The sequence below is a fragment of the Caloenas nicobarica genome, chromosome 9, assembly GCF_036013445.1.
Source record: "Caloenas nicobarica isolate bCalNic1 chromosome 9, bCalNic1.hap1, whole genome shotgun sequence".
NCBI classification, from domain to species: domain Eukaryota; kingdom Metazoa; phylum Chordata; class Aves; order Columbiformes; family Columbidae; genus Caloenas; species Caloenas nicobarica.
In genome coordinates this window covers 15,465,459-15,524,702 of record NC_088253.1, presented here as the reverse complement: position 1 = coordinate 15,524,702, position 59,244 = coordinate 15,465,459, and the positions used below count along the sequence as shown (strand labels likewise).

General features: G+C 42.1%; 2 protein-coding genes across 5 annotated transcripts; one reads left to right on the top strand and one right to left on the bottom strand.

The window, feature by feature from the left end:
• Positions 1-1,487: 1,487 nt before the first annotated feature.
• Positions 1,488-26,421, bottom strand: LOC135991992 (uncharacterized protein F13E9.13, mitochondrial-like). Of its 4 annotated transcripts, XM_065640895.1 has the most exons (7): positions 26,333-26,421; positions 26,124-26,199; positions 24,904-24,986; positions 17,776-17,956; positions 10,160-10,310; positions 8,011-8,138; positions 1,488-1,972 (listed from the first exon to the last, which is right to left on the bottom strand). In XM_065640895.1, the coding sequence occupies exons 2-7, from the start codon at positions 26,194-26,196 to the stop codon at positions 1,782-1,784; spliced, it is 807 nt and encodes a 268-aa protein (XP_065496967.1). In that variant the 5' UTR covers positions 26,197-26,199; positions 26,333-26,421; the 3' UTR covers positions 1,488-1,781. The 4 variants fall into 4 exon arrangements, with proteins under 4 accessions (XP_065496967.1, XP_065496968.1, XP_065496969.1 ...); XM_065640896.1 differs by lacking the exon at positions 26,124-26,199; XM_065640897.1 differs by lacking the exons at positions 26,124-26,199; positions 26,333-26,421 and adding an exon at positions 25,877-26,096.
• Positions 26,422-26,968: 547 nt separating this feature from the next.
• On the top strand, positions 26,969-38,935 carry CCNE1 (cyclin E1). Its single transcript, XM_065640894.1, has 11 exons — positions 26,969-27,053; positions 27,158-27,248; positions 27,499-27,567; positions 33,861-34,003; positions 34,084-34,219; positions 35,035-35,181; positions 35,666-35,761; positions 36,132-36,266; positions 36,354-36,465; positions 36,552-36,709; positions 37,510-38,935. The coding sequence occupies exons 1-11, from the start codon at positions 27,040-27,042 to the stop codon at positions 37,630-37,632; spliced, it is 1,224 nt and encodes a 407-aa protein (XP_065496966.1). The 5' UTR covers positions 26,969-27,039; the 3' UTR covers positions 37,633-38,935.
• Positions 38,936-59,244: the final 20,309 nt, after the last annotated feature.

Sequence of the window (59,244 nt, the reverse complement as noted above, 5' to 3'; positions counted from 1 at the left end):
CCTCAAATAATTCTGCACTACCTGTACTAGCAGCTTGGGGTTAGAGCTGCAGATGCAAAGAATGAGGAAGATGACCTAAATTTTGTTTCCCCCCAAGCGTGGCTGGTACAAGACTGGGTTGGCTTTCCGCTAGAATCAGTTTCCTGATCCATATGAGGCCACACAAATGCTCCTGCTGGTTTTGATGGAAGTCCAAACGCACAGCAGATTAAAATGCCTGTGTAAATGTAATGTGGACTTTGACAAAGTAGTGTCAGCCACAATAAAAAGGCACCCGAAAGAATTTCCATGCATTAAAACTGTGTCAGCGTATTTAGGAGGAAAAAGGAGAAAAGCAGAAGAATGCCAAGGTTGTCACACGGTCTAAAGAAACTGGAAACGCTAGGAGGTCAGCACACCAAAGACATTTCACTGCTTTTGGTGGTAGTCATGTGGGAGACAGACTAGTCTAGAAAAAAGAAACCTGAGGAGAAGACTTAATCTCACAGTGTGATGTTCTGGAATCACCACCATGTTAATTAAACTAAATTTCTTGAAAATCTTTCTGCCTTTGGAAGGAGGATGTATTTTTTCTTCAGAGAAACATGGGCACTCTGCCAGCTGACACAAAAAATGTGTTCATATACTTGCTTTGATATCTACAATATAACTTTCATTAGCATCAGCAGAAGCCTGATACAGAGATGTCAAGGAAATAGAGAGAGAGAAATCCCAAAGGACAAACTAAGCTCCCAGTCCCAAGGAATGAAAACGTATGCCCGCATTTTATACAACCATGACATAACAGGTATTCTTTGGGTTATTTTAAGCTTCCTTAGAGCTAAAAGATCAAATTCAAGGGGAATTTCTTACAACACACACAGTAAGACTGTTATATTTTTCCTCTACATTTCACAGGAAAAATGAAAATCTGTGTTTACCTGTCAGCTTTGGTAGAAAGGTTTCCATCATAATTACACCTTGTGTATTGGAAGGAACCTGGCAGTTTTTAACACCACTAATACTAGTCTGAAGAGGTACAAAGCTGTAGGAGCTTATTAAAGTAAAAAACCTTTATTAAAATTTCTGATTTTTGGAAAAACATTTTGATTAAATTCCAACTCTACTTAAAATGTAATTAAACATTTACATTTATTCTCTAATAAGTATTGTAAATAAATCAATTGCCCAATTATACTAAAATTTTGTATGGTATACAATTACTGCATTTTTGTAATAAATGCACAATTCTAATGAAAAAATAATGATCTTGAACTTTAATAGAGCCCTTCATTTGAGGAGATGAAAGTACTGTACATTCATTCATTTATTATGTCTTACAACCCCTTTGTGATGTAGGTACTATTATCATCATTTTACAGATGGGAAAACTGAAAGGGTAATTAACTTGTCCAATTTACAATACTCTTAGCTGTAAACTTAGGGCATCCTATTGTACTCGGAGGCAAAACAAAACTCAGCTCACCTGTGATGAATATTTACTACAAATTCTTAAAACTCCATAAGCATTTTACTTATAGGAGAGAACATATTACACAAGCCTTTGGAGAGTTGGTTTTGCACTGGCGATGGCTTTGAGAGCCACAGAAATGTGCTGCCTAGAAACAAACATCAGAGCACCAGTTTATTGTAAAGTGTCACCATGTTTGCCAGTTAGTTACGGAGATGATGTGCGTTTTCATTTAATGTTATTGCCATTCAAGCACATGTTTGTGCATTAATTCTGTACGCTGTATCATACTGCACTTCTACACATACAGAAATACTATTTGCTGGCAAATTCATTCTCGCAGTTTACTTATGTGGTCCATAAACTTCTTCACTCGGTCAGGATCAACACCATTTGCCCAATAACCTCCTCTCTTGAAATACGAACCTATTATTAGAGCGTTTGCATCCAAATAATTCTTCACATTCTCCAGAGTCACTCCAGACCCAATCAACACAGGAATCTTCACAGCACGTTTAACCTCTGAAAGAAAGAAAAAACAAAATTAGGGTTAAGTCCCACCTTTGAAACTCTACCAAGACTCTAATTTGTGTAGTTTTTCAACAATAAAGGCGAGTATCAAAAAACTCATTATCATGGTATTTCTTCTGCTATAAAACAAAACAACTTCTCTAGAAAAAAAACCTTTAGCTCTGAACAGCTGTTAAGAAAAATTTCACTTTTATTTCATTTTGCATTCTGTTGTTGTATGAAACGCTGCAGAGGAGTATTCCTGGCCACACATCAGAGGATGGTTTTAGTGGTATGGAAGTTAGGTCGTGGTACCATACCTGTACCCCTCTTTATTCTTAAGGAAAAAGATTTAAGCAATTTTGAGTTGAACTGGCTGGCAGAGAATGTGCTGCCTTTTACTATATTCCACCCTAAATTCATTTTTGTTCCTTATCCCTGATAAGAAGAGAAGTTTTTGCACAGCAGGACCAGACCCTTTTACTTACTGTGACTGGTACCGTCAGGCTCAGAGGCTTCATTGTGCTTGAGGTACTACACATACACAGAACGGAGCTCTTGTTTACTACTGTCTTGCAGTAGCATCCAGTACAGATTCCAGGCAAACCAGGTCCATCACCTTGGCAAAGAATTTACTGATGCCAGTGTGACCCATGCCCCATCTGGAGTTTCAACTGTGTTCTTGATTTCCCTCACCTTCAGATGTGAATAATCATCTCCTCCAACCTTTCCACAAAGTAATCAAAACACAGCTACAAGAATAAGATGCCATTCTTGTTTCCATTCATTGTATCAGCTCAGATTCTTTTTTGCAGGTCTGGTGAGATCACTACAGTGGCAGAACTGTGCTCATTACTGTTCTTCAGTCATCGGTTTAAATCACAATAATGGTAATTTGACAGGTGTGTATTTCGACCAGGTCTCCTAGCTGAATTTATGCTATTGTGACAACTAGTAGAAGATCTTCAGTGAAGAAACAAGAAGGACCAAATTCACAGGGAAGAGAAAAGTAATGTGCACTCTACTTCATGATAGATTTCAGGGGCTTGGAAGTAGGAAAGCAAGTAGTGGTCGTATAGACTACATCGGTAGCTCCAGCTAGATTACCAGAAAGCAAGAGATAGTATTGATAACTACTACTTCTCTTGCTATGAATGGCAATGGAACAAAAAAGCCAATTATTTTTTCTCTATACAGTATGTCTGTCTGAATTATCTGACCCTTTACCTGGTTCCAAAGGGAGAAATAGACAAAATATCAAAACAGGGCTCAAAATATTATACATCGATTTATTCCCTGACACACAGGGGTGGATTTCAGCCCGCAGTTCAGGTGACCGTGTCCACTGTGAAATGTATGTGCATTCCCACAGAACTGACTGTGCAGAGTCTGATCTATGGCTCAGTTACCACAGTTCACATTTTTTAAAATAAAAAAACCAAAAGGGGATAGCTGTTCTGGCCATGGGAAGGTTCCCCATAGATAAATAAAAGGTTATTAGAATATTTTCTGCAGAATCTGGGTTGGTACTATCTCTGGGAAAAACAATATCCCAGTTCAAGAATTACTAAACATCCCTCTCACCCTTTTGTTTCAAACTGACCAGTCTAAGAGTCAATCATAGGACTGGATGCTTCATCCCTTACTTACAGAGATGTTGCGAGGCATTACTTCTCATCTTTAAAAACACATAAATTGCTTTAATTGGTGATAAGCTGAAGATGGTTAGAGCTTGAGATAACTAGGGAAAGCATACATGTAATGTATAAAAGTCTGCTTCAAAACACTGTTTAAATGAAGTTTTCATCAGAAGCCTAACTTATTAATTATGCTTCAGGGAAGACTAATTATTTTTCACCTTCCTACCTCACCGAAGAAAGGGGATCAACTAAAATGCTCTTGAATCTGTTTTTATGTCACATGCCCTACCATTTTTCCATCTAGGAACAATAACTCCTTCTTACAAACATTTTAACACAAAAATAAAACCATTCCACACAGTCCTTATTGAAATTTTTTAAAGAAATGAGATGAATCATGCATGTGTGATTAAAACTACAGTTATTTCCATGCATATTTTATATTCTTATAGTTGTCCTACTTACAGCAACAAAATAACTCATTTTTAGTTATTTATAGCATTATTACTGAAATCCTGTTCTAGAAAAATCAGAGTTTTATTTATATAGTATCTACGTGCTTTTAGAAATACATCTGCTTTACATAGATATCAATGCATAATTACGGTGCTACAACTGACCAGAGATTTGTACAAGAGTACTTTACTGAATTCCCAGAGGAATTGCATTCCAAGTCAATATTTGTTTTCGCAACAACGGCATAAGGAACATTAGCAGGTAATTGTTTTAATTAAACAGAGCATGATCATATGGGTGTAAGACAATAGCTCAGCCCTACTAGGCAACGAGTAAAAACCAATGAAACCCAAGACTGCTGTGAAACTATAAAAACCCCCAAAGCTTCCCAAAGTAGCAAGGTATCCAACTCCTGCTGCGATCTGTACATGACACATGGAGTCCACACACATCTCCTGTGCTGGAGATTTATTCAGATTGACAATGTGAAGAACAACAATGGGAGTGCTCAGTCTGCAATGAGCCTGGGTTACTCAATTCGATATGCTACAGATGCTACTTTTAAGTCATTTACAAGCATATCAAGGCCTAAAGCTGGTTAGTAGAAGGTGATTTGTCTATTGGCTGCATTAATACAAATTCTAACTTGTAAAAGAAAATAAAGCAACAGCAGTGAGATTTGCTTTTGCATGGCAATGTTCAGTCGTTGTCAAGATGTCTCTAAACACAGAGCTTTGCTTTGAATCTCTCTCAGCTTTCCTGACTTTCTTCTTCTGATTATATTTGTTTTGACACAAAGAGAAAAGGAGACAATTTTGTGATGTAACAATAACAAGATCCTAAAGTTTATGCAACTTGCACATTTCTCTATTTAAATAAACCACAACTAGAGGGCACTGTGCTCTTTCTTGTGACTACATCTGCAGACATGTCTTTAATAAAATCACATGAAATAGTGCTTGGTTGCAAAGCACAATGAAAGCATTTGAACTATGGTATGCACAAGTTACATGAAATAAAGGCCAAATGCTCCTAGCTTGAAAACAATGGCAAAGAGCAGCGTAAAAATGAGCACCGCTGTGCAAATAACTTGCTCGACTACTCTCCTTTAACAGCTTTTTCATATGCAATAATCACTGCGGCGTGCAGTACTGTACACAACACTATGTTTATGATAATGCTCCACTGTAACACATTTTAGTTTTTTAATTCAAAGGATGTTTTCTCTGTCATTAAATCTAGGGCTTACAAAAAGTACAGATCGGAGACTCACATCTGCTGTTTATCTCTGAGGGTACCACAAGGGCATCAGCCTCTATTTTTTACCCAAAGGTACCATCAAAAGGTGAGAGGGTGAATCAGTCTTGATGCCCCTTTTATGAACAATAACTAAGGAGGTGACAGTCACAGCCAGCTGTTGGGTTTCACGATGTACCCCATTTTCCACCGGATACTGAGCTGAGGCCGTTTGCTTTGTTCACACAGATAACTAAGCGGTCAATACACAAGGCTTTGGTCACTAAAAATACAGCCTGGATGCAAACCAGGTATTTCAGCAGTTATACCCAAAGAGAAAACCTGAGAGATCCACTCTCCCACCAAAGAACATTTCACAATGTAGCAAACTGGAACGAAATTCTAGAACCTCTTAAACGAAAATATGGTTTATTAAATAAATTAATTGTAATTCAAAATGCTCAGTTATAATTTCTGCTCCTTGGTAACCTGAAGTTTGATTTTTAGGCCTTATACTCCATTGACCACTGGTGCCCGGCCTGGCAGCTGCTGCGAGGAGCGATGCCCGCGGCTGCCAACGAGAAGGCAGCAACACAAACGACAAATAAAACCTACTGAAAACAGTTCTCTGGCTTGACAGGCAAACACTCATTTCCCACACCCCATCACAAATCAGTCAATTCAACACAAAGGCAAAACCACTTCTATATTACTGCACAACAAAGCTAAAAAAAAAAAAAGACATGACAAAAATCTCATCCGTCTCTTGGTTCTGCTTTCAAGAGATGCTTTGCAGCGTGATGAAAGGTGCCCAATTGTGTGTATCATAATACAGCACTTCCAGGGCTGCATAAATTCGTGAAATGCAAAATTTCACTCACATCAACACCAACTTTGTAGACTGTATATCTAATTCCTTTTAAGAACGTGCTGACATAGATATGCCTAATTTGTCATTTCCTTATACCCTGGAATATTGATTTTTAAGTTCTTCCATTAACTGTTTTAAGCCAACATCCTTCTTATAAGAGGGCCTGCTAATGTCCAGACCCCTGTATATTAAGTAAAATAAATCTGTGATACGCCGATTCTTGCTTTCATAGCAGAAATCCAAACATAAAATTAATGTGTGTAGTTCATTACAGCTGCCAGCTCCGATTCATTTTGTTCTTTGGACTCAGAAAGAGAACAAGACGGAGACTGACATGTTTGTTCACATGAAAGAAAAGCAGAAGCCACGGTGCTGTCTGGTTGGAGTCCTGTGGTAAAAAGCCTGTGGGCCCAGAGGTCACGTTCTGCTCTCTGATGCAGGAAATCAGTGAAGGTCGCATGTGCATATGTGAAAGCAGAATTTAACCTAGGATTTTGACCCAAGACTTATCAAATCCCCTTTTAAATTCTTTAATCTGCATTAAAGGTGGTGGAGGCTTTAATTGCAGTTAGGGCTGGAGCTCTAGATTAATGAAATTTCGTAGTCTCAAAAGTATGCCTCGCTTTCAGGGTCACCTGTTCCATGTATCATTTCTAGTTTACTGTACCAGAAGACCCAACTAATTTGAGAGTTCAATATTCACACCAAATCATCATTTTCTTTTTGACACTGGTGATTGAAGCATAGTAATTTATAACCTATTTGGCAAAAAGTTTAATATGTATGAAATAAAACCCCATTTTGACAAGCTCAACATTCATTTTAAATGCTGCTAAGCGTGTATGATAGAGGTAAAACCCTGAAAACATTGAATAATTTCATATTATTTCAAAAGATTTTTGAGGTCCAGGTATCTATGGCAAGTATGATTTTCACCCTCATCAGCTAACATAAGTTGAATACAATTCACTCTGCACTGGAACTTCAAAACATGTGAAGTTTAAACATGCCAGCAAAAATACAACCTGAAAACATACACATTCTATTTTATGTAGTTAGACCCTCAAATTCAAGTCATTAATCTAAATTTAAATTAGTGATGAATATCAAATGCACCCATAATAGAATTTTAACTCTAAGCATGGGGGTAATTGATTTTCATTAAGACAGCCCAAACGTATGCCAGTATAAAAATATGAAGAATCTTATAAAACTTTTGCAAAGGTGAGAGTTCTTAGGTCAAATGACACTCCTAAAGAAAAGTCCACGCCATTTAAAATTTATTTTGATGTAATATCTTTCTATCTACCAATTAACCTGTATTCTTCCCAAAAATCTTCTAAGCAGTATTTTCCCTGATATTCCTGTTCGGAATGTTCTCTTATCAAAATGCCTCTTTTCTTTTAGAACTTCCATTTTCATTGTGAAAGATAAAAATGCTTAACTCTTCAATTGAAAAGATTTATAGTTAGTTAGTTTTCTAATAAGGCAGCTAATAAGGTAGTTTTTTCTTATACTAAGACATTCTAGAAACAGAACAGTCAGGTTTTTTACATATTTTACTTAATATTTTTTACGATTTTTTTCATTTAAGCCTCAGCATCATTCAGTGTTATAAAAGCCTGAAATAATTTTCCTTTTTGCCCTGCCAAATTGTTGTTTAGTGATGTACGACAGCCAATCTGAATAGCACCTTAGTGCACGCTAGTTCTGCTGTATCAAATCAAACCCTACAGTGAGAGTCTCTTTCCTTTCGTCTTTCTTTTCTTCCCTTATGAACAGCATATCTATAGATTCATTTCTACGTGACTCCAGAAGCTGATTCTCCTTGGTGTGCTGGCTCTCACCTGCCAGGTCCCGCGGCTGGGCGGGCAGCCCGGTGGCCGTGCCGGTCAGCACCACGCCGTCCGCCAGGAAGAGCTCGGCAGCCGCCGCGGTCTCGGCCACGCTGACATCGGCCGTCAGGGCGTGCGCACTGTCAACGGCAGGAACGGAGCCCGGGGTTACTGTCGGCACACACATTGGTTATCCGTCTTGCTGAATGCTTAGACTGCATTTCTTCATCCTCCCTGCTGTCAGAACAACCAAACGCAGGCTTTGTGAGAGAGGGTAAGCATCCGGTTTTAAAATGGGAAGTAAAATTGCAAGACGAACGAGAGGAAAAAACTCAACCTTTTCCATCAGGGAACCATGATTGATTGGTCTACTGCTCTGGATCTCCCATCTCTGAAGAATGATTGCGAAGTGTGAGCCACCAAGTGTCAATTGAGACAGCTGCTTACACATCGAGCACCTGTATTTCAGACATGTTGAGCACACAGCTCTCCGACTTCAAGTGGGAGCTGTGGATGTGCAGTCATTCATAAATCAGATTCTGTTGCCTAGAACAGAATTAACACCCTCCACTTCATTTCACAAAGTCCAACTAGCAGAAAGTATAGTTATTACTTATATAATCACAGGAATCATCTTACACAGCAGTTACAAACATCAATTACCTGCAACCTAGCTTTTCAACAGTGGTCTTTGATATATGGGTGACGCACTTTGTCTAAAACCTATAGCAACAGCAGCTTTTAATTTCAACAGTTCTGAACTTTGAAAGACTTCCAGCCATTGCTGGTTTGACACCTGACTTTATTGTTTCTGTATTTCTGTTTAAGTAGAAAACAATAGCTATGGCCAACACGACGAGTGGTGATGGAGCCAACCTCTTTCCGGGACCAGCCTGGGTGGACGATGCTCTTGGGGAAGGGGATGCTCTGGCCACATTCCGAGGCAGCACCTAAAACTAGCGTGTGGAGGGCTGCTGTAACACAGCAAGTAGACTACAAAAATAATTTCTCCCCATTTAAACAACAGGAGGCTAGCAGCTCTCGACAGGCATGTTTTTCTACATTAAAAAAATTCAACGAACAAGTCCTTTAACATTTCCTTCTTAGCTTAGAAATCTGCCTGAAACAAAAACTTCTTATTCTTTCTTAAAAAGCAAACCCTTTGAACAGCAGAAAGTATAATCCAAATATTAATTCATCAATTGTCAAGACAAAGAAAAGAAACCTTATGATGCAATAAAATTTTTTTTTTTTTTTTACAAAAAGTCTAGTGCAACATATTTTTATATGTTTATATATAAACACATACATATATATAAAGAAATAATCAGAAAGAAACCACTCTGAAAGGACCTTAAAAGCTTCATTTGACCATGCTGCATTGTTTCCTTTCTGTTTTGAAATTTATTACCTGTTCATCAGGTATTTAAGATCTTCCAGACTTGGTTATTCTCATGATTACCCACATAGTACACACAAACATTTTAATTAGGTTATTTAGCATGTATAATACATAACACTTGAGCAGTTCTTCTGGAATAAAAAAAACCCCAAAGAGTGACATCTAAATAGCTGAAAGTACCATGTGACACTTATGATAAAGTAGCAGCAGAAAAGAAAGTGGATTCATCTGTCATAAATTCCTTCTGTTTGATAATCATAGAACATAATCCGTACATAGACAGCACTGATTTAAGTAAAAGAAACCAGTATTATTGGCAGGAAGGAAAAAAGAAAATAGCTTTTTAAAATGCCAAAATATTATGATTTGAATGCTTTTATATGGCAGCTGCTTGCATAACTAAAAATAACCTTGGATGCCTAGCCTTTTTAAACAAAATTTCTTTAAACATGATAGACATATGCACAAGTACACAAAATCTCACCTAATCCAAATGTAAAACTTTTACAGTCTGCATTTAACCTGAGGGTTAAACAATTGCAAACTTCACAGATGCAGCAACCTGCAGCTTATAGGTGCATATCTGTTTTTAAACAGATCCTCCAATAGCACTGCAAGACCTTGCTTGAACAATAAAGTTCACTCTATATCATTAACTTTCTTGACACCAAATAGGCGTTAAAAAAAAAATCAGAAAATGGAGAAAAATATAAGATCATGATTATACTGATATTTACATAAAAGATTGCTTGTATTTACCTATGTTTCTTTTTAATATCAGCAAAAATCTGAATGTTCTCTGCTCCAACTTGTTTTCTGTAACGTAGCAGGTCACCTGCACAGGCATTTATAATCCCTTCATCAGCAACATGAGAAAACACAAAACCTTCAGCCCGGATAAAATCAAGACCTGGAAAAAAAAAAAAAAGCAGTATCTTAGCTAAAACTGTAGACTGAAAACCAGAAATCCTAAAAATTAACAAAACCCCACCTTACTGCCCATCTTATTTGATCCTAACAAAAGTTGCTCTACATGCTCTAGGACTAACCAACCTTGCTTTTCCACATATTTTTTTACATTCTTTGTTTCCACCAATATTCTCTCCGACTTCTTTCCATCTTACCACCTTCAGCTCCCGTCTCTCCCCCAGAGCCCCCCAGTTTTCTCCCTGTCCCCATGGTTCTTTCCCAGCCCCGGTCGGTCTGTTCCCGTGCAGCTCACACCATTCTCGCCCTGATATGCCGCCGGGCATGTGCTGACGGAGGAGCAGGGAGGTCAAAACACGGCTCCTTCGTCCTAATGACATGTCTTCTCTCCAAAAAGGGTCATCAACTCGGGTCTCTCCCCTCTTTCCAGGTACTCTTTGATTGTGTTACTTCTTTCCCAACATTTGCTCCCCTGAAGTTGGCCATTTGGTAAAAAAGCGTCAAGGACACGGACACAGAGGAACAGCATTATGTCTTCTTTCTTTAGGAAATTAGGCAAGAAAACAGCCTGTGACACATTATATACCACCTGTTTGACTCTCCGTCTGAATGTAGCTTGTGTTTCTAAAGACCACCACATGAAATTACTTCTAGAGCTGTGCCCAAGGTACAAAAAGATAAGGTTTGGCAAGAGTGAAACATTTTCCACTCTACTCCAGACTTAACTCCGACCATCAACTCCACCATGCCTTAGCAACATGGTTGCCACCGTATTCCTTCATTTTTTGCACTAGGAAGGTTTTGTGGATTGGATACTGAAGAGGAAGGTTACAAATCGCAATGATTTCACACCCGCCATTCATCTACTCTCAGGGTCCACCCCCCCCGCCACAGCCTTGAAATATCTGTGTCAAAATACTGAAGCTTTGGGCCATGGGGTCATAAGTCCACAGTTCTGAGGCACAAGATTGAATTCTGACTCCCTTTCTGTAATCCCCTGTTCTCTGTCACTTAACACAGGTGTAAAAGCTCTGCACTCATCTTGCGCAGTTTTTGCTGCTCCTGCAGCTTGCTTTAGAGGTCTCCTCCAAGCCCTTCTGAAGCTCTGCTTGCTGCTCCAGCTTTGCCGTCAGCTGCACGTTTAATGAGACCTGATATCACACCAAGGGAACTGCTGCTGTGACAGCAGCCAAGGATGCAATCCCACCCACCAGAGAACGACAGAGGCCTCACCTTAGCACATTTCAAATATAAACATAAACGATCTTTAAAATGTATTTACCAAATGACAAGGTGTCTGTTTATTTTTAAATTTCAGTTTCATTCCAAAAGCCCTGAAGTTGCAGAAACAGAAGCTGATGTCTGACAGAGAAGAGCCCATATTGCTTAGCAACACAGACTCCAGCTAACAAGAAACATCCCAAACAGATGCCAAATCAAACACGAGCTGTCCTGCGCCTGGAGATTCACGGGTGGAAAGCACGGAGTGTTCTCAGGATCCGAAGACAAGAGTGTGCCACAAGTATAGTTACCAGCACTAGTAGACATTGGGTAGTAAACACAGTGCAAATAGCTAAATAGAGATGTCTGTATCGAGGAACAAAAACTATAGGTTCTGTTTAAATAATCCACGTTTACAGTGCAATTCAGAGTTAAATAAGAAAAGTTACTTCTCTAACCATAAGAATATCAATGAGTCTAGAGATACGTTACATTTTCACAGCAATCATAATATCTAGCTCAGGACAGGGGCTATTCATTGAGTCATTTAATTTATTGAGCTCACTGCTTACAGGTTTTTTGTTGATGCTTGGTTTCTGTTTCTTTAACTCAGTAATTTAAGACTTGCAGCTAAACATTAGGATTGTACTTAGTTTAACAAAGCTGCACTCTCTATCTGCGTTTTTGAAGGCTATGAAAATACAAATTTTAACCAACTGTAATAGGTGCAGGCACCAAATCATTACCCTTCTGTTTTATGAAGCCATAATCAGATTCCGCTAATGAATTCATTTTTATGCTCATAAAACTGTGAGAATTATACTATTGCTTACTTTCACATTTGGCAAGTTGAAAAGTAATAGCCATTGAATAGCTAATAGGCAGTCCCATTTCTGACTTATATGGGAAGAAAACAGTTTTGTAATCTTACTGGAGAACAAGAACAGGAAATTTCCAATGAAACCTAATAAATAGAACTTCAAGACTATATTAAGAACATGGAATCAAGTAACCAGCCCCTGCAGAGCCTGTTGAAGGAACTGGAGCTTGTCTCTTTTTCAAAAGTTAGTGTTACTCCACTTTAATCCTACTTAAACAGCATTACCTAAACAGCTGTGGAGGTCTAACAATTGTAGAGAAAAGTTTTTTTTTTCTTCCCATGATAATTTATGATTGAAAGGGAAAAAAAATGACAGACTGAAACACCTCTTTTGCTGGGCAAGAAAATATTGCAAGACTGAGTTGATAGAGGAAATGATACTTTTACTTTATCCATCTTAAATACTGCAGATGTGCATCTCACTGCATATTAACATCACAAAAAAGTGAATTGGCTGCAACCATTGAGAAGCACTTTCTCAAGTATGTTCATTCTTTGAGTTATAAAGCCAAAAGGAGCTCAGATTTACTGCTTTCACAGCAACAGGATCTGGCCTCTGCAAGGCAGCAGCTCCCAATTGCTGCTGCATTTTGACTTCAGGCAAACATCTTTGCCTTCACACAAAGGCAAGATGCTGCAGGTAACTTTACTGGTGATATCTTGTTTTATATGCACAGGAAATCCTGCCTCCCAGCTCTTCTTGCCTTCCTAATTCAAAATAATCCAAAAGACTGATTTTGTGCTGAAAATGAAAACCCAGAGAAGCGTTGACTTCGCCTGCTGTTGATGCAAGAGGCATATGATCTCCATGCTGCAAAGACCCATCACCACTCAGGACATCATCTTGCAACAGCTCCTTCCACACTCGGCAGCAATGGCAGGCCTGGGAGAAGCGTCTCCAGCGGAGTTCAGAGCAGAGCCCGCAGCACCCGCTGCCTTTGCTCCACAGCACCCACGGATGCTCCCAGGGCATGCACACCCCTGTTGCGGTTCTCAGCTCAGCTGCCTCCCCCCCACCACAGCGTTAACACAGCGACAGTTAAAAAGAAAAACTAAAAAAGCAGTATGAAGTTTTGCTCAATTGTATCCCATCTTAAACACTATAATGGGCTGTAGCAAGTGAATTCCTCTGGATGATATCTCTGCTGGTGGGGGAGGGAGAGGAACGGTCTTGGACAGCAACACTGTATTTATAATAAAAAAAAAAGACTTGGAGATATCTGGGTACCTGGGATATCATCGGATATGAAGCATCACTTAATCAGCTGCCAACTGTGTCATTATAATTGATGAAGACTAATTCAGAAATGGGATTTTAGTAACATGATACTTAAAGGAAAAGAAGTGCACATGCACAGTCAGGAGGAGGTGCTGTTGGACTAAATGGTTATTTTAAGTCCTTTCCAACTGAACTATTCTATTCTAAATTTATGAGGTGAGATAAGATAAACTTAAAAACTGAGCCCCTGACGAGTGTAACACAGGCTCACCCAGGTGTAGGGAAGTTACATTCTACAGCAGACCCACCATCCTTGCTCCCAGGCACCCAGAAGGAAGCTCTGGCCAGAACACAAGAGCAGAATGTACCTGTGGCCCATGTGCCTGGTTTTCCACCCCATGGAGTCAAGACACAACAGAGAGGAGTACCTAGAATATCAGAAGTGTTCCCATGCATCACTACAAAGATACAGCTATGGGGACTGTTTTATGCCTCAAAGATCAGCAGATGGCCAGGCCAATATTCCACATTGGCAATATTCCTTGAAATCCTTCTTCTCATCATTAACTTTGTCTCCATTAGGTTAATGATGGGTCAATTATTTATTTCTTCTCAATCACTGCTACATGTTGGTAACAGAGAGCATGCAGAATGTGCAAAATAATAAAGGGAGCATCACCAGCATACAGTTCCTGTATTACAAAGGCTCTGCACCTCCTCTGCAAAGACCTACGCTGACAGGTTAGAGCTAAGCAGAACATCTCACTAATGCAAGGGAAAACACAAATAGCAGCTGAGGGCTTTTGTGCAATTCCTTTAGATACAAGAGTCTCCTCTAAGAGGAATAGTGCTGCACAATTAGCAAACTTTCATAGAAAGAAAATACATGTAATTTGGAACTACAAACACCATGAGTACATGAAATTAACACAATGGTTAACTTCAGGAAACAAGACACACTGATAAATAAGTAAGGAAAACCAAACACTACACCTAAATCCAACCCAGACTTAGTGAACATATTGTGGATGTTCCTGAGCACTAAGAAATGATAACCAGTAATATCTGCTAAACAAAAATAAATAAGGGAGCATTTGTATTTTTATTTGCTCAGAGAACCGGCTTATATACATCATTCTGTTTCAACCTCAAGCAGATGTAGTTAATTATATCAGAAACTACAAACAGGAAATTATACACCTCTAAAAAACACATGGTACACCTGTTAATAATGAACCAATCAAAAAGTAACCCTAGCAAACAAATTCTGACTTGCTTCTCCACAAAGAGCATTTTAGGAAAGAAGGAAGATAATAATGTCTTTGGACGATGTCATTAAAATGACAGAGAATAAGTATTTGAAATTAAGATGGCTTCCAACCAAAAATATAAATACAAAATTGTACTATTCTGTATTGTCTCCATGTTTTGCAGTCTACAGTTCCTTAGGGACATCACTGTATTTTAAATTAAAATGCTACATTAGAAGAATAAAAAAAAATGAGCAGCAGAGGACTTCAGTATTAAGAAAGGTGTGACACGAATCTCCCCCACTATTTGTGTGTATAATTACGCTAATTTTTGAGTGGGCTAACATTGCCATATCTGCCCTTAGGAACAGAGGGAGATCCTGCAGCTTTCAATGCAACCTTTGAGGACAACAGTGGAAGCAGAAGATCAGAGGCAGTGAGGCTGGTTTGTGGGGCGGACGGAGGGGGAGGACGGGCCCTGCAGCGAGGCCAGGGCAGGAGAAGCCAGGGTCTGCCCTTGATGGATGCCTTTGGGCAACCGCCTCCCTCAACCCCAGTTGGGCTGAACCAAGAGCATTCGGCGCTGGTGTAACTGTCTGCAATAACCTTTTGGAGCTGGGAGGATGTTGGCAACAACCATTTTGGTTCAATAGTTGTTTTTTTGATAACATGAGGACCTGCTTGTTTCTGGCAGAAGAGCAGAGACACATCGGTTCCCTTTTTCCTCAAGATCCCCCACTATTTTCCTACTGCTGCCCCATACCTTTGCTGAAGCGCCCAGCACGAACATGTTTTTGCTGGCACTCCTTCCTTTAGGCATCTAATTGAATAAATAAATGTTCCCTAAACAACCAAAACAAATAAAAAATTCCCAGCCTTCTTAGATCCCCTGATTTATTATTGTTATTTTCAGATTTATCCAATACCTTGTCAATATGCTAGGAAAATTCAGTAATTTCATCCGTTACTATTAGGCTACCCACAACATGTTTATTAGCATAACCACATGTTGCTGATGTTCAGCTCCTTCTAGTCACACTGTAAACCTGCTGACTTTTTCTCTCTCTTTACAAAATAAAATTATTACCTTCACCTAGAGACCACTTACAATCTCCCTGTGCCGTTCTCTTCAGAACAGTTATTTCTACTAAAGACAGGAGTTTCCACAGGGAAAATAGAATGACTATATAGTAGCAGGAGATGTTTCATATGCTTTTTAGCTAAAATGCCTTCGGCAAGTATTTTTTGTAGTGAAAGTATACAGGGCTTGCTTTATTAATAGCCACCTATTAAAATTGAACTGACATTAAAGTCACTACTAAGTTGCTACAGAAAAACTACTGAAAGATCTGCTACCTACAAAGTAGCACTTGCTTTACTATGGTTTTGCTTAAAGTGATTTTCCTTTCTTTTCACTTTCCTGTTCAGTGAACTTCAGACAATCATTTTTAGCGAAGTGCAGTGAAATGCATTAAACATGGGCCTTTCCTAGCTGGTATTCTCCAGTTACAGAGCAAGCAGTGCAGAACAGTAGCAGGGCTGAGAAAAACCTAAGCCTTCCAGGAATTTTCTCCCTCATGAATAATTGCTGAGAAGGAAGATAAATACGTTGTTCCCACACTATGTCCCTTATTTAGTGATCAGTTTTGCTCCTAAAAGGGTGCATAACTCACTAACAGTTTGACTATTACTTTTAAAAGCAAGATGTGTAAATATTTTTGCAAATGCCTATGTACCTCAAGTACTCTACATGCATACGATCCCTAAAAACTAAATTTGGATTCTGTTAGTATCTTTAAGTTTTCGTATAGGTTCTACTGCAGTAATAAAAATTAGGTTTTGGCAGTTTGTCAAGCAGCTAGATACCTTGAAAAGAGCAACTTCTGATTTTAAAGCACTCAAAACAAATCTGAGTTCAAAACACGACTACTAACAAGAATTCTCCCAAGAAAAAAAGGAATTTAAGACTTTCACATATCCAACATACTTAAAACTGTCACTGCAGATAAGTTGCTCTACATCATTTTACCTGAAGTATGGTTTTCAATCAATACCAGCATCTTTTAGTTTTGCATTCTCACAAAATTCTGCATGATTATAATATTTGTACATTCAAAAATGAGCAAACATACTGTAATCACATACGCAATTTGGGTAAAACCAGACAATAACCCTCAATTTATGAAGTATTTAGGAAGTACAAGCCTTCCATATTAAACCAGCATCCATCTTTAAATCATGGAATGTTACACATGAAAAACTAAAATTGCTTCAGCAAGCAGTAGGAGTAGAAAGGTTAGCAAGTCTAGGATTCATGCAATAAAGACAGATTAATTTATATTTAATTCCGCCAAATGCAATTTAATTTTAAGTAGTTTGGCTAGCTGTACACTCAATTTTTTGTTATTATATAAAAAGCTTCATTCCATCCATTCATTAAAAAAGGCAATGAAAACTTAGTTTTAATGGATAACAGTAGTAGCAACAACATATAATTAGATGCTGAAACTGGATGCTAAACCACAGTGGGTTAAATTGATCCTCAAATATAATTTAACTGAAGTAAATAGAGTTACACCAAAGGCGGCTTTTAGACATGAGAAGCTTTAAACTAATCATTATATTTAGACAGGTTTCACCTAGAAAGCTGCAGTAGCGGCCTTGGGATTTTTAGCTGCCTCCAACTGAAGCAGTGCACGAGCATCATCTATTATAATCAAGCAGGCATCTTTCTCAAAATCTAATTTCTGCTTTTTCAAGGTACAGTGAGCTTTTCATGTCTCATTTTTCATGGTATCTATGTTAGTACAATGCACAATTTGCAGAGAGTAAATGCCATAGCAAACAACAGCAATAACTGATGAGTCATTTCTATTACCTGCGGCAAGAGCAACCGCGATCGCCTGTTGATTCGCAGCACACAGGACCTGGACACCCAGCGCCAGGCGGGGACACGTTTGTCTCACCGCAGCACCAATAATTGTCATCGCTGCCGTTACTTCAGGCCCAGGACACAGCGTGTAAGGAACATCATGCATGTTTTCTACTATCAAGCCATCCTGTGGAGATTATTATAAAGAAATATGATTAAACTTGGAAAAAAGGAACTTAGCAAAGATGGCTAGTTTAACATTACACTGTTCTATATTAAAACACACATGAGTTTAAAGGTTTTCCTTCAAAGGAAGGATTATCTACACTAAGTTGTGTTGATGCATACAATCACTTATAGAAGTGCTTTCATCAACAGCATGGTATCTGCTGGGAAATCACGAAGATAAATAAACGTGATTTTAATTATACATGCATCAGCTAGGTTCCCTTTGATCCATCCTAAAATGTGAACTATAGGTGAATGAGTTAAATCTTATACCTCATTAAAAATAGCGTAGAGTCAAACTTCAATTATCGAAGTGGAATACAGCATATTGAGTGTGTTTGGATAACAGAGAATTTAGAGATAATCAAGGCAATTTTCAATTCGATTAATGTCAGAAACTAAGTGTTATTTTGGATAAAGGAATTTTTTTGTTTGACTATTATGGAGCCTATTTGCAGTGTGCCTAATACCATAGTATTAACTATTGATATTTCTCCCATTCTGGATTCAGAATTACTTGAAGGCAGATGTTGCTATTTATTATCTACTATAGCTGTCACTCCACACAGACATACTCTTAGCAAACAATGAGCTGATGATAAAATACTGTGCTGATATAACGTATGCAATTTATTGAAAATCTTTGTACATTATCCCATACTTTGTACTTTTCCAATCATTGTATAGTATATGCCAAAAAGTTTTCAATCTGCAAATCATATATAATTTTGTCAGGGACTAATAACAGGAGTAAAAGTATAGCTTGAAATATATCTCAAGGCTAATGTTTTGCATTTGCAGTGAGAATGTTAAAAGCAGCTGGAAATTTCTCACCTGCTTCAATCTAAAAATACGAAAAAGTTTAATAGACATATTAATTGTATCTCTAAAAAATAAATTCTGCTCTCTGGAGTTTAATTACACATCTAAATACTTTAAAATGAGGGGTTTACATTTCAAAGATATTCTAACTGAACCAGAATGGAAAGAAAAACATTTGGGAAAAAAAAATACCACTAGAGATTAAACAAGGAAGTTTGATTAGTAACAACATAGAGAATCAGGAGGAAAAAAAAAAAGGTTTTTCCTTTTTAAAAAACTTTCATATGTAATGTTTCTTTAAATTTGTTGTAATGTAGAAGACCTTTTGGCAGTAAAAGACAAGACAGTATATAATGCAGTCAGCATTTAATGGCTGAATTACAGGCTAAGCCCCAGACATCATAAATGAACACCTAACATGGAGAACGGGGGAAACTGAGAATGGAAATAATCCGATAGGGCAACAGTCGGTCCAAGCACAACCCACATACGTTCAGTGCACCAGGGTACAGCCGCATTAACCAAATGACTGAGAGCAGAGTATTTAAATACACAAAATACATGCTACCTTAAAAATAACACAACTTATTAATGGAAAAAGTGATCTAATATTATAAGCACCCAACACTAGACCTATGCACTAATTGGTGTCATTCATCGGCATATTTAATTACAAAATTCCTGTCCAAGAAAACCTCAACTAGGCAAAGGAAAACTAGATATGATACCTAACCAAAACATCTGTCCTTAATTTTGTTTCTATGTCCAATTCAATGTATAATTTAACATCCACACTTCCCTACCTGTGATGGGAGTTATGGGTTTGCCATACGACAAACACGACGACCAATCCTCAGAAAAACCTAGAGCATTTTCAGAAATGAAAAAAGTCACAAACTTTTAGTCTATTTCTCTGGTATGAGGTCATGACTATTCCAACAAAACTGAACTGACCACATGATCTTCTACCTCAGGCACAACTACTGAATCTTTTGTGGTACCAACAGAAAGCAAAATCCCTTGGCCTTTCGTCCTCTGTACACATATTAGGTCAATATACACAAGACTGCAAACTTGGTCAGTAGCAGTACATAGCAAAAGGATTAATGTAGCACTATAATATTTTAACAAAACAAACGAAACTCAAATACAACGAACTCTCAAAACCAGGTAATTTCTCGAGGGCAAAAACCTAGAAGCCTTTGGTCCTTGGCTCAAGAATGCTCTACTTGGCAAAATTCACCAAAACCTGAATATCTGGGAAACTCCAAGCTTACCATAAGGGCAAGGAGCTGTGATCTGCAAACCAGAAGCCCCAGGCTTTCAGCGGTCAAAAATCAACCTCAACAGGGCACACAGGAAAAGAGATGTCAGGGAATGGGGCTTCAGATGCTCAGCTCCTGACCAGCTATGGAAAGAGCCGAAAAAGCAGGAGAACAGGCTGGCAGAATTCCACAGGAATTCTGCAGTGAAACTGAGCTTCCTTTGAGTTGCTACTACTTCGACAGCTCAGGATTTGTATAAAGCAAATTATTCCATTAGATACATTAATGAATTAATTCATTTAAAAATTAATTTTAAACCCTAGCCATACTACTGTGCATTAAAAGTATCTGATTGAATTCTAGTTCAAAATGCAGGCATATGGGAAGATTCCAACATTTCTCTCTGCCTTAAACTTACTATATTCACTTTTCAGCAGTTTTTGCTTCCTATGGCCTCAAGGTCCACAGTTACAGTGAATATTTTTGATATCACTTTAATAATGCGTTATTCTTTTGGTACCATCTGATAGACTATGTTCTTTTGCATATTATGTTTTGTTTAATTAAAAAAGAACAACATATGTTCTGCAATACAGAGAACTGAATTACAGATGCATCAACTCAAAGCTTTCCTTCATATTTTATATAAAAATATAACACCACAGATTTCTGTGTTTACTGAATTGATATGTATATAAAACAGACTTCAGTGCTATCAGACAGCTAAATAAAATGGTGGAAAGAAAACAGTCATGCTAAATTAAAATTCTTAGAACTTAAGCTTATAGTTTAGAGGTCTACAGGAACAGCTACTGTACAGAAATTTTTTTTGATAGCACAAGATAACACTCCAAAAAAACCTTTTGTGTTCCTTTTCCATTGAATGTTAAGATAATCTAAGTGTTGCTTATATATAATAGCCTTATTATAAGTAATTCTCAAACAATATATTTCCTTTTGACTTTGAATGACTTCTGAAGTGCTACATATGTGCAAAGTGCCTCTTGTAGCACAGTCAGCTACTGGAAAATAGGTCATTTAAATAGCTCTCTGATTATATAGAAAAATAATTTCCTTAGCTTTATTCCACTTATAGGAATGACCTCTCAAAACACTTCAGCTGCACGCACACATAATATCCCAGCAGGAAAGCCTCAAAAATAGTCACAACACTAGAAACCACAACAGGCATAACCACCATACAAGTTTTAACTCAGCATCTAACTTCTCTAACTTTTTCCCCAGGGTAACTTCAAGCCCAGTGTTTCTCCTAACAGAAAGGCTTTACCTGCAAATACATACATACTAATATAAGCCTTTGCAAGCTTAAAACAGCTACTCTTTCCTGCAGGAAGAAAGGAAGCTTTTAAGGAGGCTTTTACACCATATCCATTATTATATAGGCTCAGGTGTGCTCCAAGACAATTACAGCCTTTCCCACCCCACAGCCATGTGCCCCTTGCACAGGAAACCAGGTGCCTTTGCAGAGCATTTATTTGCGGTGCCCAGGAACAGCTGCCTTGCAATTCCTTTAAAAACTCCACCTCCAGAGCAAGACATTACAGCCTTAATGTGATATAGATAAGTAGATATCTTATGTTCTCCTGCATATACCATGGGACACGGTTGTGGGGAGGTTTGTCTGCTATTTTATTCTACTGTAACATAGGTAAGATTTGAAATGTTAAGCTTCGTGATCCAGCTGATAATCATCTACATGTTTCTGTGCAGAAACACTAGTTATTAAACTCCAGGTAATTTGAATTCCAACTGTCATTGTAGATATAAGAGTAATAGACTCAAACCTCTTCATTTTCTAAAAACATCACTGTAAAATATGTACTAGCAACTACCCTTCCAGGTACAGAAACAAAAGAAGAGTCAGGAGGATCAGAATAACAAATTTTGTGTGGTAAGGAGCATCATAATATTTGCAACTCAATGTAGTTTTATAATTTGGGGATATTTTCTTTAAAAGAATAGCTTTACTTATGTAACTCTGTCTTTAATACCAGCTACTCAAGTAGCTACAGCTAGATAACAGTAACTAGTAGTGAAGTGATCTACATCAACAAAATTAGAGGGAACTTGGACTTTACTTTCTGGCTGCAAAGTAAGCATTGCCCAGGTTGAACAGAATGAATAAAAGTCTATTTGAATATATATTTTGCATTTTTCTTAAACAGATACAAACTGGAGGGATCATAATACCGCAGAGCTTGCTGCTTATAAAATCTTGTCTGGAGAATTTCATTGTTTAGCAACACACAAGTACAAAGCATAATACATTTTGAGCACAGATGGCTTCCTAACTGAGCACTCACTTGTTTTCATTACTGTGTTCTAATATCACAAATCTTTCATGTTTATTATGTTAAGCTGCTAATGTGACAGACAAGTCACCTTTTTCTGAATATACCAGGATTTAAAGTGCAATGCATGCTGAGTGAGCAAGACCATATACTTTTTTTTTAATGTTAACACCAATTCAAGCAACTTGAGACAATATATAAACATGTAGCAGCAGCAAGATGGTTACATATCTTCAAGGCTATTGAATGTAGCGTTTGGAAACGCTGTCAGTAGAAACACCTGTGGAAAAAATCTTTACATTTCTAGCTTTACTTCCACAAGAAAAAAAGACAGCTTAACAGTTCGCTTGGAGTACTGAGGGGAAAACCCAAATGTATTCCCATCACAGAAGCAGGATAGTGAGTTTCGAAGAGCGGTGATCTCTGTGCAAAAGCCAGGAAGCTCCTGAAGTATCAATCATGAAAACTTGAGTTTCTCACAAAGTACCAGGAAAAACAAAGCAAGTGAATTGCAAAAAGTATTAGGCAACCATACTGATATTTATGGAAGCTCTCCTGATTATCTCTGACTTGTTTGTCACATTGCTGTAACACTACTGTGTACAGGTCTTTAGAATGAAGATTGGTGTGGAATGTATACTGATGTTCTTGTGACTTCTACAGGAAATAGACTAAGTGTAACTTTGGGCCCTGAATTTCTCCAAAACTTGTAAAGAAATCACTGCACTCCCCTCATCTGGTTTAAAAATATATTTAAGTTCAGAGACTGCAATGCGGTAGGAGAAAAGGTAAACCAGTTTGACCTGGAATAGCAGAACTTATCACAACTGTTGAAAAGACAAAGTATAAAACCCAAATTATTTTTTTTTGTTAGTACTGATTTTAAAGCTTGTCTTAAAACTGTTCCAGCATGTAAGCAGTGAACTGAACTGTTTCTGTACCCTCCCTCAATTTTAGGGGTACTTGTTGTTTTCTCCCAGATGCTAAAAGCTTCAATGTGTAGTTACATAAGGCAAATGGGTAAACAAGCACTGGGATGTGGGGCAGTGGCTTTAACAGTTACCACTTGTGTAACCACTTCCTCTAACACAGGAAGACAGAGACTAGTCCTTGCCACTCTTCTGATGTAGATCAAATCACCTTATACCTCATGTTGATACTGTAACTGTAAAGAAAAAATATAAATTCACAATACAGAACACAGAGCTATTGCACACCTGTTCTTTCAACAGGCATGCAAAGGAAGAAAACTTACTCATTCTGTACAACTTGTGGTTATTTTAACTGGGTGGACATCTTGCACGTGCTCATCTGGGTCACAGGCACTGAAGCCTGCCTATGTAAACGTCATTCTTCAGCACGGCTGTTCATCATTTCAACAATTCTGTTCTCTGGATTCTTTCCTAATTTAGCTTTACTAGCACTCTGCCCATAACCTGCTTTTTGTGGCTTGTCTTGCATTTTGACCTTGGTGTTCTATAATTTAGACTAAGCTCTTATACTCAGTTTTGTTCAGCCTGTGAAGTATTATTCTAATTTATGCCATTAAAAAGATTTCAACTGGCTTGTTATTTAAGTTTTACAGAAAACAATAGCTCAGAACAGTGACTACTTGTTCATTTAAGACATTTTAAAACCTCAGACATTAGGACACCACCTTACCATGCCAGAGAAGTACATAATACTGTAAGCAGGTCAGAGAAAAAGCACATCAACACCTGAAGACAAGGTGCAATGAAATGTTTAAAACATATCTGACCTTTCAAAAGGACACACGCCCTGTTAAAATCTACTGACCTATGAAGATTACTACACTACTTTAAGTTGAACAGCAATTCAGGCAGCGGTACCTGCCTCCTCTTGCCTCTGGCTGAGACTGACCTTTTGGGCATTCTCTTCTAGATGCACAAAGCAGGTGTGCTTGCTACCAGGGGGCTGGGAAAGAAGAGTTGAAGAGGGTAAAAAGGGCCAAAGTTGGTTTTTTTTAGTCCCTGAATAATCTGTGCCGCTTTGTTACAAACACAAATGTGGGGCAATTCTGCAGCCTACAAGTGGCTGAGGTCCGTATGCAGTGCCTCAGCTGTGTGCACGGCATTCCCCCGTGACTTCATGAAACCAGACCGCTGTACAGAGCTAAAAATACACAGCCAGATACGCAGAATGCCAGCAACCATCCATGTTGCGCTAAACTTTCCTTTTTTTTTTTTCTTCCCCTTAAATTGACTTAATTATTAGAAATTTATGGTAATCCAACTTAAGCAACTTGAATTGCACAATTTGACTCTATGCTTTTTCTCTTGTTTTGGGTGCATGTCATGCATATTTTAGGTTTTGTAATCTAGAAGGCCTAATTACTACATTGAAATAAAAGATGAGGGCTTAAACATCTTCCTAAACAGTGTGTTTTAAGATGCTTTTGATGAGTTATAGAGTCAATTTAAAATATTTGCTATGCAGAAGTAGCTTTGTGTAAATGCTGCCATAGGAAGAAGGAAACCAAAACTTACAACTCCAGCATCCCTGTAAGCTTCTGCCTCTTGACAAGCTTGATCAATGATCTGGGTCAATGGAAGAGAACTTCTTGGTGTCCCTGCAAGAATAACGCTGCTTACCCCAGGGCACACACAAAGCAAAACTGCATACAGTAACAGCTTTCAGGTAGGATAGCTATAGTGATTGGCACACTGAAACAGGAAGAAACAGGGTAAACTTACAAGGAGATACAGCAGCATTTTAGTGTCATGCCATTGTGGCATCTCCTTCCTTAGCAGAAGTTGACAGACCCGTTGTAGCCATTCAGCTCCTAAATCTAATTCACAAATGTAAGGAATATCTGCTATAATCTGTTATTGCACCAAGTCTGCTCTTAGCTTGTTATTGCTGTACTTATTATAGCTTATCCTGCATTACTGATGCTCCACACAATACAACCTATAGCAAGACCGACCTCTAGGTCTGCAGAATACTTCTGCTAAACACCAGTCAATTTAAAATCAGTTAAAACTATCTTAAACCCTAACCTGCAAGACTAATTGTATCTGGCCTTCAGTATAAGTGCTTCACGGCAGAAATGAACACACATGGGTTTTGCTGGAGTTCAAGGAGTTTCCCCTAAGATCAGCTCCAAAGTCTGTCCTGATACTTGGGCTCCTAAAGCCAGGCACCAAGAGGCTGAAATGGGGACTGTGAAGAGCCTCTGACAACTGCGTTTGATGATCTGATTCAACAGCGTGGGGAAAGCCACCCATTGTGCCTGGAGGCTGCTTCTGGGGCACGATGAGCTCTGGGCAGCAACCTGTCACAGCGAAGGTCGCCTGCTGTAATCAGCTCTGCTGCCCTGAGCCCCGGGAAGGGCAGGCGAGGAGGTCAGGGCGGAACAGACCCGGCCTGTGGCCTGAGCTTCCCGCTGCCCCTCATGGCCTGCGAGAGCTCTGCCCAACACCTACCCTGCCCCAGTGCCCGTCCGTCTAGTTTCCTCACCTGAAACACGGCAGTGAAGAGCTCACTAAAACAGAACCCTTGCTTCCTCAGTCCAGCTCCCAACACGAAGCGTCTCCTGCCTCTTTTGCCCGTAGAGAGAGGAGACGCCCAAACCAGCGGCACTCCGTGCAGCCGCGCGGGAGGGGCCGGGCACAGGCTGCCGGGGGAGCGGCCTCTGCTCCGCAGCCGGGCTCCCGCTCCCGGGGCCGGCCCCGCGGGCTGCCCGTGCTCGGCGGGCGCCGCTTACCTGGCAGCGCTCCCACGTGCACCACCCCGACCACCGCCGCCTTCAGCCGCCCGAAGAGCGCGGGCAGCCGCATGTCCTGCGGGAGAGAGGAGGGGAGGGAGGGGACCACGGCCGGTCAGCGGGGAGGGCAGGCCCCGGACGGCCACGGCGGCGGCCCGTTCGCGTTCCCTCTGGCGGGCAGGGCGGCCCGGCCCCTCCCGTCCGCTCACCTCAGCTCACCCCGCCGGGATCCACCTGCGGCGGCCGCGCGCGCCACTGCCGCTTCCGCGTCTGCTCCGCAGGCCCCGCCCCGGCCCCGCCCGCCGGCCCCGGCGCGGGATCCCGCGCCCCGCGGCGCCCTGCGCCGCTCCCCCGGGCCCGCCGGCGCCCCGCCGCGCCCCCCGCAGGCCGCGCCCCCCGCAGGCCGCGCCCCGCCGCGCCCCCCGCAGACCCCGCCCCGGCCCCCGGCGCTGCGCGCGGGGCCACGTGTGCGGGCGGGCGGGGAGGCGGCCTCGCGCCGCCCGTTTAAATGTCCCGCGCGGCGCGGGCCGCGCTGTGCGCAGGGACGGGAGCGGCCGCGGTGTGAGGCAGGAGGCGCCCAGCGGAGCCCGCCCGCCCGCGCTCCCGCCCTGCCCCCGCGCCTCGCCGCCGCCGCCGGACGGGCACCCATCGCGTTCGCCCGGAAAAGGTTCGGGCCGGCCGGCGCGGCGGTGAGTGAGCGAGTGCGCGGGCACGGGGCGACGGGCGCCCCTGCCGCCTCCTGGGGTGTCCGGCTGCGGGGTGGGGGGAGCCGGCGGGGCCGGCCCGGGGCCGCGGCCGCCCTTGCCGCGCTGTGCGCCCGCGCCTCTGCGGCCCTTTGTGGGGGCTGGGGCCCGGGCCTGCTCGGCCGCTCCCCGCACGGCGCTCCACTCGCCCCGACGCGGCCCAGGCGGGCACCATGCGCCGGGAGAGGTGAGTCCGCCGGCCGCGCTGTGCGCGGGGCCCTGTAGGCCGAGGTCTGTCACGCACCTCCGGCGGGTCTCCCGCGGCTCCTTCAGCCTCTTCTCTCTTGGCAGCGACTGCGCGGAGGAGAAGGCTCCCGCCAAGGGGGACGGGGGTGCGGAGTGCGCCATGCGAGCCCGCAAGAGGAAAGCCGATGTGGCCACGGTGAGTGCGGGCCCGGCCCGGCGGCCCAGCCTGGTGCTCGCAGGCCAGCGCCTGCCCCGCCGCTGGGCTTGGCCTCCGGGCCCTCGCCTCCTTTTGTTGGGTGGCTGGGGCCCATGTGGTGCTCTGAGTGTTGGGTGGGCCCTGGGCTGCTGCGGGGCTGCGATCCTGAGGGGCTGGGTGGGTGTCACAGTGACCCATGGTCGCTTGTCCCGTGCTTTGTACTCCTGAAATTATGTGTTGCTGTTTGTAGTTCTTACAGGATCCAGATGAAGAGATTGCCCAAATGGAGATGACTAGAAAAAAGCAGTATGAAAACGAGGTAACTCATTTGGCTTTAGATCATACTCTTGTAATCCTACTCAATCCTCTTGTTATTTTGCAGTACCTTATTATTACAAACATGGTGCAACACAGATACAGCTACCTCTAGCTATATAGCAGTGGGCAAGGGGGACTATCAACCCTGGCTGCTGAAGTGTTCAAAACGCTTCAGTTCACACATGTTGCTTTGGAGCCCATGCAAGAAATGAGGCCTGAGCTGGTCTAAAACATTATGTTAATACTTCATCAGTATGTTCAGCTGTCCTAGGATTGCAAGGATGCACTTTACAAAAGCTTTAATATGCATTTAAGCCTACATGGAGGGACTCTGAATTTAATTCTCTAGAGGGCTGCACGTGTACAGTCATGAGCTTATATGCTCTACCTTGCAAGCCAAAACATGAGACACTTAAGCATCCAAACAGAATTGTCTCTTGAGGTGATTCTCTTTGCAGTTGTATTTCTACTTGTGTATTACCTGGGAGAGAGGAAAGATCCTCCTTCTACTGTCAGCTCTATTCCCATTGACAAAGGTCATTATCAGAAACAGAAAGTAAGGGGTTCCTGATTACAACTTTGAAGTTTATACCAGATGCTAATGGGGTGGTAAAATAAGCTTCATTTATCTGCAGAACAGAAGGATAATTTCTGTAAAGTCCCTTACCTGTGGAAATCGGGCCTGCGGTGGAGGTTAGTAGTGACCATTGCCAGTTTTTTCAGTAAGACATTTAGAATGACCTAAGTGACAAAGTCAAAACTAGCTTTAGTAGTGTCCTCTAGCTCCCTTAGTGCCCTTTCTATATTCTTCAAAACAGCAATGCTATTGGTATCTATATTGGATACTATGTTGTTATGTGGTAATAAAAATATGATGCTTTTGTACATAGCGATGCCCACGCTAAACAGAGTCGCCTGTTTTTTGAAATAGGTTTATTCTCATCCTTTTATTTCTGCATGCACACGTTCGGTCAGTCACTGTCACTGGGACTTCAGCCTGCTAATGCACATGCAGGGTGATACTTAAGCTGCAAAAGTCACGATTGGGGAGTACAGACCACACTCATTTGGTACGCAAGGCTGTGCATAATGTGGCACATCTAACCAGAAGTGGCAGCTGGAAGTTCTAAGACTAAAGTGCTACCATAACAGATGGGCATCATTGTTTGGAATGGCCTCTGCTTGTTGCAACTGCGTATACCAGTTATCAGTCAACATATTAAGCAGGGCTCAAATGGTGAGCATTTAATGAGGGGATCTCTCCTTCCCTTCTGTCTTTCTTTTGTGCAGTATATTAAACTAATTTCTCACTTCTGACAAGGAAGAGCTGCCTGTCCTTCACCACAGCTCTCTCCTTTACCAAAAGATTCATTCTGTTTGAGCTGAGCAAGGGCTTCTTGTGTGTGTTTATTGCATAATAATAAGGTGTTGTTAAAAAACCCTCAATGGGCACTCAATTTTACCTTCTTCCAAAAAGACAGTGGAAAGAAACTCAAAATATATTTTGCATACATTGACCTTCAACTTTGAAAATAGATAAAGTCTTCCAATTTTGTGTTCTTGTTTGTGTTCCTGGCCTGGTGGCCCTTCAATGTTACTTCAGGAATGATAGGTAAATTAAAATTTAAATAATTTAGGGAGTAGACATCCAAAATATTTACTTGGGAGTTTTTCAAGTTAAGCTTAGGATACTGTTGGGATTTGGCTCTTTGATTCTGTAAACCATAAATAAAATGGGTACCTGTGTATGCGTTCCTACATAGAGAAGGGTTTTTGTTGTGACAAAGTAGCCAGATTGTTACAGATCTGTTTAAAAAAGCTAACATTTGGCTGCACAGCAGCAGCTCTTCAGTCTATGGTGTGACACAAGCTATTCTCTGATATAAATTGCCATGGGCCACTAATGAGAATATGTTTACGGTTCCAGCAGCAGTATAGCAGGCTTGTATGATAGCCAGTGCGGTAGTTATTCTGTTGAGGCACAACAATTCTAAAATGCAAGTAGCTATAAATCCACTGCAGCCTATACCACATGACTTCTACATTAAATAAATTGTTTACTGACACTAGTTTATACACAAGGCAAAATATCATAGTCACATCCCACTTTACAGCATCTTCATAGTCAATTCATTAGTTTGCTTCTGCTGAACATAAGGCCTGAGTTCTTAATTAGGATGCCGTTACCCTTTATGTGATGAAAGGGTGGCTATATCATCAGGTTTGTGACAGCAGAATATTGCATAAATTCTGTGTTTGAATTTAGAGAACTGGCACTACTGTAATACAGCTAGCAATTCTCATATTAATTCTGCCTGCTTTCTGTGGATGGATACACTTCCAAGGCTCCGTGTAAAACAAAATTCATTTAACTAGATTAGACTCATCCATGCAATTGTGACAATACATGGCCATCTCCATCTAGGCTGGAGAACTGAATCTAGAAGTTTACTTTTTTAGATGAAACTAACTAATGTTTTCAGATGAAAAGAAGACGGAGTAAACTATCAGGAAATAGTTTTGATCAATTTCTCACTTTTCAGAATCTGGTCTTACTGTTGTCAAAATGTTCTGCTTAACTGGTTTGAAAATAGTTTCTTTAGTCTCAAAAAAGTTTCTTTAGTCTAGGTTATTTTTGGAATATCCAGGTTGAAAGCTTGACTTGGCTTATATCTGGGGCAGGACAACATTCAGACTCTTTAGAAAATTAAAAGTAGTAGATGCTCCTTTGCTATTCAGAAAGAATTGGATCAACTTAATAATGTGAGTTGTTCTCTCTCATATATTAATTCTGGAATCTCTTTCTGATGGCAAAAACCCCTAAACTTCAAACTAATGCATCCTGTCAGTGAAAAATGGCTAGAATTATAGTCTTACTATCTCTGATGGGCAAACCAAGGCTGGAGTCTATTAGTTGATATCAATATTTCTCTGTTACAAGGTGCTGCTTTTTAGGGTGAGACAGACAGTCCTGTCCCCCTCCTGTTCCTGTGTCTTTGATTTCAATGCTGAAAATCTTCTGACTTTGCTGTTTCTTCCTCTGCTTTCCTGCTGCCCTCCTTGCCCTCAGTCTGTGGAAGTTCTGGTAGCTCCCAGCTCATGTTGAGACACATGAGTGTCTCATCAGCTTGTGGTTTAGTGGTGGCTGCTTCACCAAAGACTCTGCATGGCCTGTCACCAGTAGACCCAATGGTTGCTACCTGCTCTACTTTGTGTCTGGCCTGTATGCCTGAAGGACTTCCAAAAAATCTGTTTAAATGAATGTTTGAGATATTGGTGAATAATGACATGCTGCTGAAAATGGAGGTGTGGGAATGTTTGAGCTTTAAAAATAACCCACCTCTGAAATCCTGGGTTTTCTTTCTTTGGAGCTGTGTGGACTTGTCTGCTCTGATGGACTTCTTTGGTCACCTCCCTTCTGCCCTTCTCGGTCCTCCTCCTGTCTTCAGTTCAGTTTCTCCAATCTTTGTCTAGTTCTCAGGTCTGAGATACAGATCTGTATCTCTGGTCAGTTGTTCCTGTATCTGGAATGCTACTGCAGTTGTTGCCAAGCTTTCTTGCTGGGCTCCATATAGATTTGAAGAGGCAGTTTTCCCCACTGATTTTTGGCTTGCATCCTACTTCAGCTCCTGTTTGCCTCAGAAGTAAACCCAGGACTGTAGGATTTCCTTAATTAGGCTGCACAGATTCTCTGTAACATCTCTTGCTTTTTGTCAGCTTGCTGCTTCATGGTTGGCTCTGTCCAAGCCCAAAGGAAGTTCTTCATGGTTTCCTCACACCTTCTCCACCTTAAACTGTTTCTTTTTCAGTGGTTGCTCCTGTTTCCTTACAGTTAGGGTGTGATGTAATGCAGTTTCTTGATACTGCTTCTTAGTTTTGGTTGAACGTCTTGCTAAATCTGCTTAAAAGACTCGAGTCTGACTAATATGCTCATTCCCTCAACCAAAATCTGTGGTCTTCCCTCACCTACACTTATTCAGACTCCTGTCTCCCTTCCAAATAGCTTCTTTCTTTTGAGGGCCCTGCACATTTGTTTCCTTCTCATCTGAAGCTCAGCTAGATTCTTTTGCTCTTCTTTTCCTCAGTCATCCTGGTGAGTCACATTATCTAATAAAAAACTTTTGTTTTCACTTTTTTTCAAAACACCCAAGAGGCTCTTGACCCTTGATTTATATTTCCTTATAGAAGATCGGGGTGGTGAAATCTCTTAAATCAATTGTTGTTGCTGCTGCATAGTATGTGAGGTACCTGCCTTGGTTGAGAGCTCTGTGGAGCAGCTCCCTTGTCCTTCAGAAGCTAGTGGTGTAGTAAGCACCTTTAAATAGATATCATATAGTTTACAGCTTTTCTGTTGGTTTGCTGATTAACTGATAAGACAGCACTTCTCTGAAGGCTGTTGGCAGCTGGGCTTGCCATGCAGTTTGGAGGACAAAGTGTAACTAAAGTCTAGTTTTGAGGGAGAACAAAAATTAACTTAAAGCAACGCTGATGTGATACTTTTATTCAGACTTTGAGTTTGTAAGGATTCTGTAATTTTTAAGATAAAAATGCTCTTCCCTCTTTTTGCATTCCCCTGCCCAGATTAAATCATGACATGGCTGGATATGTAGCTATGCTAGGTTTCAATGTAGAGCTCAAAGAAGAAAAACTGTCTATCTGTGTGTCAGTAACTCAAAGCACAAAGCAGTCTTAGCTGTGGGTGAAATGTGAAATGTGGTTTCTGTTTCATCAAGTTAGGTGGTTTCTGTTTCTGAAGCTGGTGCTAGGAGGTAGCCATTTTGCTGGAAAGCGATGTCATTTGTAGCAAGGACAGGGCAAAAATCAGGTGTGGAAGCTTCTTGGCAAGAGGCAAAGTTTCATGTAAAGCATTTTAATTGCTAGCACCTGATGATTCTTCATATTTCCCCACCACCACCACCTTTAGACACTTTAGGGAGTTCTTGTCCCCTTAGTGGTGCAGAACAGAACAGTTTGCAGCAAAATGGCAGACTTCACTGTTAAGCAGAAATGGCAGGTTTTAATTTGCTTAGGCTTGATGACATGGGACTGCTTCTGTATTCTACCAGAAAATAAAACAAGTAGTATTTTCCTGGGGAGCTGTGTGGAGCGTACACCAAGATGTTGTTTAACAGAGTTAGGCAGGAGAAAAGTAAACTTAAACTTAAGTTCTGGTCCAAATAAAAGGATATGATGGGTGAAGTGTTGGATGTCTGTTTGCAGACCTTGGCAAAATTCTGTATATGAAATGGTCAACTTGATACTTTAGTGGCCATTGCTTAACATGTTTTTGCTTTATTCTGAAAACAATTGGATCGTAACTGCATTGTTTTTTTCATCTTAGCACTGCTAGATGAAAGAGTAAGAAAAAAAATCTATACACTACTGTTTTGCTCTGTTAATTGTTAAGGTTGCTTTGCATGGAACCGTGACTTCAGGCATTCCATCTACATATTCCTTACCAGAAATCCTAACCTTGTATTTGGGTTTCAAAGTTCCTTCTGCTTATTCTTTACCTGAAGGCACACACATTTTGGTAAAAACGAAGTGTAACATGACAATAGGAGACTCTGACTTGGATATTCTTCCATGAAACAGTTGTGGTCCTTCAAATGGAGAACAGGGTAGCAATACCCCTCTACCCAGCACTGGTGAGGCCACACCTGGAGTACTGTGTCTGGTTCTGGGTTCCTCAGTACAAGAGAGACTTGAACATACTGGAAAGAGTCCCGCAGAAGTCCAGTAAGATGATTAAGGGACCAGAGCATCTGTCCCATAAGGAAAGGCTGAGGGAACTGGGACTGTTTAGCCTGGAGAAGATTTAGGGAGATCATATCAATTGTATATAAGTACCTGAAAGGAAGGGTATAAAGAAGATGGAGCCAGACTTTTTTCAGTAATGCCCAGTGAGGGGACAAGAGGAGATGGACACAAACTGAAGCACAGCAGGTTCCCTCTGAACATGAGGAAACACTTTTTTTAGTGTGAGGGTGACCAAGCACTGGCGCATGTTGCCCAGTGAGGTTGTGGAGCCCCTATCTCTAGAGATACTCAAAAGCCATGTGGATGTGCTCCTGGGCAACTGGTGCTAGATCGCCCTACTTTAGCAGAGAAGTTGAACAAAATGACCTACAGAGGTCCCTTTCTGTCTCAACAACTCTGTGATTCTGTACAGTTTAAAGAGATAATCGTAGGTTTTTTTGTCATAATTTCTTCCCAATGACATGTCTTTTATTTACAGCTAAAATGATTATTTGAAAAGGCACAGTGTAAAAAATCTTGTATTTCATTTAACAGCCATCCTGGAATAACCTTCACAAAAATGCCCATATGCTGCTTCCTACTCCAGATAAAGATGACGATCCAGTTGGCGTTGATTACTCTCCCTTTATACATCTAAGTGTTGTTCAAACCAGAGCTTCACCGTTACCAGTTCTAGGGTAAGTGAGCTGTTTTTCTGCTGCTTGTCTGCCTGCCTTTTGTCTTATGATTCAAGACTAAACATAATGTTCTGTCTTAGCTGGGCAAACAGAGATGACGTATGGAAAAACATGATGAAAAAAGAAGAGACATATGTGAGGGATAAACTTTACATGCAAAGGCACCCTCTCCTGCAACCTAAAATGAGAACGATCCTTCTAGATTGGCTAATGGAGGTAAGCTTTTCCTTGCTTGTGAGTATCTCAAGTGCGCTTTTCTTGAAGTGTACTAATAACTGTAATGAATACTTTAAGTTATCTTTGGATAACCCATTAACACCAGACACTTGTCCTCGTCTTAAAGTTTGTCGAGAATGGCACCCAGCTTAAAAAAAGAATATATAATGGTTGAGGTGATTGTGTACAAACTGACAATGTAATCTGTTGTCCGTTTAGATTGCTAGTGGATAATAAATTTGTTCTTAAAGCTTCATGATGTAAGATTGTAAGGTCACGCTGCATAAAAAAAGCAGCACAAATGATTATGAAAGTCACTGTAAGAAGGAAGGTGTGACGGCTTAGAGATCAGATGTGTCTCACAACCAGTCTAGCCATTGTTGGCACGCAGAATGTGATACAATTCTTCTCTCTGTATGCGAGTCTTTTTTGCTGTTTGGATGGCTTGGTGGCATGGTCTCTGTTCTTAATTCTAAAGTATTTGTGAGAGTTTTCCCTTTTGAGGTGTTGTAATGATGCATCTTTGCAAAAATGAGGAACTGATGTTCTGGCATTGTTAGAATGTGTGCTTGCATTTCCTAAAAGGCTTTTCACTCTGATCTCTTTTTTGGTAGTTACTGTCATGGCAGTCATCTTGTGTCAGAGGAAACTGTTCAACTCATACTCTTAGTTAATGTATTACTTCACAACAGCAGCGAAGCAAAAAGCCAATATGAATTTTATGTCTAGCTCTTTTTTTTTAATACATCTGTAACATCTATTTTTCACTCTATAACACTGTTCTTGACCTTTTATAATATCTAATGTGTCTCCAGGTTTGTGAAGTCTACAAGCTTCATAGAGAAACTTTTTATTTAGCACAAGACTTCTTTGATCGGTTCATGGCAACACAACAGAACGTTGTAAAAACACTATTGCAGCTTATTGGTATCTCTTCTTTATTCATAGCAGCAAAGCTTGAGGTAAGTATCTCCAGTTTTACTTAAACATAAAAATGTGAATGGACAGACAGCACACTTACTGTACATTAGATTCATTTTAAGTTCTTACTGTTTGTGTTTTAAGAGGGCTATTATTCTTCAGTCTGTTCTTCTCTAGCAAGGGATAAAAGACCTTTTCTTTAGGATGTATAAAAAAAAAATCTTGATGTCAATTACGATGCCATCTTAGTGGTGCTGTAGTCAGACATAATGTGTATTGTACCGATCCATCAGAAGTGAAAGGCGAAGGCTGTGAACAGGAAGTTTGAACAAGAAATCTGCATATTAAAGCCAGAGGAGAATACCATGAGTTATGGTGGGGTGATTGGTTCTTTTTTCTTTTTTTCCCCTCTGTTTTGAAATGCTGAAATAGTTGTGGGTGGTTCTTTTTTTTTTTTTTTTTTTAGCACATGAAACTAGTTACAACCTATTCCACAAATTAAATACTTGATCTCCTATCTTTCAGGAAATTTATCCACCAAAGTTGCACCAGTTTGCCTACGTTACAGATGGAGCTTGTACGGAAGACGAAATCCTCAGTATGGAATTGATCATTATGAAGGTAATATTTCAAAATGGAATTAGTTGTACTTCACTTTTTAAAAATGCATAGCATGATCAGACTAAAAGCAGAGAGCCTCAGTTAATCTTATGTTCTGCTAAGAGGCACAATTTCTCTTTCTAATAAGAAAACAGTGTTCTCTAGGTAACAAGTGACTTAAAGCACCCACCAGTGTGTGCGTGTTAACAAAATGAATTGTTCCCCCACCCTATCAGCAGGAAGAGATACAGGAAAGGATTAGATTTGTGTGTTTCAAAGATGTCCTGACCAACTGGAGTTACAGTTTCTGATCTGGAGTAAATAAAGTTTAATGGTTTAAGTTAAGAACTCTTTATTAATACTGAAGTCTTGTGCATGTCTACTCTTTCAGGCTCTTAATTGGAACTTAAATCCACTGACAGTTGTATCATGGCTAAACATTTACATGCAAGTTGCGTATTTAAATGAGCTTTATGAGGTATTGCTGCCACAATATCCACAGCAAATATTTGTGCAAATAGCAGAGGTAAGGCTGAATTCTCCCTTCAAATGCTATTTCACCTGGGAAAAAGTGTTCTTGTGATAAACTTACTAAACATCTGTTGCCTTGTAGCTCTTGGATCTCTGTGTGCTGGATATTGGCTGCTTGGAATATACGTATGGAGTACTTGCAGCTTCTGCTTTGTATCACTTCTCCTCATCTGAGCTGATACAGAAAGTTTCAGGTACTGGCATTTATAAACTTAAGTCTAATGTGTTTACAAATGTTGAGTCTTCATTCAGGCAGATAAGCATATGTCTTGTCGTCCAGGTTATGAATGGTGGGAGATAGAGGAATGTGTAAAATGGATGGTTCCGTTTGCGATGGCTATAAGGGAAGTAGGAAGCTCCAAACTGAAACACTTTAGAGGTATAGCTCCTGAAGACTTGCACAATATACAGACGCACATAAACTGCTTGGATTTGCTGGTATGTATGTGGGTAATTTTGACTAAAATCTGTCTGTAAAATCCCATAAATCTTGTTTCTTCTCTGTTTGGAACATACAGTGAACTTAAGTGAAACATTATCAGATTGAGATGGTATTCAGGTGATACAAGGTTCCAGAATTCTTGGGACAGAGACTTGTCTTGGGACTGGCTTGTTCAGGATTCAGTTTTAAAAGGTGATTGTGATTTAAGCCTCTTATCTCAAATGGCAAATAATTACTCTAGAAATTGGAAGCACGTTTCTACCATTTGGGATACTTCAAACACTGTATGTTAGACCTTTATAGGAAATACAGGTAATGCAACCTTGTCTGAAAAAGAGGAAATACAGACTGATCTTGTGGGACTGTTACGTGACAGTGGTGGTTGACAAGAAGTTGAGCAACAGTGGGTTTTAAGATGAGAAACTTGCAGAGGATCAAAATGTTGTCCAACAAATTGTAGTTCATGTAAGCCATGGTGCTTTGTTTGTTTGTTTAGTTTAGGTTATTTAATTGTAGTAGAAGTTACAGCTCGTCTTGTTCAGTTGCTTCTGAATTTTGCTTTCTTTAAAGTACAAGTACCATAATTCTGATCATCAGATTCCAAAAATTAATACTGATCTCTTGGGGTTAATATTTACTATTGTTTAATGTGTGATTTATCAGTTACTGTTAGGGGGATTAGATAAAAATATGCATTTTGAGATTAGCAATCTATCAAGTTATAGAGCACTCAATTATATTGATGTGTTGCATAGATTTACCAAAGTATCAATATTTTTTTTTCCTGTGCTTTCAGGACAAAGCTCAAGCAAAACAAGCCATATTGGCTGAGCAAAATAGGACTTCACCTTTCCCCACTGGTGTCCTTACACCACCACAGAGCAGTAAGAAACAGTGTTCTGGACTGAAGCCAATATGACTTTAGAAACTGTTGACAGACAGTTTTGCTGAAGTGCCTGTTCTGCTGGTTCTAACTCCTGCTCCATTATGGAAATGCTGCCAGTGAAGTTCATAAGCTTTTATGGAATCTGAAAAGGAAATCTTTTTTGTGACAGAAGAATTTTTCTATTTGAAATATTTTATTGAACATTAAAATATTTTAAATAAATGGATCAAGTACACCAGCCACTTAAAAGAACACCGAAGAGTGCTCCAAATGCTGCTATGGAGGGTGATGCTTGATGTGACCAACTGTTCAGAAAAAGGGCTTGAAGTTTAGATTAGTTACTGTGCCTGCTTGTCCTTTGGATAATCTGCAGTCATACTGTCCCCTGTTGACAAATGTGCAAAAAGTGCTGTGGAAGACAACATTTCAAAGCCTCTTTTTCAAATGGTTGGCTTACAACTTGATGCCTTTTCAAAAACTCTTTACTGTAAATGCTGCTATGTCTCTGTGTATCCATTTTTAATAAAAATGCTGTCTAAGACAGCTGGTTTTATGTATATTCCTATTTTTCTTTTAATTATGGTCAGCTAAGGTTTTTCAGACTATGACCACTAGTAGTGTGGGAATTGGGGATGAATAATGTAGTAACTATTGTTTTATTTATTTACCACTACTGGCTTACCAATTAAAGCTTCCTTTTTGGATACTAAGATGAAGTTGTCATGTTGGGCTACTTGGATTTCCCTTAGCCAGATGCAGGTGGCTGGGGAGGGGATAATAAACATGACAAGTATCTGGGGAATCCTTCCACATCTCACCGCCTGATCAGTGTATGGCAAAATTTTTGAATCAAATTGTCTGGATTGTTATGCTTAATAGCATGAAGTGATCAGTGGGAAAAGCTTACCTTTTCTTGAAACATAATCATTTAAACTTTGGGAGTTTGGCATGTCTTTGACAAGTAATTGTCTTCTGTGCAAAACTGAATTCTGGAATCGTGTGTGCCTTTTTACAGGAAGAGTTGACCTTTGGGGAGTCTCAGAAGTCATAGTAAGATGTTCTATGGGAAGTCATGGTTCTGGACAAAAGAGGAATAGAAAAATAAATGTAAAAATTGTTGCTTGTTTTTCTCATCATGTTCACTTTGAAAGAATGTTAAACAACACTGAAAACTTTTGTGAGACTATCAGGATTCATCACATTCTCCTGTAGATAACTTAAATGCTACAAAACTTATATTTCAGGAAGCTCCTACTCTGCTGTTGGTTAATTTTTCTAAGCATTAGTTCCCAGCAAGGCTGCTTTTTATTTTTAAGTTATTTTCCCTCTTACTCTTCCCTGACCCAGTATTCTGATAAATGTTAAAGCTTTAATGTAATAAAAATGCCTATGGTAACTAATGGTAAGCGAATTTTTTGGTGCTGCTGGCTTTTATTTTCTACTTGCAATGAATGGTTCCAAGTTCTGTGCTAACAAAACAAGTGTAAATGTTAGCTGAACAAGCTTGGTGCCAGTTCAGAGAGGTTTTAATTTCTCAGAAAACTGGAATGTTATATTTGCTTATTATTGAAAAAGTTTATAACACTGAAGGAATTGTTAAGACACACTTTGATTATTTGTTCTTAAATTTAGAACACCAAATGGGAGGCGGGAGGTTGGACAATAACCCTCCTGAAAGGTGGTCTCTAGGCTTAATTCTGAAATCACCAGCCAAGCTTTGGTACTAGTCCTTTTGCACTTCTCAGTGCTTAGTATGTGTTTCATTTCTTTCTAAAAAAAAAAAAAAAAAAAAAGTTTAAAAATAATAAAATTGTAACTAGCCTTTTATAAAGAAAATGTAACCCCCATTACATTTGTTCAAGAAATTATCTGTAGTAACATTCATCTGATGAACTCTTAACTTTCAGTTTAAGCTAAATACGTGTTTTTGGTTGATACCTAGGAGTGAATGCAGGTGTTCTGTGTGTTGTCTGGGCTGTGTGGGAAACCTGTATCTGAGAGAAAGAGATGTGTCTATGAATGAAACTTCAGGTAACAGGCCTCTTTCTAAATTGGATCTCTGCTTCAGATGGTAATCCTGTTAATTTTATAACTTTTTCCCCATCTCCTGAAAGGTCAGCCTGCTTTATTTCCCTGGGAAGCAGCCTGGTCAGAGCGTGGAGATTGCGACTGCCCAGGTAGGAATGCAACCATGTGCCAGAGATGCGGTACTTGCCAGCAGGGGTGACTTATCTTAAAAGCTATTTTCTTTCTCATCTTTATCTTATGCTTTAAGAATATTTGCTTCTGGTTGTCCTGCAACATGTCTGGATACTTGTGCCTGAGTATACTGTCTTTCTAGGATAGCTTGCAAAAACTATGCACTGGTTGCCACAGGCTGAAAACCATCTTAGGGAAGAATAATGCAGCTAATTTTAAGGAAGATAGTTGTCTCCATTGGAGGAACAAACCAAGCAAACAATTAAAAAACAAAACCCACCCCCAAAAAAAAAAAGTTCCCTCCATATTTCTTTGTCTGAGGATCTAATTTTATATTCTCTCTGGTCCCGGACCAAACTGGAGGCAGATTTATGGCAGCTGGGGAGAAGCAAGTGGGCAGTTCTGCCTGGCTAGGAAAGAGAAAAAGGTTTAGTGTGTTTACAAGTGGGCTGAAGTTTGTGCCACCAAGATGAGCCAATACCAAATAATGTGTCCATGCCTGCCGTTTCTGACTCTAAGCCACGTTACTCTGTGAGGTGAGGAGAGGGCTCCAGGGGAGGACGGCCCTGGGGCAGCATCCGAGGCTGCTGCTCCTGGTGCAGGAGTGCAGGGGCTCGAAGGCCCAGGGGAACCCTGAGAAAGCAATTTAGCTGTGCATTGCTGCACACTCAACTGGAAACTGTCTCTCCCTTTAATAGCTACAGACCAGCATAAAGCATGCTGCAAAGTAAATTGAATTCTGCAGTAACCCAGGTGGCATGTGATTATCTTCCTCCTCCTGAAAGGTTTGTCATAACTATGTATCAAAACCTCACCTTGGCCTGAAAGCTGGGGACATTGGAGAAACTTTGAACAAGAGAAATGAATTGAGTGCTAGTTTTGTATTACTGCTGCTACCAAACTGAAAGTTGGTGGTAGCTGTGACTGTATTGAAGGAAATAGACCCAAAATGAGCAAGCTGAGGCTGTGGTTGTGAGCTGGGCTTGAGAAGGAGGAGTGCTGGTGAGCAGAAAGGATGAAGATACAAAACTCTGCACCGTGAGTCTCCAGATGCTAAGCTGTTGAAAATGCTGTAGTTATCTAACAGGAGTTCACAGAAATAGCTCTGCGTAGCTTGTCTCCCATGAAGTGGTAGGATCGTCTGCCTGTGGCTATCTATCAGTTTCTAGGTGTCACGTCAGCATCTCCTCTTGGTTCTCAGGAATTACAACAGGAAGGCTTTTATTACATCCCTGCTTGTGCGAGGTGGAGTTAAGCAGCCGGTGTGAGTTCAGCAGAGTGCTTGCACAGATACTCAGCCAGGCATCCCATGAGAGCTGCAGGCTCTGCAAGCACTCTTGGCCTGGCTCGAATTTCTCTGAATTCCTGGGTGCTGTTTCCTCCATGTGCAGCGCAGCTGGCTTGTCTCATAGCAGCAGCCTGAGTTCAAGGCAGCTGGCTCAAATGCTCTTTCTTCAAGTAGGCTGTGAAGTCAGACCATGGTGCAAGTGGACAAGGTTTATTGCAGCGTTGCCTCTTGGCAGGGAGCCATCAGGGCACCTGAACTTTAGCTTGGGGGTTGCCAAAGGCTACAACTGGGTTTTGATGGGACTAACACCCAGTCTGGGCACTGCAAGGTTAGTAAAAGTCTGTTAGTAAATAGTCAGGGAGGCAATACGCAGTGCAGCAAGGGAACTGGTAGTGCACAGGTTGACACTGCATGGATCTGCTTTACCTTGTTTGTTGGTATAAATCTTCTCCTATTTGGGGAACATGCTGCTTCTAGATATTTAACAAAATGCATTTAAAGCGTCAAGTTACTCACACCCTCACCTTCCATATGTTCCTACCCCACAACCCTATCCCCCCATAAAAGGGAGATACACACACTGTGAAATAATACAGGTTAACTCTGACTTTATCTAGCCTTGAATTTGTTGGGGATTAAGCACAGCTCCTCCTTGCTGGCAAGGCTGAGGTCACCTTGACCTGGGCTCTCATAGACTCTCTGGAGAGATCTCCTGCTCGGACTTGACACATAAATCGGGGGTTCAGCTGCGTGCATGGTGCCCGTGGCAGGAATCAGCCCGGCTCTTCCTCCCCCTCCTGCTCCCGCTGCCCTGGCCCGGCCAGCACCGCCTGTGCCGCCGGGCGCAGGCTCGCCGGGGCGGGGGCGCTGCCCGCGGAGGGACCGACAAGGGTTTTTATTTCGTATGGACTTTCAAGCTATAAAGGCGAAATCAAAAGATCAAATGTTTGGGTTTTTTACAGGTTGTATACAGTAAAATTCCATGAAATAGAAACGATACTGGGATTAACCATGAGCTAAGCTATTTTCCTGACAGAGAAAAGTAACAAGCCTAAACATTTTCTGGAAAATCATGCAGCTAAAGGCCACGCCACAGACATGATTTCCTGGTACTAAAAGCATATATTAGTATGTTGTATTTTCTTCCATTGGAGGTAGATTCTTTTATTTTCAATAGGGTCAGGAGTCCAAAGTAGCTCGTGTACAGGTGTGAGCTTTCAGAAGGAAACGTGAAATCCATGAAAGCCAAGAGGGTGAGACTGCCGCTGGTTGGCGTGAGCAGGCAGCACACACTGCTGCACTCTGGAGCTAGGATTGTTGCTGCTTTTCTTAAATATGCATGGAAGAAGCTTCACATAGAACTAAAAATAAGTGGCTTGACTGGAAATAAAGCATTCGCTGCAAAGTGTGTAAAAATGTAATAAAGCTGTGCAGGAAAGGCTGTGGTTTGTGCTCCTCCCTGCCCCCCAAGGTAAAAGGAGAAGCAGGGACAGCTGTGATTTGCCAGGTTATCATGTTCAGACTCCAGTTACATGAACTTACCTATTGCGTGCTCTGCGTGTAACTGGGATGAATGGTTTGAGCGTTCTTGGATTGAAGCCCAGAGTAACAACTTCAGAGAGAAAAGAGTAATATGGTGCTTTATTTTATAATTCTGTGTAAGGTGTTTGGATTTTTTTTACTTCAAGAGGAGTACTCTATCAAGATACTAACCTCTGCAGCTGAGCACCTCAGCCCAGTTTTTCTATATGTTACGAATTATTGAGCATAAGAAGAGTTGAAAGATAACAGCTATGGGGTTTTTTACCCCAATATTCATCTTCTAAGTACTTTCCAGATGTCAATGTAATATTTGGACTGTACAGCTCACAGTGGTTTGGTGGTTACACTTTGGTTTAAGGTTGGTCTGAGAATAAAATGTTGCTTTCTCACCTCAGCCAAATCTGCAAAACCTTGCTTTCTGATGTTCATAAAGCTGCTGTTTCTGGGCTCACAGGAGACATCCTCTCTTACCTATGCTAGAATGATGATGATATTATTTGGGCACGGCAGAATGCAAGTGAAAAACTTTTTTCATCTTGGTTTGGGAAGTCTGGTTGTCAGCCACAGGCTTGTGAAAACAAAGAAAAATGTTTCAATTTAAGCCAAAATCTTGCAGAATGAAGAATGTGCTGAGGAAAGGTTAGCTGATCCTGTGCAGTTTTATTAGTATTCTGGGCTTCAGTCAGGAGATTAATAATTGCCACAGACAGTGTCTCTTCATATTAAAGTGTCTTCACATGAATAGTTTGGGTGAGTGCAAAAGGACTGCAAGGCACAAGCAAGCTGTCTTGTCTCGCCCCAACTGATAATGAGTCAACACTTTAATATAAAGAAAAGACAGTTGGTAACAGTCATTAACATAACAAAGTGCCCTATAGATCACTCCAAATTCATCTGACTGCTTTTAAGCAAATGTTTTCCCTTGAGAAGTGGCAACAGAACAATTTGTTGAATGTTTCGCTTCCTGGGCCACCCTGTTCTGCTGGGAGTGGAAGAGATACTCCTGTGGGTTGGCTGGTCCTGAAACCTCCTAATAGAGGACGCTATTTGTTTGCAGTGACAGCGTGCTGATTTTTTTATTTTTTAGCCTGATTTCCTATCAGAATTGGACTCATGGGGTTTTTTTGTGTTTTGTTTTGTTTCCCTCCTTCCCTGTCTGTTGGCTTCCTCCATTGGACAGCTTCAAGAAGATCTGACTTCTGTCAATATAAGAAGAAACAGGAATCAGACAGGCTGCCGGTCCTCCATGTGAAGAAGAGACAGAAGCTCAGTGGCCGTGCTCTCTGCTTGGCCAGACCCCTGGACGAGTGACAGCTGGGGCTTCCGTGCTGGCAGGATGAAAGGTGGGAAGCAAGAGGGAAGAGGGGAGGAAGGAATCAAGGAGTGTAGCACTGGCAGCCATGATGTACGTCTGGCATTGAAGGGGGCTCAGCAGAGGCTACAGGTAGGTCCAAGGAAGGAGGAAATGCCATGCACAAGAGCAGGTCTGTTAGTCCGGTGCTCATGGAGAAGTTTGCTTGACTTCTTTACGTACTGTCATGCTGGGACAACGCAAGAAACACATTGGCTGAATGTACCAAGAAGCCATTGTGCCTCTGCCCAGAAGAAGCTGTTTTTGTCCTTGTTGTAACTCGCATATGGTCTGGAACCATGGTCAGACTACAGATTTCTCCTGCGGTTTCTGAGATCTGCCTGCCTGTGACAACAGGGCTGGGGTGTGCTGGTAGCTCAGCGGGTTCGGGTCCTCCTGCTTCCAGGTGGACTTTGCCCTCCAGCAGCCTGCAGAGACCCCCTTCCTGGGACTGATGGAATGGAACGGTTCGACTTGAGAAGGTAAATCATTGGGGGCTGAGGACATGTTGCTGCCTGGCAGCTGAGGGGTACCAAGGGTGGAGATACCAGGGCAACGTGGGGGTGGGGGGATAGTTTTGAGAGGCACGACTTCACTGCCGACACTTGCGTACATGACTCAGAGTGCCTGCAGATGGGTCACCACCACAAGGGCAGCTGCAGGCGCGGGGGACGGTGGCTTTGGGGTGGCTGTGTGTGTTTTGGGACCTGTTGCTCACGAGCACGAGAGAATTCCCTTACTCTCTGTCAGCTGTTGGTGTCAGAGGGAAGCTGGAGGCACCTCTTTCACCTCCACCTCTGCCCACCCTGCCGGGGTAACTGTGCGTGCCAGGCGCTCGTCTTTGGGGCGCGGGGGGAGCATGAATGTGTCCCTTTGTGCAGGGCTGCGCTGGCAGCCGTGTGCTCCTTCAGGGGTGCGACAGCAGGTTAGAAGACGTGCAGGTGGGACCTGGCTGGGAGAAGGGCGATGGCCGGAGCAGCTCAGTGGCCCTGCACTCATTAACTTAATTGGGGCTGTGCGGCGGGGCTGGAGGAACGCAAGATGGCCGGGATTCTCACGGCGTGGGGAGGCTCGCCGGTGACGACCAGGACCCGGCCAAGTCGTTAATGTCAATTAAGTACAGAATGTGTAGATTACTGACATGTTATTGTTAGGGCTCTAAAGGAAATATAATTAATAAAACTCCCCCAGCCACACCGAGAGGCAGCCCTTTGTGTTCCCCGTGCCTTCCCCTGCCGGCAACGTCTATCTCCTCCCGCAGCCCCGCGCTCCTTTCAGCAGCCTCGGACAGCATTAACATTTGAATTAACATAAAATCACTTTCTGAAATCTGTTAACATTCATAATGTTGCTGTACTTTGCCTGATCACTGCACTTTTTCTGGCGGTTTGAGCTCGGTGAGTTTTTTCAAGTGATACCAAACATAGACGTATTATGCTGCAAAAATCGCATATTTGTTTAATGATTTCCCATTGGTATCTTTGTTGCTATGAACTAAAGCATTAAATAGAAGCTAGCACGTTAACGCTTTGTTGTTCTACATAATAAATTTGAATATCCCCCGATGAATATTTTTAACAGGAATTTTCTGAATAAAATGCATAAGTGCCAGGGTATTAGTAATTACTTCAAATTGGTTTTTGACATTTAATGTTGACATCTAAAATATTTCCTTTAATTTTTGGTTGCCTCTGCAAACAGAAATGATGGCATTCGTCCTGAGGAAGGCTGAGTGGACAAATAACACTTTTACTCATGATGAAAAGAAAAGCAATAAAGAAAATGTGCTAAATGTCAACAGTAAAGCATATCTTCTCTTCATGTATTATGAGGAGAATATACCCCAAAATGTGCGTACACACAAAAAAAAATCCTTTAAGTGACTTAATACGTTTGAATATTAATGGTTTGAACGTTAATCCATTGCAATGGTTCCATTTTTTGAAAATTGGTTATTTAAATACATTATTACCTCAATAAGTTCTTTATGGTCACTGTGGTAGCCATAGTATGAAAAATAATAATCATAAATCTGAATTTACAAAATATTTTCAAAACTGCATGGTTTTGCTGAGAGAAACAAAAGATGAAGTATATATTATCTAACTCGGTCTATTTTGTCCTTGCAGGAGTTGCTTGTCTGAAAAACCAGCAGATGGAGTCTGTTGGAGGACACAGGGGTCTGGCAGCAGCCTAAGAAACCAGCTTGGTTTCATAAGCGAGCGATGACTGAAAAGCTTTACCATGGGAGATGTAGTCTGGAAACCTCTGCTAAGGAAGCTGTTTGATGCTGAAGCATCTGGATTTGCAGAAAGCAACTTTGCTGGGAACCTGGGTGAGTGGCTACGGGCTCCTGTGCCCCTGGTAGAAGGGATTTGGCCAGGAGTGGTCAAAGGTGGTTTCTACCCCTGCTGCCGCTTTCTGCTGGATGGTGGAAAAACCAACAGGCTTTGGTTTCAGCACAGACAGCCGGTATTTTGCAGCATTAGCAGCTTTGAGTTCAACTGCACAGAAACACAGGAGTGAGGGTGTTCGAGGGGTGCAGGCAGGTGTGCTCCACCACGAGCTGTCCTGGGGTATCCGTGACGGGTGAGCATTGATGGCCTGGGGGAGCAGGGCGGCGGGTTTTGGGTGCGGGAAGGCTCTGGGAGCCACCCCACGGCACAGCCACACTGCAAGACAAAGCTGCTGGGGTGGTCCGAAGGGAAAATGGATGTCATGCCCTTATCTTTCTGCACAAGGTGCCATTCAACACTGTAATGTATGTCTGAAGGCAGGCTGTGATGTGTCATGTCAGAGAGCATCTCCATGAACGCTCGGGTGCAGGAGAGGCCAGGGCAGAGGCTTGTGCATGCACAGCATCAGGTAGGATGGGAAAGCCCCTTAGCCCTTCTCTCAGTTTTTACAACTTTTTGTTAAAATAATTACGATGAAAATCATGAAGCACCTCTACACTTTTGTGTCCCTGCGTGTCTCTCATTATGCACAAACACGTCTTTGCCCCTGAATTTCCTGGGGTTTTTTAAGAGGAAGAGGATTATTATTTGCAAGCGTCAGCAATTTCTGGATTGTTCTTTGCATGGAGTTGGCCTTTGGGGCAGCAGTGTGGCAAACCAGAGTGAGAAGAGAGGATACCTGTGATTCCTGAGTGCCCCCCTGACGCTGTACCATAGCAGAAGGAGGGTCATGATCAGGCACTTTGCAGCCAGCAGGACCTCCAGGAGAATCACAGGCATTGCTTGTGTCCCACAACTGCAGTGCTTCAGGGGTTATGTGGTAATAGCAGTAATTCTAGGCAGAAGAGTGAAGACTGCTCCACCTCTGACTTTGTCCATTCCCATGACATCTATTCCTCATCATTTTCAGCTTCTGCTCCACTCAAGGTACCTCTCATCCGCACCTGACGATCCTTGTGTGAGCATCTGGGAATGGTACTGGCTTTTGAATTTTTTTTGCTGCATTGTGGCTCAGCTGATAGCATTCAACAACAGTAGACCTTGGTGAGGCAAAACTTGATAAGGCTGATAAAATACTGACCCATGTAAATCAACGGGAATTTTTGCCATTATTCTCTTCTTTCATTTGAACTCTTATGACCAGAATAACATGTGCATCCCATCTTAGATAAATGATGCATCCATGCTGCTCAGCCACATGTGTTGTCCAAGGACAAGGAAAGAAACCAAATGACCCTCAAGTCCTTCAGGAGCCCTGAGAATGGGGACATCGCAGCTGTATGCCAAGGAGCACACGCAGGCAGTGAGCGCAGCACAGAATCCCCCTTTCACAGGTCGCAGAGTCCTGACCCCTGTACGCAGGGACCGACCCCAGGGTGCCCTCACCCAGCTCAGTCAGGCATCTCTGTAGGTTTAGGAATATAGCAACAGGATTAGCTTCTCTGCTCAACCCTCAAAAAGCTGAGCACCCTAACAGTGAATTACAGCTTTTCCTTTCGTATCTGCAGCTGAGTTTGACATGTGTAGCTGCAGCTGGCCCTACCTCTACAGTTTTATTTGATAAATCTGATTGATGAGGGTTTTTTAATTCCTCTCAATCTCTTTAAATTAAAAAAAAAAAAAAAAGAGGGAAAGAAGTTGAAAAGAGACGTAATTGCAAGTAAGCACTATAGAAACCTCCAGCCAGCAGGCATGCTTCAAAGGAAACAGGACCAGCCTGGACCCTTTAGTTGCTGGTGAGTGAGAGCTTCAAATGTGACAGCATTTAAATTTTGATCCCTACCAAAAGAGCTTAATTGGAAGATAGTGGGGGTTTTGATCCCTATGGCCTCTTCAACCCAGTGAGCAGAGGCTGCTGTTAGTTTGGGTTTGATCAGTAACAAAGAAAAGTTTCCTCCTCAAGGGGTGAGAGCCCTGCTTGGTACCATTAAAGCTCTGATGCTACAGAGCAGCCTGGCTGGGCCATGTGGTGCTGGGAGCCCAGCTCTCTTGGGTCCTCCTGCGCTCGCTATGGGCAGCAGGCAGTGACAGGGCTCTCCTCTGCCTTTGTATGTAAGTAACTTCTCTGTGCCCTTCTGTCTGCTCACACCATGATGCGGCTGCTGCCTGGGCTTCTGGGCACACACAGGCAGCTGCCTGCACCACCTCCTGCTGCCTGTCCGCATCAGCCCCTGTCCCGTCCTGTCCCGTCCCGTCCTGTCTCATCCCTCTGTGCCTCAAGGAAGGGCGTGCAGAGAGCTGTGACTTTCCTCTGCTTTCCCGTCATCTTCCCTGGCACATTCTCCTGCAGGGCCGGGGAATTAAGCAACTTATTTTCATTAGTGTCAATGCACCTCGCACCTAGCTCTAAACTACCAATTAAAGTTATCGATTCCGATCAGCAAAGGTACTAAATTCCAGTCGGAACTGAAAAAGCAGGTACTAAACTTAAGGAGACAATCGTGACCATGGATTAAAGCAACTGATTTATCATCTTTGTATCTTTACAAACACTAATCCTCAGGATGTGGGTCTGCACCAACTCCTGTGTGTTTGGAGTACCTTAGTTCACCCGACTGGGACAGATTTGAGCTGCGAATCTCAAATAGTCACCCTTGAATAGCTATCTTCCTCAGAAACTGGTTGAGTTTTTGGTTCAGCTGATTAGTTCTACAGGATGATTAATTATTGTGCAAAGACAATTTTGTGTTTATCGGTTTAGGACTTGAGAATTTATTCTTTTATTTTCTGATCCTGCAAACACAGTAGCAAAGTGTTGTCATTTTTCACCAACTTCTGCTATGGATTCTCATGTGTCTTTTCTTGGTTTGCTCACTGAATTTGGTCCTTAGCTTGTGGTGTCTCCTTAAGGCATTATCAGTCCATACATCTGTGCTCTGGAGAAGGCATTTAACATTTTTCTGTTCTAATTTCATCTGACTGAAGGATACATCCAAACAGGTCACTGCCAAAATTAATTGATTGTTAGGATAACTTGTCCTTGGACACACAAAAAAAAGAAAAAACCTTCATCCTGTCTTAGTCTGAGTTGATTCAAGAGGCATGAATGTCTGCATTCCTCTGCAGCAGGAGTGACCGGTGTCTGCTCGATGCATAGCAGTAGTTTAAAAAGCTAATAGTATGGTTGAACTGAGAGTGAGAAAGAATATGAAAGAATATTATAATTGTGCATAACAGAAATTTCTATAATTAAAAATGGAATTCTCTGGCATTGGAGCAGAAATAGCAATTTTCTACCCAGTGAAGCTCCAAATTATTTTAGAGGGAATTAGATGTATTCTCCTGGACTGTGATCACTCTGAAAGATTTTTTGATGCTAAACTGTATCTGAATATTGGAAAGAGCAAGCTGTGTTGTGGTTTCACCTGCTACTTGCTTGGAAGTGGAAACTTCAGAGACAAAAGTGTCATAGCTTTTGTATTTGTTACACAGTTACGTTCTCTCTTCACATGATTGTAATGTGGGAAGTACGTTCTATAACCACTGTGTGTTCTTGTATGCACATTTTTCACGGTGTTTGAGCCAAGATAGCAATTGGCTTTACATGCAGTTGCATCCTGAGAAGCTAATTCTATGAGTTGGTAGTTGAAAGGTGCAGGAGGTTCCTGTTACAGGACAGACAGCTCTGAACAGCAAAGGCCTGCAGGAGATTCCCAGATGGGCCATCTCTCAGTTTCCCCAACACAGCAGCAAAAGTGAAAACAAACTTTTCTTTTTCTTCCCTATTTGTTTTAAATTGGCTTGTGCTGTAATCAACTGTTTCAGCATAACCTCCAGTACTTTTCTGGCTTTCCCAAACCTGATCTTCCACATGCCAGAAGGCCGCCTAGATGGGGTCCGGAGATAAAGGCAACAAAATATTTGGGATATGTGTACATGCTAGCCCCAGCGCTAGGTTGCCCTCTAGTTTTATTTCCACTGCAGTTCACTCCAGGCCTTTGCCAAAGCCCAGTTTGTCTGAGCAGTGCTCTGGTGTGTCTTCCAGGCTGGGAGCCTCGTGTGGTCACACATCAAATATCAGCCCTAAGGTAAGTTGCAGTTGTGTGATTCATTTTACTGAATGGGGGCAAAATTCAAGTGAGCACTTGCTTGCATGAGAAAATTTGCTGGCACAGTGGCTCCAGCTCAGACCCATCGGTACGTGGTGCTGGTATTTCTGGGCACGGCTGAGCATCCTTTGGAAAGGTGGCAGAGGGACCAGCTCCTCCGTCTGAGCTTGGCTGTGGTATCTTCAGTGTAAATCATAAGAAAGCGATAAGTGTTTGCCTCCATTAGCTCCGATATAAATATCGCTGCTCTGCCCTCGCTCTTGACAGCGAGCGTTTTTCTGCTCGCAGCCCTGTGCCAGGCACTGACAGGCTGTTCCAGCACGGAGGATCCCTGACCCGGCCTCTGACCTGGTGCTGGGGAGAAGGAGGTTGAGTTTGTGCTTAATGTACTGGGCGGGCACCCAGGGGAGCCTCTGCAATTCCCAGTTCTGTCACAAACTTCTACGATGGCCTTGGATAAATCATTTAATCTCTCTTTCTGCAGCAACTTCCCTTTTGGGGAGAGAGGTAGGAGCAGCGATAACAGCCGCCTTCGTCTTGTCTGGTTTTAGGGCTATGTTTTTAATGAAGTGTGGCACCAGACATTTTCTGTTTCCTTCTTTGGCTTCTCAATACAGGCGGGTTTTTACTTGGCACTTAAGACTTAAACTCACCTGTAAGTCGGGGCAAGGTGATAAAGCACATTGCTGCGAGAGCCCATCAGTATTTCTGGTCCCTCCACCTCTCCCTTCGCTGGCTGTGCCTCACTTTCCCCAAGGAAGCTCTCCAGCTGTCCCCTGACGTCTGCGTTAAAGCAAGAGACAGCCAAATGCTGCCCTACCTAGCAGCATGGGGAGGTCAGGCGAGGGAACATATTTTACTTGCAGAGCTGACATAATTGTTTAAAGCAAACAGACAGCTCAACATTTTTGCTAACTTACAAAATCTGGCATCTCGGGAGAACGTGTTTGGACTCAGCAAGGCCATTTTCACAGGCAAAGCATTGTCATTAATCTGCGTGTTTGGCATTGCTGCTGGAGAGCCTCCTTTTTGCTCTGAATGAGATGTATATTCATGGATTGAAAGTTGCCCAGTTTTGTTTTTCTGCCGGCCGCATGGTTTTGGTGGGGTGGGATCTTTGTGCAGGCGCTCAGCTCTCCCAGCTGCACCGGCACAAAAGCTCTGGTCACTGCTGCTGGATCGCCGAGCAGAGTGCGAGCTGTGATTGTATCCAGGCCAATGCAATCATATCACCTGCCAGTCTGGGGAAAAATAGGGTCTAAATACGATGACGACTAAATTATGTGGTCAGAATTAAAAAGGATAAACAGTATCTTTCCCTTAATGAGCTCTGTTTAACATGTGAGAAGGCCACACATGCTTTATCTGTATTCTGACCAGCGAGGACCCTTACCCAGACTTCATACAACAATTCATCACGGCCGATTTGTGCAAGGCATATTTGAGATGTAAGATGTGTGACTCAACCTCTTTTATTCCCTCATTAATTTTCTGTTCTGCCTGAAATGGGTTCTTAGAGTGCTCATTGCCAGGGTATGAGCGCTGGTGAAAATGCAGCGTCAGGATTTTTGCTCTTATTTTTGTCACTGTGGTTGGATAAAGGGGCAAATGTACAAATACCTGGGTGAGGTGGGCTGGGCATCCTGAGTCATCAGCACCTGCTTCCACCTGCGACTGCTCCCATGCCTGTGCAAAGCTGATAATAAGGGCTGATCATCGCTGTATTGTTAACAGCGTTTCTAAGAAAATTGGTGGCCGAACAATTGGAGTTTGAAGATCTTAGCTCATGTTGATACTTTTGAAGACTTCTCCTGAAAGTGCTTGAAGATCTGGTTTATTTGGTCAACTTGGAGGCACATATGCTAAACTGCATGAACTATATGTAAATCTCATGCAGATTTGCTTTTCTGCCCCAGTTCTTCTTGCTCTTTCAACACTTCTATACATGCTTCTCACTGCATCTCTGTATTGTGTGCTTTATATATCTTTCTGCTGTGATACGTATTAACTACTCAGACTCCCAAGGGCCACAGAAGATGAACAGCTTTATCTATAAGATTCCAGTAATAATCCATTTGTGTATGAAGTGTGTTGTTCAGTGCATCGCAGAGGGTTGGCATTATCTGGTAGCTGCAGAGGAGGCTACGGGCAGCAACTGTGTTCTGAGCTGCGCCTCAGGCTCTTCCGCTAACTCCTGACAAGTCACTAAAATTCCTTGCAGTTCACTGTATCCAAAAGCAGACATTTCTGAGCATGATGAATGTGCAGGCTTCCTGAGCAAACACCTGCAAAGCACCCCAACCTTCAGGGAAGTGCAACCAGTAAGTTCATACACTCCAAGCAGTGACTCCAGGCACCTTAATGGGAGATGTGGTGGTGGGTGGTGTAAGGGGGCTTGGTGACACCAACCATGCTGTGCGGGGGTGTTAGAGAAGAGCCCTCCTCACCCACGCTCCTGCAAATCCCCACCTCTGATGGAAATGGGTTTTTCCAGGTGTTTCAGGTAATGCATGTAGCAGCACGGCAGCTCACTCCAGCATGCAGTGGTGTTCTCAAAGTATTGTCCACTGGCCTATGATTTAATTTCAGATGATCTTTGTCCAGGCAAAAAAAATGCATTCTGTGCCAATCAAGAAGTATAGAGCATGCAGTAAGTACAGTTCGAAAGCTGCATTACCCTTATCTATTAGTAACGATCAATTAGCATGAAGGTCAATGGGCAGCCTGGAAATGAGTCAGATAAGAAGGGCAGAAGGAGGATTGAATGGAAAGGAAATTCTTGATTCATATTCGGCGTTTAAAGTCATAACTCTGTAACAATGGGGGCGGAGGGTAGCGTTAAGTAGTCCTGCTGTCACACTGACTCAACCAGAGCGTAAATCATGGTGAAGAGGCTGCTGTGGCTTTTTTCTGGTGCTAAAATATCATATCGTACCACGGAAGGGATCATCGCAAGTTGCAAGAAGTCCTCCTTTCTCTCCAGTCCACCCTGAAAATCCCATAGTGGTTGCAGGGAGAACAGAGCCATCTCTGATGCCCATGGCTAGGCCTTGGTGTGGTGGCCACTGCCACCTCGGGGAGGGGACCTCCTCCCCAGGCCAGGCAAGAGGGAGCTTCTCAGAAGACACATCAAAGCTGTTCCTGACTATGAGAACTGATGTCTGAGGCAGCTTCTCTGGATTAAAACAGACAAGCAAACTGTGGCGCCTTGCCACAGATTTCAGACAGTATGATACGATCTTTCTTGTTTTCTCAAGTTTACGTATCCCAGGTTTTCACTGTTGCTGTGGGGCAGGTCGGTGGATGAGTGAAAATAAATCTGTCCCTTTTCGGTGTGTAAAGTTTATTTCTGCTCATTTCTCCCATGCAGACGTATGTATACATGCATGCTGAGGCTTAACAAAACATATCACCTCTTTCTGTGCTGGGTGTGTGAAGGAATACATGTGCGCTGTGCTTCCAGCTTCTGTCCCTGAAATACCGTATGTTCTGGCCTGCAAGCTTAAAATATCCCCATGAAGTGATGTTTCAAAGCATTCGAGTGCTACATGCCAAGTTTCTTCTCCATTCTCTGGAGGCTAATTAATCCCCTTAAAATAGAGAGATAGTAGTGAAATAGGTGCTCTTGGTATTAAGCAATTGCACTGCCTGTTGAAGATGATGAAACGTAAGTACAAAAGAGAATAGGTAGGGGTAGGTTAAAACCAGTGTTCCTGCCTCTGACAGTTTACTTTGATGAATGCACTCATTCACTCAGCTTCACCATTTGGATCCTGCATAATCAGAGATAACAGGCGGATGGTTTGCATGAATAACTAAGTTTGTCATGTTTAATTTTCTTTAAAAAAAGAAACAGCAGTTGCTTTACCCTCATCCTTCAGGCCCAATACATATTTATAAATTGTCAGGAAATGAAAAGCCTTTTAACAGCACGCAACAAGCATGCAAAGCTACCAGGAGAAATAACTGGGAGAGCAGCAAGTGCAGGAGCAGAGCAGCCGCCTGCAGCTCAGGCGCGCTCACCTCGCTTTGCCTGCGAAGGTGCTGTGGGCAGGGGATGCTGAGTGAGTTGTCTGAATTATTAGGATGTGTGGTCACTGGTATTTGTTTTGTGTTCTGCAGATGGTGTCTTCCGATGACATTGTGCAACAAGAAGCATTCAAACTGAAAAATACAGTACACCTGTGTTTGGCAGTGAGCTGGTAATTCGGCGACTGACTGTGCTGCTTAGTATTTGATAGGGTGCTTGCTTTATAGCGCCCATCCCATCACTGGCAATTTCTTAAAAAACACAGAAAGTGCAGCTGGAGTTTGCATGGAGCAAAATGGTGGAGGAACGTCTTCTGCAGAGCACTGCTCCCAGCAGCCACATTGTCCCCTCCAAAGCTGGTCCCAGCTGCTCCAGGAGGAGCACATGAAGATGAAAGATGGCTTTAATCCAGGACTAGCCCTTCCCAGCCTGTGTCAGGTGTAGATGTGGGCATCGTGATTGCTATTGAACACTGCTAATGTTACAATTAAAAAAAATCCAGTCTCTTTATTGAGCAAATGATTTCTGCAGAGAATAGTGTGATATATTAAAATGTCTGTGCAGAAAGCTCCCAAGGGAGAAATTCAGAAGAAGAAAGATTGGATCACTAAAACCGAGAGAGAAACCAGGAGTCGCTAATGTCAGGCTGAAGGAAGAAGACCAAATCTAGTTAGAGGGTCTTCTAACCAGCGTGGCTTTTTCCATAATCATCCTATCAAGAAGATCTTTGCAATGCGTGACCTCTGACTTCAATACCAATATATATGTCACCAGACACAAATCTCTCAAGAGCTAACTCAATGATATTTCAAGTAAAAACTACTAGGCAGAAGTGCAATCTGATTATCGGCGTGTATGCAGGCTGGGAGGCGCAGAAGATCTATGAACGCTGAAGCCAGGGAGAAGCTCAGGGCAGGAGCACGCTGAGTCCCGTCCATCGGTCCTGCTGGCTGCCCACTGCTGCCCCTCCAGAAGTCCCTCTGGTGGCATGTGGCATGTTACAGCAGACCCCCAAAGAAAAGGAACCTTGAAATCACTTTGCTGGGTTTTAATTTGACTTTAGCATTTAAAACAATCTCAGAGTTGCTTTAAATTACAACCAGTTTGTCACTCCCTGAAAAGCCCCGGATTTGTGGGCACCCTGGCACCCACCCTCCCCAGGGAGACGGAGTCCCTTGGGCGCTATCTGTGCTGTCTGTGAAGTCGCTGCCGAGCAACACGGTGTTGAAAGGAGCTGCAGATATGAACTTGAGTGGGGGTTTTGGATTTAATGGTAAAAATGATAAATCTCACCAAAAATACTACTGAGATTAAAATTATGATGTGTTTGCCACTCATAGTCTTCTAGGGAATAGAGAATAATGCAATTGCAAATTCAAAACCATGAGGGCCTGTAAAACTTTGTTTCCCTGCTAAAAATATCTTACAGAAAAATCTTTAAAGCATCAGTCCCTCTCTTTTTTATAGACCTCGCTCCATCCAAGCGCTTATGCACGTTCTTCGTTTTCAACGTGTGGGCCGTTCTGGTGATGCTATGGGAAGAGCACACGTCTGGAGCACTGGCATGTGGGAATGTCTGGCTGGACCAGCCCGTGGCAAACATTTGTGGGAATCTGGCAGAGGGTGGGTGTGCGGAGCCTGATTCTCATTTATGCCGAGGCGGCTGTACACAGCTCCCCGGGTGGGCAGGGCTCTTGCAGGGACTATAAGTGTGTGTCAACGCTAAACCATGTAATCAATTTTAAATCCCCTGAAGTTAACCCAAATAGACCCACATAGGCATCGTGGGGCTGGTGGACCACAGGCATCCAAGTGCTGTGCCTTTATCCTTCCATGTGAAGCTGCCGGTGGGTGCCCCATGGCTGTGATGGGACAATCCCTGGTCGCTGCCTTCCCATCCCGGCTGCTGCCCCATCCATCACCCAAGGGGCTGCATCCCACTCCTGCACTCTGAGCATCTCATCTGCTCTCTGGGCTGGAGAGCTTGGTCTCAAACAGAGACATTAACATTTCCGTTAATAGGGATTTCTGTGTTGCTACAGACTCTGAATTGGCCTCTATTACTTATTAATGAAGATCCAAAAGTGCATGTACTTAAGACCTTGCTTAGCTAAGGGGAGTCTTCTAGGGCCAATTTGTGTCCTATTTAATGACTAATGGCTATTGAGACATAATGTCCACTAAGCAGACATCACATCCTATTTAGTATTTAATGTTTAAATATTTAATTAATTAAACACTGCCAAATATTTAATTAAACGCCATCAGAGCCATCCTGACACTTCCATTATGCATAATGCAAAGGAAATCAGGGCTTTCCTTATCAGCCCCACAAGTAATGCAAATTCAGCCTTACCCAGAAATAGCTGGGGTCTGTGTAGCCAAAATACCTGCAATCACACACAATAGAGAGGGCTGTTTTTTTAAAAAACTTCCTTTTTTCCCCTTTTGTTTCAAATGAGCTGAGCTAAATGTTTTCTTAGTAAATCAGGCTCTGAAGTGACACGTAGGCAAAGTGGTGGTACTGTATGCTGCACTGCAACAAGAATGCTATGCTTGTATATTGACTTTTAATTATTTAAAAGTAAATGACTGCTACTTAGCATGGCATACCTGCCAGCAGTTTACACTAGTTTTGCTTAAATATTTACTCTGCTATTCAATAAAAAATGAGTCTACTGAAGCAAAAAATGAAAACCTACCGTATCACATGGTCCCTCTCCTACCTGTGGCATGCCAACTTCACAAAGATTTATTCACAAAGAGATGCTAGATTTTGATGGTTTTCCTGGACTAAGCCAAAAGATGGGCTTAAATTTTCTAGTTAGATTTCCTGCTACAAACTGGGTCATAATTATCAGGTTTTGACATTTGGTTTCATTTTTACTTATGGAAACTTGGCACTTAGAAATATAAAAAACTTCAAATCCCAGTTTCAAAATCTGGACACCCAGCAGGTATAGAAACATTTAGGGCTGAATTGCTTATTTGAATATTTTATTACCAAGCTCCGTCCTCTGATGCGTGCTGAAGCTGCTAGGTCGTGTTTCATCGTTTCCAGCCTGTGTGGGGATGTCTTATTTTAATGTTCCCACATGGGATCTCTTGCTAACAAGGAATGTCGCTACCAGTTGGAGAAACCGTTAAAGTGACATGGTTTTTATGCTTGGATTCAAGCCATTTATTAATGAAATGAGGATATGTATTTTGGGCTTTCTTTAGAGGATCTTACATGATCTTATTGGCTGCTCCAGCCAAATTATCTTTCACTGTAAAGAGCTGATGTTCCAGTTGCTCAAATTGGGTTTTACTTATATAAACAGGCAAAAAAAATCGGACTCACACTGTAAAAAGCCTCTATTGTTAGGACCTTTATCTCTCAAGTTCAGTGATGCTTCACTTTGTCCGTTTGCATTTATTGAACAATCAGTTGCCTGAATAGCCAGGAGTTTGCCTACATCTACAGGCTGCTGGGATGTTTTAAATTTTCATGTTCTCCTGCCCACTCAAGCAATAACCTCAAACTAAATTTGTTCCTTTCACTTCTCTGCTCCTTACAGCTTTTTAAACAAAGGTATATGGCCACACATAGTAGGAGTAAAACACCATTGTGCCCATGCTTTGCCCAAAATGAATGCTAAATCTGAGTAGGATGGAGGACTCATCCACCTCATTTAATGTAACAGACACTTGATGGTCTTGCTTGATGTAGGTCACATCTTTTAATTAAGTTTTACTTTATTCTCATATGTATACATATAACCCCACATAATTCATTTAAAGTGATCTGTGTATCAAAGACGCAGGGGTGGCAGGGAACTGGCAGCTGTGAGCAGAGAGGGGAGGGACAGGGGTGGTGGGATGCTTGAGTGTTTGGTCTTGGTCCTCTCCCCCAGCGCTGCAGGCTCCCAGAGGGAGAAGGCACCGGTTATGGGGAGAAAGCTGGGCTCTTTGGAGAGGAGCTTGTCTGGCAAAGCCAGGGCTGGGAACGCTCTGCCAGCGCAGTGTGCACCCGCTGCACTCGCCGCAGTTACCCAGGGACTCGGTCCCAGCTGCAGCTGAGGCCTTTCTGTGCTCATTTATTATTCAGCACGTCTTGACTGCTTAATTGAGGAGATGTGTAGCAGTCTCTATTAGCGTGTGAGCTCTTTGGAGGGGAAATCAGCGCGGACAGTGATTCCATGTTTGCATTTTCACTTTATAAAGAAAAACTCCTCCAGCCATCTGCCATCAGCCCGCAGGTCCCCAGATACAGTTACCGGCCGCTGAATGTTGATGGTGCCCTGTCTGGGTTTGCATTTGCTGATCGTGCCTTGTAGCTGTAGCTAAACCCAGCCCTGCTTGTCCCACCCAGCTGCAGGGGCCTCCTGCTCACCCAGCCCCCAACACACCCTTGTCTGTGGTGCCCGAGGCCACAGCTCCTGGAGAAGGGCTAATGCAGGGCTTGTTAGTGCCTACACACCTTGTGGGAAATGCCTTCTTTTCCCCCGGCAGGAGAGAAACCCCTCTCTGCCTGTGGCATGTGCGATGGTCGAGGGACCTTCTGCGCTCCAGCAGTGTCATCGCCCCAGCTGTGCTTCGCTGCCCGGCTTTGCCTTCAGCCTCGCAGGTCGCTCCTGCCCCAGCCCGCCTCCCTGGGAGGATCCGTTCCTGGCAAGTGAAGACATTTGAGATACAATTTCCTCCTGTTGCTACGTTTAAAAGATCCCAACAACATTAAGTTTCCTATC

Coding starts and splice junctions, on each gene's coding strand:
- CCNE1 (XM_065640894.1), top strand. Junction 34,220..35,034: donor TTCTAGATTGGCTAATGGAG/GTAAGCTTTTCC, acceptor ATGTGTCTCCAG/GTTTGTGAAGTCTACAAGCT. Junction 36,267..36,353: donor TATTTGTGCAAATAGCAGAG/GTAAGGCTGAAT, acceptor GTTGCCTTGTAG/CTCTTGGATCTCTGTGTGCT.
- LOC135991992 (XM_065640895.1), bottom strand. CDS start 26,196: ATGCGGCTGCCCGCGCTCTTCGGGCGGCTGAAGGCGGCGGTGGTCGGG. Junction 17,957..24,903: donor CTTACAGGGATGCTGGAGTT/GTAAGTTTTGGT, acceptor TAATCTCCACAG/GATGGCTTGATAGTAGAAAA. Junction 10,311..17,775: donor CGCGGTTGCTCTTGCCGCAG/GTAATAGAAATG, acceptor TTTTTTTTCCAG/GTCTTGATTTTATCCGGGCT.